This window comes from Vanellus vanellus (genome assembly GCF_965231255.1).
Source record: "Vanellus vanellus genome assembly, chromosome: 22".
Lineage (NCBI taxonomy): Eukaryota > Metazoa > Chordata > Aves > Charadriiformes > Charadriidae > Vanellus > Vanellus vanellus.
Genome location: NC_138927.1, coordinates 3636257 through 3697204, shown reverse-complemented (window position 1 = coordinate 3697204; position 60948 = coordinate 3636257). Strand labels below are relative to the sequence as shown.

The following is a 60948-nucleotide window of genomic DNA, read 5'->3' as shown; positions in this document are numbered from 1 at the left end:
TTTTCTCCCCTATTTTAGCAATATTTGCGGGTAATTCGCTGCCCGGGGAGTCCTGCTGTGATTGCCCCGTACAGCCCTGCCCGGCTGCTCCCGGCATTTAGGGACCCACCGCACCTCCGCATCCCCCGACAGGCGGTACCCACGGGACCCAGCCCCAAATCCCCGCACCCCCCATCCTCCCATACCCCTTCCGCTCGGGAAAACCCGAGTTTGGGGGGTTTAATTAAAACAAAAAGCCCCCCAAAAAGCTCATCAGCAGAACAGCTGAGTGCTCGAAAGGCTCCGACAGAGCCACGGCTCGAAGGAGACGCGGCAGCCGTGGTCCCCCTAAAAAAATATAGGGTCTCTATAAGGTCTTGCTCACATCTAGCATCAAATTCCCGGCTGGAGCCGGGGGGGGGGGGGGGAGGTCGGCTTTGGGGGTACTGAGCAGCCCCTTTGGGGTTTGGGGAATAGCTGTTGGTGTCCCCGAGCTCAGCAATGCTCTGATGGCTCCTTGTAATGGGGGGGGGGGTACAGTGGGTGCCTTTCCCAGCTCACCGGGGCTGATTTGATGGGGAAACGGGGAGTTTTCTGGCCTCCCCCCACCCCGCTCAACATCATTTCTGCCTCCCCCCCCCAAAATAAAAACCAAAACAAAACCCAATGCTGCATTTTCCTGCTTTATAAAACAAATCGGCTCAATTCCTGAGCGGGGCTGGCCCCTTCCCCTGTTCCCCCCCCCCCCCCCCTCTAGCCGAGCATCACTTCGGGGACATCACCCCCTCGGAGCAGCGCCGGTGGGGACGGCGGGAGCGATGCGATACTGTTCTGCGCCGGCGGTTTTCCCCGGAGAGCCGAATCCTCTCTGCCGACAACGGCAAAGCGGGTCACGCCGGGAGCCCGCAGATAAATATTGCGGGGGGGTTTTGAGGTGTGGGGAGGCGGCGAGCGCCTGTGCCGGGTGGATCAATACACCTATTGATTGCTCAGCTTGCAAAGTAAACCCCTCTGCACGGGGACGGATGGGGGGAAAAACAGCCCAGCCCCGCCAAAAAGATGGGACGTTAGCACCGAGCGAGGAGCTGGAGGAGTGGAAATAAAGTCTGTGAGTCCTTCAGGCTCCGAAAAGTGGGGATACGGGGGCTCGGGCAGCCAGGATGAGGGATTTGGGGGTCTGTTCTTCACCTCGTGCATCGCTCAGCTTTTATCGCAGCCGCTGTCTCGGGTCTTCCCTCTGCCCTCGCAGAGCACTTTGGCGCTTTGCTCTGATTTTTGAGGGCAAATCCTTTCTTTGGGCGCCTCTTCAGCTTGTCCCTCCTGAGGCTGGAGCAAACGGAAGGGTCAGTTTAATCTATTTAATGCACATTTTCTTCCCTTACTGCAAATTCAAGCAGCCCTGAAGCGAAGGAGGAGGGAGCAGGATTATACCATAAGGCTAAAAGCAGAGCGCGTTGGTGGCTCCCGTGATGCCGGATAAGGAGTAAAGGTGTCACTTGGACAAGATGCTCTGCTCCGGTGCCGGTGACCGGAGGAGACAATCCCTATATGGGTCTGCGGTGGGAACATCGGGCAGAGCCTCCCCATCTTTAAGGAGAGGGAAAACAAAACAGCTGATGAAGCTACGGATGAATATCCTTTGGGTTTCCAGCCGCTGCAAGGCACGCGGGGTGGCGCGGGGGTCACCAGGACCTGACGGCTAATTATGGGGCAGCCCTAATGAAGGTCAGACTCCCATCGAACACAACCCTTCGGGTCCATCCGTGAGTTGGGGGGGGGGACACTCTGTCGCGTCCCCTCTCCGGGACTCATCTGCAAGCCCTGACGGTGCAGGGTGAGCCCAGCACCCCGCGCTCGGCACCGCAGCGGATGCCCCAACCCGGGGCTCGGTGAGAGGTGGGTGTGCGCCCCGCCATCTCCCATCCCCCCCAAATTTCTCACCCCGGACTCAAAACCTGGCAGCACGCGCGCGCGTGGGGCTTTGCTGGCGAGGTGACGTGCGCTCAGCCATCCCGACGCGCGCCAAATTGCGACGCCGCAGCCCACGGCACGCACAGGATTGGGCTTCATTGACAGCCCCGGAGATGCTCCCATGGGCCAGATGTAGCCCCCAAAACACTGCCGGTCTCCTGGGGGAGGGGGGGGGGGGCTGTGCAGCCATGGCATCACCCCAGAGAGGGTCTGGAGGGGCCTGACCCCTCCTCGGTGCTGAGAGGGGTCCTGTAGCCCAGGGTTGGGGTAGGGTGCGGGGACCTGCACGGAGGGGTAGAGTCCCGCTCCGGCACTGCATTAATTCAGTTCAATTCAGACACGATTCAGCACCGGCTGCTCCATCCCCTTTCCACCCAGCCCAGGCACTCAGCGAGCCCTGGCCGAGGGTCCCCCCAAGGACCAGCCATCCCGGGGGGACGTCAGGACCCACGACCTCCCGCTCCATCCCTATGGACATGGAATCGCCACCGTCCTTTGGCGACCGGGACCTTGGGGGGGGTTAGCGAGGTAGCGAGCGAGAGGATGGGGAAATGGGGTTGCCACGGAAACCGCTGAACAGCAAAGCGCTGATTTTTTTCTTTTTTTATTATTTTATTTTATTTTTTGTCAAGGCTGGAAAAAAATTGCGGGGGAGAAGGGCAGCGGCGAAGCCCCGCGACACGGGCGAGTCGGGGAGACGGGGCCGGGGGGGGGGGGGGGGCGTTCGGAGCCTGGGCAAGCCGGGGTCGCAAAGCAAAACGGGGATGCTCAGGCGTCTGCGTGACGGATTCTGCACCCGTGGGACAGACGTGTCCCCCGAGTGTGGCCACAGGGACGGGATGGGGGTCTGGTGGCACCGGTGGTGGCCATCCCCATCACCGCAGCGGCATGGGGGGGACATGGCTGGGGAGGGACACGCCGTGGGGCTGTTTAAAGCGTTGCAGGTTGGAGATTGAAAATAACACCTCCATCACACGGAGGATTTAGCGTCTGACGTGGGGACAGGCAGGAAGAAGCAGCAGCGTCTGCTGAAGCTTCAGAGCATCTAGAACATGGAGCGCCTGGGGGGGGCAAAGCATCCCCTGGGGGGGACCGAACGGTCCTCTCCATCATTGCAAGGTCACGAAGAGCCTCAGGTGGAGCCCGACCAACCTCTCCCAAGAGCTCGGCTCAGCCCAGGGCTGCGACAGAGCCCCGGGAGCTCTTGAGGGCTCTCGTCTGAGCCTCCGCGGCCGCAGAGGCCGCGCGGGCAGAAGAAGGGCAGGGGAGGGCACCGCGGCTACACCTCTCGAGCGCTGCTGAAAAAAATCAAAATTGAAGTGCCCACTTCCCCCAAAGTTCAAGAGAGAGCTCCGGGGCCGAGCGTTGGCAAGAATGCGCTTATTCCTGGCCAGGCGGGGGGATGCGGAGGGGAGGAGGGGACCGTCACCTGCGGAGGAGAGAGGGGAAAGCCCCCGGGGATATGGCACCTATGGGGCTGATGGGGGAATCTCTCTGAGGGGGGGCTCAGCCAGACCCTGAATGCCATCAGCCACCCCCAGTTTGGGGGACTGGAAATCTGGGAATGGAGTTTTTGTACCGCATACGCCTGTTTGTGCCCTCCCCGTGGAGTGGGGCGGAGGCTCAGCCCTGGGGACTGTCCCCAAGAGTCACCTGGAGCCCCTTTCAACCCCTGGAAACAGCTGGATGCCAGAGAGCCCCTCGCTGTCCCCTGCCCCAGTGACACCCACCCACCCACTGTGCTGCAGGGGGCCGAATCCTGCATCCCCCCCCCAGAGACCAGAGCATCCTTCGGGACCAGGAGCTCCCCCGGCCCCAGGCGGGTGGGAAAGCCCTCCCCGGGGGGGGGGGGGACGGACGGGACACCCCCTCACATGGATGGCGCGGGAGCCTCCGGCAGCGCCCAGCTCTCCAGTTTCCTTCCCTGCTCCCTTTCCCCCTCTGGGATTTCCCAGATCTGGGGGGGCGGGGGGTGCACAGGGTGACATTTCCCTTGGGGACACGTCCCCTGAGGGACAGAAGGGCACGTGGGGGTGCCAGCAGCTCCGTGACAAAGTGGGGCCAGGCTGCCTCCGGTGTTGCTCAGACACCTTTACTGGCTGGACTGCAAAAAAATATAGGTCCAAATCTCCCAGTTTCAGCCTCGTCTCACCCCAGTGTGCCCCGTTGCACTCTGGGGACGGGACGTGAGCCCGGGTCCCGCGCGTGGTGCCGCCCGTCCTGCGCTCCCCGGCGCCGCGCAAGGTCACGCCGATGTTTTATTCCTCCCCCACAACCCACTCCGTCCCTTAATTGCAGCCACACGCACTTTGCAAGTGTAAATAATTGCCTTGGCGGCTTATTAATGACTTTGGCGCGCTAACGAGCACCGCGGCCCCAAAACACGCTCTCAGGGGTGTCCGACCCTTCCCCCGGGCTGCCGGGACCCCCAAAGACTGAGGGCGTTATCACCCAAATCTGGGTGCAAACTGCCCTCAGCTCTGCCCGGGCAAAAAAAAATACGCTCTTCAGCCCAAGATTAAAAAATGAACCATCGGTCGATTCGACAGCTCCACCGTCTTCCTCTGCTCGCGCAGGCGCGGGAGCAGCACACCCTCGTCCCCCCTCCACGGTCCGTCCCCGTCCCCCCCCGGTCACCGTGACCTTACCTGCGTCCCCGTCACATCTCGCTGCCGCCGAACAGAGCCGCCGGGTGAAGCCGGTGGCGGCGAGGGACGGGCTCGGTGCCACGAGGCTCCATCCCGCTCCTCCTACAGCCAAAGGTGCATCTCCCGGCCGGTCCCTGATGCCCTTTTGCTGGAAAACCCTCCCGGCTGTGGGTGGAGGTGCTGCCATGCCACGGGGACAGCCGTCAGCGTCCAGACCCAGCCAAGAAGCCGCTCTGGCCTTAATTAAAGGTCTTTAATCACCAGGTAGGTGATGGGTGGGCATCAAGCCGCTGTTACATCCCAAGATGGGGGCTAACGGATCCAAGACACGCGTTGGGGTTGGCCGGGGGCTCTGGAAGGACCACGAGGCACGAGCAAACCAAGGCACAGGTCCCAACCCCCCCCTTCAAAAAACAATCTGTGCCACAGAGGCAGTTCCCACCTTTATTGCTCCAGCTGGAGAGTTTTTCCCCCTGCTCCTCTCCCCATCCCCCACCCCATCCCTTCTTCTTTCCTGGGGACACAGTGCCCTCAAGACATGTCACTGTGTCACGGAGCAGAAGGACACAGTGGCATCCCTTCGGCACCCAGGCACCGCAGCGACCCCCCTGTCTCCCTCCGTGTCCCCTCCACTGCATGCGCTTAGGTGAAGAAGAACATATTTGGGGGCAAAACATGGCCCTTTCTTACCCCCCGGCCCCCAGGACAGTGGCACAGCCCCACATCCATGGGGCAACCTGCCCCCAAATCATCCAAGTCCAGCTTTCCTCCAGGGAAGGGCAAGGTCAGACCGGTCTCCCTTTCCAGGGACGTGTCCGTTCCCAGTGGGCTCCCAGCACAGCCCAAGCAAATGGAAGGTATTCACAGGGAGGAACTGCTTGAATTCACCGGGGTCTTCCCGAGCAAACCCGCCCGCCGCTGGAGCCCGGCTCCCCGGGATGTTCGAGGGAGCCCGGTGCAAGGAAACGGGGAGCCGGGACGTGGGGACCGCCGCCGCCCCATCACCCTCCCTCCCCACCCTGGCTGCCCGATGCGGCCGTCACAGCATCCCGTCTTGCACCGCATCCCGTCTTGCATCGCATCCCATCTTGCACCGCGTCCCCTCCAGCCCCATGGCTGAGCGCCATCAGCAGAACTGCAGGAGAAGCAGAACCAGGGGCGGGCGGTGAGCCCTCACTCAGTCCCCAGCACCGTTTCGGGGGGCTCTGCCACCCCACCCCACCCCCGGAGCTGGGGAAGGGTTGGGGCACCCGGATACCCCCCGCCAGGGTACAAACCTTCCAGCGGTTCCCACATTCGTTGCACAGCACGAATGTCGTCATGGGCTCATCGGCGCTGCGCGTCTGCACCTAGGACGGAGCGGGTGGCCGGGTCAGCGGAGACCCCTCTGGCGTCCCCCGGAATCGGGGTCCCCTGGGGACAGGGGGGGAACCCCGGGGGCTTTGCGGGACTGACCTGGTTGTAGGTGCAGTTCTTCTTCTTGCACTTGCCGCACTGGAAGAGGTCGGTGACGGTGCCACCCGTCTTGGCCATCTGGTGCTCCCGGATGGCCTCCTGGGTCATGGTGTTCCTCAGCTCCTTCAGCTCATCGCTGGCCATCTCCTGCCACCGCCACCGGCCCGGCAGGGTCAGCCAAGCCAGCACAGGGTGCAAGCCCCCATGGTCCAGCGCCCTCCCCATCCTCTCCAGGACCAGGATTGATCCTGCTCTCTGTGCTCGGTGGTACAGGGCTCAGGGGGGTTACAGGGCTCTGGGGTGGGTAACAGGGCTCTGGGGGGTTACAGGGCTCGGGGGGGGGTTACAGGGCTTGGGGGGGGGTTACAGGGCTCTGGGGGGGGTTACAGGGCTCTGGGGGGGTTACAGGGCTTGGGGGGGGGTTACAGAGCTCTGGGGGAGGGTTACAGGGCTCGGGGGGGGTTACAGGGCTCGGGGGGGGGGTTACAGAGCTCGGGGGGGGGGTTACAGGGCTCAGGGGGGGATTATAGGGCTCTGGGGAGGTTTACAGGGCTCTGGGGAGATCCCAGGCAGTACCCAGATCTTTTTTAGCTGCCACCCCCCCCCTGCTGATGCACCCGGCTCTGACGCTCCTCGTGCCCCAGCCAGCACCAAGGTGGGAAGGAGAGATGCTGGGACAAGTGCGGTGTGGACACCACCAAGCCAAGACCCAGCCAGCCCTTGGGCACCGGGAGCGGAGGCGGGGGGATGCGCATCTCACCCCCCTTCGGAGGTAGCACGGATGTGGTCCACAAAAGCCAGCCCCGTGTCCCCGTCCCCCCCCACCCGCCGCCCACCTCGGCAGTCATGCGGGCGATGAGGCTGGGCAGGATGGCCCCGCACAGCACGTTCCTCCGCAGGCTGGGGTTCTTGGGGTCCTTCAGGTTGCTGATCCTGCTCCGCACCCGGTTGCGATACTTCATGTCCGTGCTCTTCAGCTCCTGGAAGATATGTTGGGGGGGTCCGTCAAGGAATCAAGGGGACGAGGTGGGGGGATGCCAGCGCCATGGGCACCCACTGCTGCTCCGGACTCGGCGGTGCTGATTGTCACCAGGGCCAGTTGCCCACATGCATGTGGTGGCCGATCCCAACAGGGCTTTGCTCCCGGGGGGACCATGTGTGGGGGGGTCTCACCCTCCTTGGGCTCAGTAGGATGAAGCACAACTTGGGATGTGGGGAGGAAACCAACTTTGTGTTTCCCTGCTGTGACACCCAAAGGCAGTTGGGGCACAGGGATGGTGACCAAGTCCTGTGCTGGGACGTGAGTTTGTGGTGCAGAAGGCTCAGCTCGCTCTCCTCCTCCCAGGCTGGCCAAAAAGTCACCGGCTGCCTGCGCGGATGCGGGCAGATGGACTGAGGTCCCAGCTTCGGAGGTCCCACCAGGCTGCAGGTAAACATGGCCAGAGCGTGGGAGGCACCAAAAATCACAGCGTACCCAGGAGGGGGAACCACCGCGGGGCTGGTCCCGGTCTCGGGGGGCTGCCAGGAGACCCCCAAGCCTTGAGCTGGAGGTGAATGGAGGTGGCTCCATCCCTGCCAGCGTGGCACAGCCTGGGGACTGCGATGGACCGGGGCTGGCAAGAGACACGGGCTCCCACAGCAGACTCAGCAAAGAGACCTTGGCTGGATTTGGGTTTTATTTCCCCAAGGATGAAGGCAGGTCCCTGAGCAGAGGGATTTGGGGCTGACACACAGACCCCCGGAACCAGTTGCCCTGGGGATGCTCTGCTCAGCATCAGCATCAGCATCAGCATCAGCATCAGCATCAGCATCAGCATCAGCATCAGCATCAGCATCAGCTTCTAACTGGGGTCTGGGCTCCCTCTGCAGGCAACGGGGACAGCAGAGCCTGTCACCCTCTGTCCTTGTCCCCACCACCCTCTGTCCTTGTCCCACTGCTCTTGAGCCTGCATGTGTGTCCCCCAAGAGATGGAGCCTGGGGACTCCCAGTCGTCGTCACCCCCCTTCCCCCCAAAGGATATGGTCTTCGATCTCCGATGCCATCTTCTCGCAGTTGACACCAAACTCCTTGTAGTCATCTAAAGGGCAGAGAGGCCAAGGGGTGACTTTCAGAGATGAAACCAGCCAGGTCTCACCGTGCACCAAGAAACCCCCCCAAAAAACCCTCACCTCTCCCCCTCAACTTGCTCCAGGCACCCCAGCTCTAAAAAACCTATTTTTACCCATCTTAAACCTTACAAAGAACCCATCTCCACATCCAGCCCCTTACTGGAGACCCTACCAACTTCCTCCTCTTTCATTTTGGGGTTGAACAGTGAGGAATGAGCTACAGCTGCCGTTTGTTTGCAAGTTTGCTGCTGCAGGGCTGCGGGCATCCCAGGACGCAGAGCCTCGCTTGTTATTGTAGGGTTGCTTCTCTTAAGGCTATCCCGTAGGAGAAACAGCCCTGTTTGGGCCAGTAGCTTAGGGAGGAGATGATGGGTTACCTGCTGCCCCTTTGAATAACCCACTGGGGGGACCTTGGCTGGGGCAATGCTGAGATCCCGCAGCTCTGCGCAAGCTTGGAGGCTTCTTTCCTCCCTGTTTTGCCATGTGCGATGAAACCAGGGTTTAAAGCTGCCTGCTTGCCCAGGGCAGCCAGTTCCTGCACCACCACCCCCAGCTCCAGCATCCCCCAGCTCCAGCATCCCCCCAGGCTCCAGCATCCCCCCAGGCTCCAGCATCCCCCAGCTCCAGCATCCCCCAGGCTCCAGCATCCCCAGGTCCAGTACCCCTAGTTCCAGCATCCCCCAGCCCCAGCATCCCCCAGCTCCAGTACTCCTCAGGCTCCAGCATCCCCCAGGCTCCAGCACCCCCCAACCCCACTCACCGTCCATGCGGAGGGCGGCCGTCAGCATCTCGATGCATTTGTCCCGCACCGAGTCCCCCGTGAGATAGCAGGGGGCCAGGAGGCAGGGGCTGGGGGAGAAGATGGGGCTGGTGGGGGTCCGCGGCGTCTCCGGTTTGGCCTTGCCGCTGTTGGCTCTGCAGGGACACACAGGAGGATGGGCAGGCGCCCGGGTCCCGGCGCAGCCCCAGGGGACCTGCCGGGGGTCCCACAGTGGTGGGATGGGTCTCTCCTACCTTTCCTCCTTGCTGTCGCTGGAGTTTCTCCGGGAGCCGGCGGGAGCTGGCGAGGGGCTGGTGCCCACAGAGGCTCTCCTGGGGGCGGCACGGGAGGGGGACAGTGGGGGTGACACTGTCAGGACAGGGAACGGTGGCAGGACCTCAGGCACCAGCACATCAACACGAGCGCTTGGAAGCCAACAGGATTCTTCCCAGGGGAGGATTTGCTCCTCATGGGGAATGTCCCAGTGCCCGTGGCAGGATGAGGGGCTCCCAGCCACGTCTACCCACCCCGGACATGGGTCCCATGGTCAGAGCATCCCCAAAGGGGATCGATCCCCAAAGCATCCCCAAAGGGGATCGATCCCCAAAGCATCCCCAGGGACACCCCCTCCTTACCGCTCCCCTGACGGTCTCTTCTGCGGGGAGGAAGAGGAGATGGCCGAGGTGGTGGAGGACCTCGAGTCGGCAGAGTCCCTCCTGGCAGGACGAGCCCCATATCAGAGGGTGGCGATAAGGACCGGGCGGTGGGTCCAGACCCCCATCCACAGCCCAGCAAGGGGCTGGGGTCTGACCTCTCCCACCCCCCACCCACCCACCTCTCTTTTTTGCCATCCAGAGATGACTTCTTCGAGGACGCAGCGGGGCTCCGGCCGTTGCTGGACTCTCTTCACCGCAGAAGCCCAAAGGAAGGGAGAGATGCTCTCAGGGAGCTTGGCCCCAGCGTCCCCCGCTGGGATCCGGGCAGCCGGATCCTGCCTCACCCATCTGCACCCCCCATCCCCGGCCAAGTCATCCCCGAGCCCCAGCAGCCCCCAGACTGGCGGCAAAGCCTCCCCCAGGCTGGCAGTGCCCGGCGCCAAGGTCGGGGTGCCCTTCGGCGTGTACCTCTCCGGGTTGGAGTCGGCAGGGTGAGCCCGGGGGGTGGTGGCACGAGAACCGGACTTGCTGGGCTTCCTAGGGCCAAAGAGAGCGGGGCAAGGTCAGATAAGCACCGTCAAAATACCCCTTGCCTAAGGAATAAATAGCGTTAAAGAAATTAAATGAAAAAAAAATGCCGTTTCTCCCTCCCCCCTCCAAAAGCTGCCCCGGCTGCCGGCAGCTGCCCTTTGGTTCTCCAGCGGTGCCACCGGCACCCGTGGACAGGCAGAGGTGGATAAAACTCGTAAGGAGCGAGCGGAGGGTGGTCTCGCATCAGCCCCACCGATGCCTTGGCCACCGCGGCTGGTGGCCCCCAGGAGCGGGCAAGGAGCCCCCACCTCTCCTTGTGCTTCTCCTTGTGCTTCTCAGCCGGGCTCTTGGGGTGCTTCGCCCCTTCGTTGGGGCAGCTGGAAAAATCCAGCCCCTTCTCCTTCTTCTCCTTCTCCCCATCCGCCTCCTTCTCCTTCTTCGGGGTGGTGGAGGGCTCTGGGGGAAGGATTCGGCTGTCAAAGGCACGGTCCCAACCAGAACCTGGGGAGCCACATCCCAGGGTGGGGGGATGGCTGGGGGGATGCTCAGCGCTTGGCGGGGGCTCACACTGATTTACACCGCTCCATCCTGGAGCAAAAACGAGCCCTTGGAAAATCCATCAAGCCCACGCATCGCCTGGCGGGACTGGGTTACAGCACGGGACTGATCCCACCCCGACCCCCATCAGGGCTTTGGGGTGCTGGGATGGCCTGGGAGGATTGGGGCTTGGGGAGTGGGGGGGTTCCTGCCTCTCCCCGGCATCGCTCACCCAACAGCCGCTTCCAGTTCTTGATGAGGATTTTGGCCGAGGCCACCACCTCTTCATCCGAGCAGTGTTTCCGCACCGAGTTGACGGCCACCCCGATCCGCGTGGTCTGGGGACGGAGAGCAGGGACGCATCCTTAGAGATGTGCCAGCTAGTGCAGGGGCGGGGGGGGGGGGGACAGGACAAGCCACCCCACGGGGTGTCCCCCCACCAGCAACTGCTGCCCCCCTACCCAGACCCCCTCACCTGGAGCAGCTGGATGGTCATGGTGTAGCCGGTGAGGGACTTGAGCAGATCCAGTGCCCCTTCCTAGAGGGGGGAGAGGCCACGGGGACCCTTGAGATGCTGGAGAGAAATGGGGGGGGGCCACACCGAGGCAGCCCACATCCCCCCTTCCCTCTCTCCAGCACCAGGCAGCGGGATCCCAAGGGGATTGTGTCGGTCCCCGGGGAACGCCTGACCCTCCACAGCGATGCACTTGTGGAAACCCCCCCCGCCCCCCCAAATCCAAATCCTGACGGATCTTCCCAGCGCAGGGTGATGTCTCCCAGTTAGGAAGCAGGAGCTTCCATTAAAGCTCGGGAAAATCCCTCTGTAAGGAAACCTGGGGCTGCCGGGAGCCGGGGAGGGCTGGGGGACACCCGAGTGTCCCCACGCAGGGGTGCGAGGGTCCGTGGGACACGTGCCCACGGGGCTTCAGCCCGACCCTGGGCATGCAGCGGCTCCGAGGCTAAACATAGCCCCGGCACCGAGCCCTCCTCCTCCTCCTCCTCCTCCTCCTCCTGTGTGGTATTTTTAGAGCCCCAGTCGCAGACACCAGTGCGCAGGTAACCCCCTGGCAGGGGACACAGCCCCACGCCAGCCTGGACCCCCGTCCCGCCATGAGGGGCTGGATCAGACCCTCCCGGTACATGTCCTCTGCAAGTGATGGGTGCTGGGCACGTCCCCGTACTGCGGCTGGACCCTCGCTCCGTCCCCCTCCCCGCCGCCGGCACAGGGGTGCGGAGCAGGAGGGGGGGGCAGGATCGGTCCCTTCCTCCTGGGGTAATTCCCGGGGGGGAGCAGAGCTCCTATGGGGTCCGATTCGGTTCCAAGCGTTGGCATCCCAAAAAGCCGCCGAATTTGGGGGGGGGGGATGGCAGGGCTGCCCACCACCCCACCCCCCCCTCCCTTACCCGTGAGCCTGCACCTTGGCGGGGCAAAGGCCGGCGAAAATGGTCAAATATTAACTTTAAGGGCCGGGCTCAACGCCGCTCGCCGGGACGCCCGCGTGGATCCTCACCTGGCACAGAGGGTGGCAGGGCCAGATCCTGCCCCCCCCACCCCCCCCTGCCACCGGCTCACCATCGCCAAAGCCACCCGGGAGCCACCGCTCGGCCCCCTCCCCTCCCTTTGCACGCTTGCACGTGCTCGTGCAACAGGCAGGGCTGTGTCTGGGGTTTGGGGAGGGGGTCATGCCCCCCCCTGGCCCCCCCCCGGGGGTGTTTTCCCTTGCATGGGGCTGAGCCCACAGCACTGGCCCCGATCGGGTGTTGGTGGCCGGGCCGGTGGCCAAGCACCTGTCACCCACGTTTGTCCGCAGTCCTGGAGCTGTCACACACACCCCCCAGCCAGACCCCCCCCCCTCCCGATGTCCCTTTGCCCCCCAAATCCCAACAGCCGGGAGCCATGGGGTGTTGGAAACCCCCAAATTGAAGGCAAAATAAAATCCCCCGGGGTGCTACGTCTGACATCGCGAGGTTGGGGGGGGGAGGGCAGGGGGGGTGCAGGCAGCACCCCGGGGTGTTGGTGGCACCTTTGGGTGCTCAGCACCCTCCAGACCCACTGAGCCCCTCCGTGACCGACAAGTGGAAAAAAGGGGGTGAAGAGCAAAACCCCCCCCCTTTTCCCTCCCCCGCCCCTCCCGAGCCACGCTGCAACGTCCAAACACGCGTGTGTAAATATGCACACGCGTGTAAATACACACACACGTGTAAATACACACAGGTGCGCTCACGCCGAGGGGCTCGGCCGCCTTACCGTGCTCTTCCTGGCCACCATCTTATCCAGTTTCTTGGCAATCCGGACCAGTTCCTCGGCGGGCCCCATGCCGGCGGCTGGCCGCTCGCTGGCCGGGCTTCGGTGGCCGGTGGAGCCAAAGCAAGGCGGCAGCGGGCAGAGCCGGGCGCTGCCAGCATGGGGCTGCGGGCAAAGGTGGGAGGGCGACGGGGTGCGAAGCGGCGGAAAAAGAGCGGAGGGAGAGGGGGGAAAAAAAAAAAAAAAAAAAAAAAAAGGGGGAAAAGAAAGGGAAGGGAAAGGAGAGAAAGCAAAAAGGAGGTGGGGCTGTCCTGGCCAGTTATAAACTCCTGCCAGGCAGGCGAAATAGCACTGGGAAGGGCTAAATATAGCTGAGAGCGCCAGGCAGGGCCACGATTGCAGGAGGTGGGGGGAGGCGCGCAGCGGGGTGCACCGGGACGCACGTCTGTCCCCACCGGAGGGGACCCCCGGAGGTGTCGGGGTGCCGGCTGCCATGGGGCTGGAGCCTGGTGTTGGCAGGGAGAGTGCCCGGGACGTGGCATTGTCCAGGATGTGGCATTGTCCGGGACGTGGCATTGTCCGGGACGTGGCGTTGCCACCGCGGTGGCTGAGCCGGGGATCCCCGAGGGGTGCCGGGGGGTGCGGTGCGGTACCAGCTCTGCCTGCCATGGGGTTGCTCTATCCAAAGCCGGTGTCAGGGAGTTCCCTGGGGGGGGGGGGAGGTGGGTGGGTTGAACAAGCTGCGATGACAAATGACACCCCAACACCTCCCAAGGCTTTTTAAGGGTGCTGCACCAGCGTTTGCTCTGCCGAGCCCCCCGGCAGCACCCGGTGTGCCAGCCCGCGGTGGGTGCTGGGAGCCCCCCCCAGCACCAGGGGGATGGGGGGGGGGGTTGGTGGGGTGCTGTCCCCAAGCTCGAGTGGCACAGGGGGTTGGGATGGGTGGGTGACAGCAAGCGAGCCACCCTCGCTTGTCCCTGCTCCGCCACCCAACAGGGGTGACCAACAGGGGTCCCGCTCTGGATCCATGCCGGCACGCAGGGAGGATGCCCCAGCCCGGTCCCGCACGGCACGTGATGGGTGAACCAAAACTGACCGCCCAAAACGCAACCTGCTGCGCCCACCCACCCACCACAGCAGCGTCCCCCCCACCACCACCACATGTGACACCCCCAAAACCTCAGGTCACATCCCCGACGGGCACCGGCAGGTCATGGGGACCCCCGGTGCCTGGGAGCATCTGGGGCACGTCACCAGCATCATCTGGGCTGGGGGCTGCCAGCTATGGGGCAGGGGCTGCACCCCCCCCCCCCAACGCACTCAGGCACTTACAAAACTGATGGTTTTATTAGAAACCAGAGAGAGAAAACATTAAAAAAAAAAAAAAAAAAGGCTGTTTCTTTTGAGATGAAATATTTGACGCACAAACAAGAAAGGGGAGAGGGTAAATTGGGGGGACCTGGGGGCAGGCGGCTCTCGAGGGACGCCGACACGGGGGAGCCATTGGTCCCAGAAAAAGCTGCAAAATCCACCCCCCCGCTCCCCCACCCCCCTGGGGAGACCCCCGGGTCTGGGGCGGTGAGCCAGCACCCACCCCAGGTGAGGGACACGGGGCAGCGGCTCTGTGGGGCCACCTGAAGCCCCGGATCAGGGGACGGCATTTCCCTACCAGTTTTGGGGAGGCTTTGAAGTATCCCCCAAGCCCCACCAGCCCAGGCAGCTCCCAGAGCCTGGGGGGGGACGGACACACAGACACGGGGCCAGAGACCCTCCAGCCCCCCCCAGGTGAGGTCAATAAAAGCCCTTTTGGATTCCCTGCCCGTCCCAAAGGCTTCACAGTCGGGGTAGAGAAGGGCGTACACGGCTGCTCCCCAGCCCCGCTCCCCCCCCAGACCAGGAGGGGGGGGGTCCATGGTCCCCCGGCACAGGAGGGTGGGGGGCACTGAGTACAGCTCCATCCCCCAAATCCTTGCAGAGAGGGGAGAAGCAAGCCCCAGGGACGGGCAGAGCCCACAGGAGGGACGGGAGAGCAGCCGGGGCCACTCGGGGCCAGCACGGAAGCTTCAGCCCACCAGTGCAGCGAAGTGTGTCCGTTCTCTGCCCTTCTGCTGTCCATGGACAGTCTTCTCAATGAGAGGGGTCTCCAAGCCCCCTTGGAGGGCAGTGTCTCGCCAGGCTGGATGGTCCCACGCTATGGTCCCAGGCATATGTCCCTCCTGGCCTGGCTCTGCGCCCCACCAGGCGGTGGGGGAGCTGCCTCGGGTCCCAGCCGAGGGGACAGGGACAAAAGGGGCCACCTCCACCCAGTCAGTCTTGCAAGAGGTGGACGAAGCTGGCTGGGAAGACTCCGGTGCGGGAGCCGTCACCCTCGATGAAGCCGACCTGGAGGTGCAGAGAGGGGGGGGTGGGGGAGAGGGCGGGAGTCCCATCTCAGGCATGGGAGAAGAAGCTTTGGGGCCGATATCCCAATTCCCAGAGGGATTTAGAGAAGCAAAGCCGCGGGTGACACATCAGTGGGAGCCCTCCTCCATGCACAGAGGGGGCAGGGGGCACCCGTCCATGCCCCCCCCACCCGAGAAGAGAGCGGGGGTGGGGGGAAGGAACCAGGGTTAGGACCGCAGCTGACACTCACCCAGCTCTGCTCGTCCTCCTCCCGCGTCACCACGATGACCTCCCCCTTAGAGAAGGTCAGCTCCCGCGCTTTGTCCCCCTTGCAGTCAGCCACCGCCTTCACCCTCTTCTGCCGCCCCTTGGCCTGCAAAGGGGTGGGCGAGGGGGTGAAGACACCCCCCCCCCCCCAAGGGGTGTGACCCCCCCCAATCCCTCCATCCGCCACCCCGGGATAAGGGGAGCTGGGATGCTTGGCAGTGCAGAGGGTGACACCCACCACCACCACCACATCGCAACCCCTCTGAGACCCCCCGCCCCCAAGTGGTGGCACCTACCGGAGCAAATCTCCTGGGCATGGGCACGGGGGGCACCTTGTTCAGCGCAGGGTCCTCGGGGCCACTGGGGCTCTGGGGGGGCACGGCTGACCCTGCTTTGCCCACCACGCCGCTGATGCGCCGGTAGGAGCGGGTGCTCTCCGAGCTGCCGGAGACAGCGGTGACAGTGTCACCCCCTCTTCTGCTGGTGCCTTTCCCCCCCCCCCCCTTCACACCTCACAAGGTCTCAGTGGGGTCAGGGCTCCCCCCATTGGGACCCAAGAGAGAGGGTCCCACCCAGAGCCTGCTGATGGAGAAGGGCCCCAGCACCCGTCCTCCCTCAAACGATCCCATCCCACCACAATTTCCAAAAAGAGTGGAAAAAGTGTATTTGATAACTTGCGGGAGGGTCCCGGTCTTGGTGTCACCACCAACTAATGAGTCACCTTCTCCAGGGACAACCCAGCACTCCTGCGATTGCCCGTGTCCCCTCCTGCGTCCCACTGCCAGCATCAACTCCCTTGGGGACCCCAGGTCAGGGTGGGGACCCTTTCGCTCCATGCCCCCCAGGGACAATTTGGGGTTCCCCACGCCCAGGGTGGAGGGGAACCCAGGAGAGGTTGAAGCCAACCCGCCAGCACCATGCAGTGACCCCCCCTCCCCAACACCCAGTGCACCCCCAGACCGGAGGAGGGGGTGTCCCCACCTGAACTTGACGGGGGGGATATCGGGGACCACGCTGCTCGGTGGGGGCTGTCCGGGTGGGGGGCTCAGCTCCGGCCCCCGCCGTGTGCCGCTGCTCTCCGTCTCCGAGCGGGTCTCCCAGTACGCTGCCCGCCGGCTCTCGGTGGGGCTACGGGTGCTGGGGGCTGGGGGGCCGGGGGGGCCGTCCAGGGTGCCGGTGCTGCTGGGGGAGGGGAGGCTACGCGGTGCCGGAGCCTCCGCCGGCCCGGAGAAGTGCGGCTCCGATGCTTGCCGGGGGAGCTCGGGGCGTTCTGGTGGGGGACACACATATGATGGGGACAATAAAGTTGGTGTCTGGGTGAAGGGACAGCCCCACCATGGGTGATGCCCCCACCACCACCACCCCAACTCACCGGTGGGACTGTGGCCGGGTTTGGAGCGGGAACCGCCCCGCGTGGGGTTTTTGAGGGGCAGCGGTGGGGGGATCTCCTCGCTGTGGGCCCGGCGGGGTGCGGGGCGCGATGGCACCAGGATGCTCTCGTAGGTCTTGTTGGTGATGTCCATCCCCATGCAGCTCCAGCGGGTTTGGGGACAGGCGGGCGGGGGGCTGGCGGCCAGCGGGGACGTGCCCTTGAAGGAGCGCTGGAGGGGGCTCACCTGGGGGCAGACACACGGCTCCAGGGCTGCCCACCCCCCCCCCCTTATAGGGTCTGCATCCCCCCAGCCCCCTCGCTGGGGATGTGGGGTGTCCCCTCTGCCGCTGTCCCACGGGTACCTTCTCTTCCAGCTCGTCCTCGCTGTCATAAGGGAATTCCTGGGGGGGCTCCCAGTCGTATTCGACGTGGATCTGCAGGGAGAGCTTCCCCGCCTGTGCCTGCTCCAGCTGCGGGATGGGGCAGGTCAGGGGGGGGTGTCTCAGCATGGGGGGGTGTCTCAGCATAGGAGGGGGGAGGAACAGGTCCCGGGAGCTCCTTTCCTCCATGCCAGCTCTCCCCGGGTGCTTTAGTCCCCTCTCCCCACCCTCAGCATCTCCCCCATCCCTCCATCCCACCTACCAGCTCTTCACACTCCGCGTGCTTCAGCCTCCTCGCCACGTCCAACGCCGTCTCGCCCGCCGCGTTCACTGCCCGAGGGACAAAAAAGGGGACGGATCCCGGTTACAGCCTCACTGCTCCACTCCCACCAGAGAGCCCAAAAACCCTCTCCCCCCTCCCTAGTCCCAGCCCCATACCCGTGGAGAAGGTGGCTTTGCCCTTCAGGAGCAGCTTGAGGCAGTTGGGTTGGTTGTAGAGCGCGCCGTAGTGCAAAGCCGTGTTCCCATCCTGCGTCACCCGGTCCAGCGTCCCCCTGCGCAGGGCCAGCAGCAAGAAATTCAAGGCTCGAGAGCACACGAGCATCAGTCCCTCGCACTCCTGCACGCTCGTCCCGCAGGAAGGCGGGCAGGGGACACGGCGGGCAGCTGGGGACGCACCCGTTCTGGATGATGAAGTCCACCAGAGGAAGGGACGATCTGTCGGCATGGCGTACGGCCACATGCAGCGCCAGCTCGCCGGAGTCCTGCCAGGAGATGGAGGGGAGAGAAGAGCTGAACCCAAAGATGCTCATCTCCCACAGGATGAAGGGGAGAGAAGAGCTGGACCTGAGGATGCTGCATCTCCTCCAAGATGGAGAGGAGAAGAGAGCTGGACCCAACGATGCTCATCTCCCCGGAGACAAAGGGAAAGGAAAGCTGGACCCAAGGATCACAGAATCCTAGACTGGTGAGGGCTGGAAGGGTTGGATGAAGATCACCCAGTGCCACCCCCTGCCAGAGCGGGGGCACCTCCAGCGGTGGCACAGGACACCTCCAGGCGGGTTTGGAATGGCTCCAGAGGGGGAGACTCCCCCCCTCTCTGGGCAGCTGTGCCAGTGCTCTGCCGCCCGCACAGGAGAGAAGTCCCTCCTCGGGTTGAGATGGAACTGCCCATGGTCACGTTTGTGCCCGTTCCCTCCTGTCCTGTCACTGGGCACCGCTGAACAGAGACCGTCCCCATCCCCCCGGCACCCTGCCTTGAAGGGTTGATAAGATTCCCCCTCAGTCTTCTCTTCTCCAGACTGAACAGCCCCACGGCCCTCAGCCTCTCCTCGTAAGAGAGATGCTCCACTCCCCTCATCATCTCCGCAGCCCTTTGCTGGACCCTCTCCAGCAGTTCCCTCTCCTTCTTGACCCGGGGAGCCCAGAATTTGGGATGCTTCATCTCCCCAAAGACGGAGGAGAGGAGAGAGCTGGACCCGAGGATGCTCGTCGTTCCAAGGGCACATCTCCACCCAAAGGTCAGGAAAATCCTGAGCGTGGGCACCCAGAGCTGGGGGGAGGAGGGGGGAAAATCCGTTTACGCTGGCAGGCAGAGGGAGCGGGGCGGCGGCGTGGGGCTCACCGGGCCCTCGGGGCTGGCCAAGGGCTTGGCCAGATCGTGCCCTTCGGCGAAGGCCTGGAGCAGGGCCAGGAGGTCGCGGGCGCGAATGGCTTCCCAGAGGCGGTGGGGATCGTCGCGGCCGCTTTTCTGCACGTAGCGTCGCTCCATGTACTTGGCCACGATGTACTCCTTGCGGGCGGCCCTGCGGGAAGGGGCGGCGTGCCTTTGGCTTGGCTGGGCACGGAGACCGTACACACACACACACACACACACACACACACACACCCCTCCAGCCCCACCACAGCCGGGGGCTCCTGCCTCCTCCTCCTCCCAAAAGTTTGGGAACGGGGAGAAACCTCCAAAAAAGCTGCAGGTCCCCACCAAAATCTAGGTGATGACACCAGCATCCCCCCCTTCTCCCATCCCCAAGAGCTGACGGGCAGTGGCACGGGGACAAGGACTGACCACGCGCCATGCACTCCTCCTCCCCCCAGCCCACCCCGAGCCCCCCCACCCCGGCCAGTGGCCCACTCACATATCGCTGCCGGCCGAGGGCTTGGGGCAGTCCTGCGCGGGCAGCGTGGCCTCCATGATCTCGTTAAAGCGGGTGTTCCCGACGCTGACGGCCAGCTGCAGTGAGAGAGGGACGATGGGGCTGGGGGGGAGGGATGGGGGAGAGACGAGCCCTGGTGGCCGTGCTCGCCCTCCCCCAGCCAGATCCCCGTCCCCATCCCGGAGGCACAGGGAAGGAATCCACCGGATCCCACCCAGCACCTTCCCACAGCAGCATCTCCCTGGGGATGATGCTTTTTCACGACAGGGAGTCTGTTTTAACAAGGAGTAGGTCCTGGGGGGCTGCCAACATCCCCACTGCCTTAGCAGAGCCCCCCCCCCCCCCCATTCCCCCAGACCGCCACGCTGGGGGCCACAAACCGCCACTGGGGAAACTGAGGCAAGTTTGCGAGCACCGGAGCAAACTGGGCACAGGTGGGATGGAGGAGGAGGGATGGACTCTGTCCCAGGAGATTTGGGAGCCGCAGAGGGCGATTCCCGGTGGGTGCAAGTTCTCCGGGATCGAGGAGCAGCTCACCAACAGCTCGGAGGTGCTGAGGACGTCCAGGGTGAGGGACTGGATGCGGGAATAATGCACACCCAGTTCCCGATGGATGCCGGAGCACTCGATACACGTCAGGATACCCAGGTTGGTAGAAAGCCACGTGGGATCTGCAGCGGGAAGCGATGCCCAGAGCTCAGCATCACCACCCAGCGCCGCGGGATGCTGCAACCCCCTCCCCGGGTACCCAACCCGCACCCCAGGGAGAGGAGGAGGGGACACCCCGAGCCCCAACCTACCCGGGGCCCCGCAGTCACAACACTGCTTGTTTCCCGGCATGTTCTTCACCTCGTTGATGACCAGCTTGGTGAGCTCCTGCACGCCGCCGTCCGCCCCGCCGCCCGCCGCCGCCCCGCTGCCGTTGGGGTCCCCCTTGAAGGCATTGCTCAGGGCTTCATCCTTGCTGTTCTGCAGCACCGAGACCCACCTGGGTGGGAGGGAGCCCCGTCAGGAGGAGGAGGAGGAGGAGGAGGAGGAGGGGGAGGAGGAGGAGGAGGAGGAGGAGGGGGAGGAGGGGGAGGAGGAGAAGGAGAAGGAGGAGGAGGAGAAGGAGGAGGAGGAGAAGGAGAAGGAGGAGGAGGAGAAGGAGAAGGAGGAGGAGGAGAAGGAGGAGGAGGAGGAGAAGGAGAAGGAGAAGGAGGAGGAGGAGGAGAAGGAGGAGGAGGAGGAGGAGGAGAAGGAGGAGGAGGAGGAGGAGGAGAAGGAGGAGAAGGAGGAGGAGGAGGAGAAGGAGGAGGAGGAGGAGAAGGAGGAGGAGGAGGAGAAGGAGGAGGAGGAGGAGGAGGAGGAGAAGGAGGAGGAGGAGGAGAAGGAGGAGGAGGAGGAGAAGGAGGAGGAGGAGGAGGAGGAGAAGGAGGAGGAGGAGGAGAAGGAGGAGGAGGAGGAGGAGAAGGAGGAGGAGAAGGAGGAGGAGGAGGAGGAGAAGGAGGAGGAGAAGGAGGAGGAGGAGAAGAAGGAGGAGGAGGAGAAGGAGGAAGAGGAGGAGGAGGAGAAGGAGGAAGAGGAGGAAGAGGAGAAGGAGGAGGAGGAGAAGGAGGAGGAGAAGAAGGAGGAGGAGAAGGAGAAGGAGGAGGAGGAGAAGGAGGAAGGCAAGGCAGGACCTGGCACCACAAGGAGTGGCGACGGGCTGCGGCACTTACACAACGCACTCCTGCTCGTCCTCCGCTTGGAAGTGATACGTCCTGTTGTCTGCAGGGATGGGGAGAGGGGGGAGAAGGTGAGTGGGGAGATTATGGGATGGCCCAAGACAGCAGGAAGGAGCTGCAACTACTCCAAAGGGGCTACTTCAAAGTGAAATTAAATCACTGCATGTCACTCTTCCATCACCCAAGCCCTGTCGTGACCTCTTTTTGTCTTGAGCTTGCTAGATCTCCTTGGAAGAGGTTGGTCCTTCCCCCAGTAAAGGCAGCCGGGGAGATGCCCGGAGGCAGATTAAAAGGGCAAAGGGTGCCCGGGTGCCGTGGCAGGGCTGGCAGAGGGCCCGCCGGGAAAACCCGCTCGGGATGCTCTCCTCCAAAAAGGAAGTTCCCCATCCGCAGCTCGGCCGCCTCCGGGTCAAACACAGCCACCCCAGCCACGGTATCGCGCTGCGGGCACTCACGCGTCACCAGGTCGAAGCATTTCTTCTCCTCGGCGTGGGGCCGCACTTGGCAGGTGAGGAGGTTCAGCTTGACGGGGGGGCGGTTGATCTGCAGGGCGCGAGGACGGGAGAAGGGTAAAGGACTGGGAAGGGGTGGGACGCGCATCACCAAGCGCGTATCTCCGATGACAACTCCGGTGGGACAGCAGCCATCCCCAGATGGTCCCTCTTGGGACAAGCAGGTGAGTGGGACCCTTTGCAGGAGAATGTCCCCCAGCCTGTCTTCTGTCCCCGCTGCAGTTCGCAGCCTCCACCGCCGGGGGGCAGCACCCCCCTCCCCAAACCGCCCCGGGGCCCCTTTGGCCTTGTCTGGAACCTCAACGCCCATCTCGCTGCCCCAGTCGAACCCACCGTCCCCTCCCATTGACACCTAAATGAACACAGGCGACCCCATTTAGCACGTCCAGTCCCAGCTGGTAGTAGGTTTTAAGCCGGGCAGATTTGCGACCGGTTTGGGCAAAACTAAACCTGCAATCCAACGGACGCCAACTCTCAAACGGTGACTTCAAAGGGTCAGGGCTGCTCCTCACCGTGCTGTGGGAGATGGTCAGACAGCCGTACTTCACGCCGCACTTCCTCTTCTGCCAGACTTTGCGGATCCTGAAGAGGAGGAAGAGGAGGAGTGAGGATGTGTTGCCCAGCCCTGGTCACCCACACACATCCGCCTCCCAAAACCACCCACAGTAGCCCTCGGGCAGAGGGATGGCTTTCTGGACGTGGGGTTGTGCCTCCTGTAACTCACAGAGCACAAAATATCCTGCTGAGCCAGCTAGCCATGGGCCATGCTGGCTACAGCATCACAGATCTGGTAGTCCCAGTTCAGCAAAGCACACGCTCAAAGCCTCATGTCCATCACCCAGGTGGTCCACTGAGAAGGTGAGGACCTTCTCTTTGGGGCGTCAAGGGTTTTATTTTTCACCCTAGATGATCCCACCAGGACCCTTTCTCCCTCCGTGCCCAAGAAACAAGGGGTTTTCTTCCCTTCCCATCAGCCACACAGCTCTTCAGGGTGAACTTGGCACTGAGCCGCTGTTCCTGGAGACCCACATCCGAGGACACTACGCCCACAAAGCCCCGGCCACTGTGCCCAGCCAGGAGAGCATCACAGGAGAAGCATCCCAAGCAGCAGAGCCTGCTGGGGGCCTTCACATAAGAAATGGGCCGATGACACCAAACCATGGCAGGAGAAGGTCCCCTGCACCACCTCCAAGCCTTCTCCTTCCCCACCTGCAGCTGGAGATCCACCAACCCCTTGACCACCAACTCTCAGGTCTCCTCCAGCCTGGGGAAAAATCCTGTTCTCCAAGCGCTGATGGATGCATAAGACCAGATGGGACCAATTTGCACCCAAAGACCAGTCTAACAGCTACCAAAAACCTCACCCAAACAGTTCCGTCTTGGAATGTCCCAGCTCTGAGGCCTCCCATGAGCATGGTGCCCTCCCAGCACGCAGCGACACTGGGACGGAGCCGGGAGCTCTCTGGGCAAATAACACTCAGCCTCACCCATCGCTCTTCTTGTACAGGAATCCCGACTTCTCCGTCCCGTACTGCTTATTCCCTTGGTGCTGGTGGATGCTGTAGCCGCTACCGGAGTTCTTCCTGCTCAGGTTTTCCTGAGCTCACCAGGGAAAAAGAAAAAAAACAAACAAAACAAAACAAAAACACATTTAAAAAGCCAAATGAGAGGCATACAGGCGGTTGCTGTCCCCAAGTGACCTCATCCTTACGCGGGTGCAGTGCCCAGCAGAATGGCAGGGACCCCCGTCCCTTCCCAGCCTCCCAAGGTCTCCTCCGAGCATCTCCCAGGTCTCCTCCTCTGCTCCCACAGATGTCCTCTGTGGTCCCCAGCTCCCCTTTCTCCACCTGCTCCCTGTCCCCAAGCTAAACCCGGGCCGCTCACCGCTCCTTAGCGCTCAGCACCCTCCCGACCCTCCTTCCCGGCTCTCCCTCGCCCATCCCGGAGTCTCACCTCCTTGTTCTCCAGCTGCAGGATGCTGCGGAGGGAATCGCGGGTCTGCGTGAGCTGCTTCACCTCCTCCTCTTGGGCTTGGTGGAGCTGGAAAGGCAGGCAGCTGCCCTCACTGCTGCGCTGAGCGCGGGCGTTCTCAGCGGCTGGCGGGGGGCAGGCGGCAGCACAGGGGGGGGGCCACGTCTGAGCGCCGCTGGGGGGAGCCAGGGGGGGGACGGGACTTACCGCATGGAGGGACACAGCGAGCTTCTCAATGAAGGGGTAGAGGTTCTGGGCAGCCTTCCAGCCATCTTGGAAGAAACTGGGCATTTATTTAACGCAATTAAGATGCAGACGGGGAAGATGGAGAAAAGAAAAGAAAAAAAAAAAGAGCTTTTTTTTTTTTTTTTTTTAGACAAAACGTGGTAGGAGACCATAGAGAACATAGCACCCCCCCTGGGAACCTGCTCTTGCTTTGTGGTTCCTCTGCTGCTGGGACCTGGAGAGACCCCACCAAAGGCCAAGCCCAGGCAATTTGGGGTCTAGATCCCCCAAATATTTGGGGTGTTTGGGATGCAGGATTGACCTCTTGTCCGAGGCAAGCTCATTTCAAGGGGACCAGCCCTGCTGGAAGCCAGATCCTGGGGGGGTCTCTGGGTCACAGCCCCAGTTGAAGTCATGTTCTTGGCCAAGGCGACTGCCCCCTCCCTGCCTCAGTTTCCCCACTCGAGAGCTGGAGGAGATGACATGACACCCACACGCTGCTACTCCAGCCTCCCGGAGCAACGGGAAAGGCGAGGGGGTGTTAATCCTTGCTCCAAACACCCTCGTTACGAGCCCCACGGCCAACAGCGGAGCCGCTCGGCTGAACTCATCCCTGGAAATCTATCCAGAAACCAAATCATCGGATATATCCCGAGCCAACCCCCTTCCCCCAGCCCCCACGGACACGTTTACAGCTCCTCAAGCCAACAAAGCACGTTTCAACTCCTCGGATACAACTGGAGAGCAACGGGCTCTGCCCAGCATCTTCACCGACAGCTTTATGGAGCTGAGATGGGAGAAGGTGCCCCCAGAGCCTCATGGGATCTCCCACGGGTGACGACTGACCCCAGGGATGACACACCCCCCCATCCCCCAAATCCAGGTGGGACCTACTTGTGCTGAGCGTGGAAAAACTTGATGAGGCTCTGCAGGAAATCTGGGCCCTGTTTCATCTGAGACTCGCTGGCTTTCAGCAGGTACTGGAGGAGGAGGAGAAGACACCCAGTTAGGTGATGGAGACGAGGACCGGCTGCAAATATCCCGGAGGAAAGAGCAAGAGCCTGCCTGGCCCTCGCCTCCCTTCCCCGTGCAGGGAGGAGGGTTAAAACGTTGGCTGGGGTTTCAAGAAGTCGAGTCACGACGTTGGATTTGAAGGCAGCTCGCTGGGGACCACCCTCAGAAAACCTGGCTCTGGAAGTCCTCCAAGCCCCGAGAAGTTCAAGGACCGAGGTGTGCCCCTGGGGTTTCCAGCCGAGCATGCTTCTCCCGCTGCTCATTACTTCTGGAGTTAATAAATAACCAAAAAGCCAAGGCAGCTCGCGAAGGAAAAAAAAAAAAAATAAAAATAATAAACCAGCTCAAGTGTTTTTTAGGATACGACCGCTGTGCTCCCCCCCAACCCCCCCAAAAAAAAAATTAGATTTCGAGCAGCGAATGCCTGCAGCACATCAGCCCCGGAGGTCTGCAGTCCTCGGGCGCAGAGGTGTCCCGCGGGACGGGAAATTTCAGCTTGATACATCAAACCCATCCATCAGCTGCAGGCAGAAAATACACTCCAAACAAAATAAGGGGGGGGGAGGGAGAGATTTTTTCCCCCCCTGCGAGCTCCTCTCCAGGCCGGCGCAGCTGCTGGAGGATGGTTTCGAGCGGGAAGTGAGAGGAGGGGATGGCAGCCCCGAGGTCCTGGGGCTTTCCGTGGTGGGGATGCACCATGGTGGGACGGAGCCTCCCGGTGCCATCTGGGCACCCCCACCCCCGCGAGGGGTCACCTGGGCTGGGGGAGGTTCTTAAATTGCTCCATGCTGAAGCTGCAAAGCCAACGTAGCATCCAACCCGGAGCCCCGGGGGAGGGGGTCCGGCACCGACTGCGCCCCCTGAACAAAGTCCCGGTTGGAAAAGGCCACGTGTGCTCAGCTCCCACGGGACTTCCCTGCCCTGCCACCCATGTCCCAGGGTGACGGTGGCAGGGGACAGTCCCGGCCAGTGCTGGGCTGAGACCCACGGGCAATGGGATGCTCCCAGCACCACCTTGGTTTGGGCACAGCTGCATCCATCCCCCCCGGGAGGTGTGAGATGGCCCATGATGGGGAGATGCAACTGCCCCACACATCACTGGCGCAGGTCTCCCCGAGAAGCTGTGGCTGCCCCATCCCTGGAGGTGGTCAAGGCCGGGTTGGACGGGGCTTGGGGCAACCTGGGCTGGGGGGAGGTGTCCCTGCCCAGGGCAGGGGGGTGTCACTGGGTGGTCTTCAAGGTCCCTTCCAACCCAAACTCTTCCATCTGTGATCACCCCTGGGGTGAAATCAGACCGTGGAAGCAGCAAACACCATCCACCTACAAACCTCCACGCAACACCCCGGCCAGCCCCCTAGAAGAGCTGCCCCCCCCACACACACCCCTACCCCTCACCCCATTTCCAGGCAGGCTCCCCGGGAAAGCAGCAGCTCTCGCGCACGCCGGCACACACGCAGCCGCTCTCCGCAGGGTTGCCGGCAGCGGCCCCCTCCCCGCCTGCAGCTCCCGCGTTTCCATGCGCTGTTATTTATTTCACAGTGGTGCTATTCAAGGGAGTGACTCATCTGGCCGGGTCCCAGCTCCCCCGGCGGGAGCAGTCTCCTCCCGGCACCCCCCTGCCCCTTGCCTGGGGTGGGGGGGGGATGGAACATGGGGCTGCACCGGGCTCCGATGCTGCCACCTGGTCATCAGGAATGTAGAAGACCCCCAGGGACAACCCACCGGGGACTTGTCGCCTGCTCTGTGTCACTCTTGAGAGGTTTATGGGGCTGCTGGGATGCGTGGAGCCAGGATGCCCAGGTCTTATCTTCACTGGGGGGTCTGGTCTTTAAGGTCCCTTCCAACCTAAACCGTTCGATGACTCTATGACATCGGGGCTCCATCCTTCACCTATTCCCATCTCACCTCCTGAGCACGGACCCCCGGCATCGTTCGGGGATCTGGGGCCGCTCGTGAGCCCCCCTAACCAAAACCAAGAACAGTTTTGAGAACACGGCAAAACCACAAAGCCAACCTCAGGGATGCTATCCAAAAAAAAGCTCGCTTTTTGCCCCAAACGCCAGCCTCTAGCGTTGCAGCGGGGGGGGGGGGGGTAGGAGCAGGGTTGGAAGGATGCGGGTGCAAACCCCCGGGTGCCATTCACAGCCGCATCCCGCAGGGACCCCAGCTCGGGAACGGGGCGTCCCTGAGCCAGGACCGCGGCAGGGACACCACGGGATGGGGACAGCGAGGGTCCAACACTGCACCTCCGTGGGGCCGCTTTGGTGGTGGGGACGGGGAGAGGCTCCGACACCCCCCCCCCCCCAGCTCTGAGCACAGCGGTCCCCTGCGTCGCCCCGGGGCTGAACGGTCCCCATCCTTCCCCGCCGCCCCAGCACAGCCCCTACCTCGCACATGTGGAGCTGGAAGAGCCGCCGCTCCTTCTGCATGTCCTCGGCCACCTCCGCTGCGGACGGCTCGGCCTGGATGACCCCCGCCAAGCGGGCTCGCTCCTTCTCCTTCTCTACCTTCCCCCTGCGGGACGGGATGGTGACAGCTTGAGGGACAGCCCTCCTCCGAGGGGTGTCCCACAGTGGGGATGGCATCAGGAGAAACATCTCCAGACCCTCAAGCTGGGAAAGGCTGGACCGCAGCCCACCCGACGGCAAACTGGAACCCATCGGTGCCCGGCTGCGGCCCCGGGACAAAAAAAAAAAACCTTTGTGCAAAGCGGGATTAGGCGGATTTTGCCGGAGGCAGCAGGTTCCTTACACTTTGGTCTCGTAATCCTTCCAAGCCTTTTCGATCTGCTTCTTGGAGTCCTGCGGGCAAAAGGAGAGAGAAGGGATGGCAGCCGAAGGACCCGGTGGCACCGCAGCAGCGTCCCCCAGCCGAAGGCTTTCCTTGGCACGGCTGCACCCTTCCCTGCTCCTCCACATGAAGAGCGGTTGAAGGAGCCGGGACTGTTTAGGTTGAGGAGGAGGAGGCTGAGAAGAGACCTCATCGCTCTCTACAACTATTTGAAAGGACACTGTAGAGAGGTTGGTGCTGGTCTCTTCTCACAGGTAATTAATGACAGAACAAGAGGGAATGGCTTCAAGCTCCAACAGGGCAGGTTTAGACTGAACATTAGGAAAGAATTTTTCACAGAAAGAGTGGTGGGGCACTGGAATAGACTGCCCAGGGAGGTGGTTGAGTCCCCATCCCCGGATGTGTTTAAGAGACGTTTAGATGTGGTGTTGGGGGATACGGTGTAGGGGAGAACTTCGTAGAGTAGGGTACATGGTTGGGCTCGATGATCCCAAAGGTCTCTTCCAACCCAGAGAATTCTATGATTCTATGATTCAGGGACAAGGGACGTCCCCACCGGCTCTTCACCCCTTCTCCCAGTCCCTTCCAGCCCTCACTGTTGCCTCCCGGCCTCGGCCATTTGCGGCGTTCCTTCTCCCGGCCGTGGGCACAGGCTGAGCCCTTAACAGGGGTTTTGCTGCAACGTGTCCCCAAATGGGTGACCTGCGGCCTCGGAGCCCCCAGGGGCAGCGCTGGAGGGGACTCACCAAGCGGCCGTCCTTCAGCTGCCCCTTCAGCAGGCTGTCCAGGGGGAAGGAGACGATGTTATTCAGGTTCTGTACCTGCAAAAAGGCAGAGAGGGGGTTACCCCACGGGGGTCCCCAACCCTCAGGGCGGGTCGGGGAACCCCAGCCCCAGGTCCTTTCCCAGCACCGGGGTCCCCCTCCTGGTTCCATCGCCGTCCCGTCAAGGGTTAACGAGGCTGGAAGCAGGGCCGGATCCAGGCACAGGGCAGGCCGGGGCTTGTCGGAGCTGGCTGCAAGATGTCTGACGCGGGGCCCTTCCCACAAACCACATCAGCGCCGCGGCTGCCAAAACCAAAGCTGTTTCCCCCCCACCCCACTCCCACCCCCCCACCCCCCCCGCCCCATCGCCACCCCCTCCCTGGCCCCGTCCCCCCACAGCACCCGGGGACGCTGCCACCAGCCCCTCGACGCAAAGGGGACGGCCCAGCAACGTCAAAGGGGTTTCCAAAAATGTCCCCCTTTCCTGAGGTTTGGGGACGGCAACGCGGCCACCGCCGTCCCTACCACCGCCGCGCAGGGCTCCGTGCTGGGGAGGCAGAGCCCGCTCCGGTCCCGGTGTCCCTCCGTGCACCCCGTGGGGCAGCACCCCATTTTTGTGCTGTTAGAGCCGCTCCAGCACCCATATGGGACACGGACCCCCCCGCCGCTGCACCCGGATTTCTATTAAAGTCTCCCAAGGGTTTTGGTGCCCGCCAGCACCCGGGGACAAACCCAGATGTGGGGCAGGGGACCAGCCCCAAAGGAGGGGGGACGGGGAAACGGGGAACCCCCCCTTCCAACAGCTCTCGGGGCGGGGGGACTCCGGGAGGGGAACCCGGGCTTTTCGCATCTGGTTGAGGGTCCCGGCACATAACCCCACTGCGGGGGGGACGCAGCGGTGGCTGTTCCCACGCTGGCAGCACGTGGGGCGGGAGGTGGGGGACCAGCACTGCCCTCCCCCCGGGAACCGGTCCGACTCCTCCACCGGGACGGTTCCCGCAGACCCCCCCCCTCCCCCCCCCCGACCAGAGCGCGGGGGTCCGGCCGAACTGGGACAGCGGGGAAGGGGAGGAGCGGGGAGGCCCAGACTGGGGTAACTGGGAGAGGAAGATGCCAAAATCTGAAATTCTTGCTGGGGGAAGGGCAGCAGACGTAAATCTCCTCCTTAAGCAGAGCCAGCGGCCAAAAAACACCCCTCGGAGGGGGGATTCGAAAGAGATCCAGCAGGATGGGACCCCCCCCCCAGCCCAGGGCTTTGCTGCTGGGAGTGCACAGACCCAACTCCCTCCGGGAACCCAATTCTCCACCGGAGATATTCCCGTGGTGGGGAAGGCGCTGCCGGCCGGGCTCATAGCCGCCCCTGCCTGCCTGCTTGCCGCGCGGCCACGGCTCCCCCCGGCCCCGCTGCGCAGCTCGGCGTGGCTTTGATTTATTTCTTGGCAAGCGAGATGAGAGATGCAATTGATGTAAAAAAAAAAAAAAAAAAAAAAAAAACATAGAAAGAAAGGGAAAAAAGAAAATAGCAGCTCCAACCGCCCGTCGAATCCCAGCGTCGGCATCGCCGGCAGAGCTGGGAATGAGCTGTAAATCCAGCAGCGGGGGTAGGGGATGGCCTGGGAGCACTGGGAGTGTGTCCTTGAGTCTGGAGTGGGAGCCGTGGATTGCCCGCAGTGGTGGAGGGCAGCTAAATCGGGAGAAAGGGGGGCTACACTGGGTGGGTTTTCCAAATCCAGATGGATCCTGGAGATTTTCCCCTGGCTTGGCAATAGCCGGGGGCAGAGAACAGCCTGAGGTTGCACCGGAGATGCCGTGAACCCCACATTTCCCCCCGCCCCGGGGGGGGTTAAAGAGTCCCCCCGATTTCAGCAGCACGCCGGGGGAACGCGGGGGGTGGCTCACCAGGTTCTTGAAGAGCGCGGTGACCTCGCGGGTGAAGACGGCCAGGTTGAGGAAGCCGGTGGAGAGCTCGTGGTTGTTCTGGGAGAGGTGGTTGTTGCCGAAGTTCTCCAGAGCTTCGCTGTACTGCTCCTCGTTCTCCACGTGGGCTGCGTTGGGGAGACACCGGTGAGACACACGGGGTGACCCTGCAGCACCCCGTCCCCGGGAGATGGCCACATCACGAGGTCCCACCAGCACCCACCTCCCCGTCCCCCCGTAGCAGAGCTGGGCTGATCCTGCTGCAGGACAGCGGCGCCGTGCCCTAAACAACCTCCCTAAGGTTCTCAATTTCCTTTTTAACCCCTTTTTTTAGCCAGTTTTGGGCACCCTATCGTGTTGCCAGGCTGGCTGGCCGGCCCGCACCCGTGGCCATCCAACTGTCCGGCTGCGTCACCCCAGGGACAGCCGGTGACCAGCGCTGGCGGAGGTTGGGACGGGTGGCCCCGGGGATGCCCATCAGCTCCTCCAAGCACAACTCACTCAGCCCGGAGACGTGAATGGCTTTCACGTATTTCCTGATCCTCTGGAGTACGGCTTGGTCCCCATCCAGGCTCTGCGAAAGCAAAGCAAGAAAACAAACCCGGAGCTCGTTAGCCCCCGCCAAGCGCGGCCGCCGCTCCCCCCGCGGCTCAGCCGGCCCTTGGAAAGGCGACTGCTCTGCCGTGCAGATGTGTGGGGCAGCGGCCAAGCTCCCGGGGCTGGGAGAGGAGCCGGAGGCATCCCAGGGACGCCGGAGCCGCGGTGTCCACCCCGTCCCCCCACCAAGTTTGCGGTCCCCGTGGTTTTCGCTGCCAGGCAGGGCTTTTTTGGCCACCCCTGGAGAGGCGGGTTGGAGCGAGAGGATAGCAGGGGGTGAGAGGCTCGGCCAGCACGCCCAGCGCCTCTTCGGATCCGAGCAGCGTCCAGCAACCAGGTGAAACGCCTCCCTACAGCTCTCGCGGGGGCTCTTTCAACCAAGCATCACGCCGCACGGATACGGCAGCCCATCGCCATCACCCCAGCACGCGCGCAGGCACGGCGGCACAGACCCGCGAGGGTGCCCAGCTCCTCGCAGGGGTCCCCAGCGGAGCGAAAAATGGGACCCACCTCCCACCGATACCCAAAAGGGGCCTAAAATCATGTAAATCCCACACAAATGTGCATAACCCCACATAAATGTGGCTTTCCCCATCCCAGCTCATGCAGGGTCTTGGCTGTGGTTCCCAGCACCGTGGACCTCCCCACAGCCCCCACCAGCCGCATCCTGCCGCTTGCTTAGAGCATCCCCCTCGACCCCAGCCTGGTCCCCATCCCCATCCTCGCTCCGTCCATCCATCCATCCCTCCCTCCCTACCCCGGCAGCCCCTATTTGCCCCCACCGAGCACCAGGGAAAACTCAACCCAACGCCAACCCCAACGCCAACCCCAACGCCACCCTACCCGCTGAGCATCGTTAGCCGAACGCGCGCCGGCGGCCCCGAGCCATCAGGAAAGGGTTAAGGGCGGTTTGGCTGCAGGTACCAGAGGCATGATAACAGGCTGGAAATATTCAGAGGGCGTGAACGGCAAGAAGGGCGAGGGATGAAACCGCCGAGGAATTACAATAAAGAGGCTCTCTCTCTCTCTCCCTTGCGCTCTCGCCGAAGGTTTTGGGGCTGATGTCAAGGCCGATTTCCTGACAGCAGGGTCAGCCTGGCTCCGGCGCCGCTCTCCCAGGCCCTCCGCGTTGGACGGGATGCTGCGGACGGACGAGCTTTGGCTGGGATGAGCCGGCTGGGAGGGGGCTGGGACCGAGGCAGGAGCCAAACTGCCCCTGGAGGGGGTCTGGCAAAGCATCTACAGTGGGGGAGAATGTTGGGGTGCTCCACAGCCCCCCCCATAGCCCCTCTCCGCACCACATCTGGGCGCCCCAAGCCCTTCAGAGCCGTGGGTTGGGACAGAGCATCCCTTGTCTCGGGGAGGGGGGAATCAGCAGGGCTGGACGCCCGGATGTCTCAGGCGTCGCAAACCTGGCGTGGCCTCAGGAAGGGGAAACTGAGGCAGCACGAGATGCTCCGGATGCAGCAAAGCACCGTGCAAACAGGGGGAAGAAGCTGCTCCGAGTGCTCAGGACAGGGCAGCACATCCCGGTGCCAGCTCACGGCTGCAGGAGGCTCAGCAAAGGGACCGGGGACGATCTGGGGAGTCACAGGGGTTTTTGGGAAGGGGTCGGCGAGCTGGGAACTGGGGAGGTAAATGCAGAGGAAATCACTGCACGGTGCTGCCTCGGCTGTGGGCACCGCTGGCATCCCCCACGTACCGGGCTGGCTGCTGGGGACACGGGCCTTGGCTGCACGGGGACAGCCCTCTGGAGTTGGGGGGGGGGGGGGGGCAGCGACATCTGGAGCCCCCACAGCACCCATCACCCCCTGGCCCAGCTCAGAGACAAGGGCTCCCAGTCTGGGGAAGCTGAGGATGTCGGCACAACGCGGACGGGAGCACAAGGGAATCCCCGTGGGGATGGAGGAAGGGATGGATCCGCACCTGCACCGCAGCCGGCCGGGCTCGCAGCCTGGGGACCACGAGCGGCCACCGTCACCCCCCGCAGGATGCTCAATGGGAGCCATTCTTCTGCCTCCCCACCCCCCCGCCGCCGGCTCGTGCCGCCCGGGGAAGGAGCCGCCGCGGGTGCCAGGGACCGGGCTGGCGGTGCTGCCGTGCCGGGAGCAGGATGCGGCTCTGTCCTGGGTGCAAAGGGCAGCGCACAGCGGGGACGCGGTATTATTTACACGGTGACAGGGTGAGCTGGAAGCCTGGGTGCCAGGTCTGCCACCGAACATGTCGGCGGCCTCTGCCATGTCACCCTGCCCCAGCCCAGAGGTGCTCGGTCCCGCGTGACATGCGTGCAGCACCCAGCCCCAACCACCAAGGGCCGCATCCGACATTCCAGCCCGCTCCAGAGAACCTGGGGTCTGCCTCCACAGCAGCCCCAAGGACCCCAAAGTCACATGAGACCACCTGGGAAGGGGGTCTTTAATCCCCAGGAGGGAAACTGAGGCACGGAGCAGCTCCAGCCTCATAACCGAGCCGAACGCTCGATGTTTCCTCGATGGCGGGTACCAGCCTCCGGCCCTCACACCGCTCACCCCCATCTCTCCTGTCCCCCCCCGATTTGGGGCTGGCTCCCAGGTGGATACATGCATCCGTGCCTCGAAGGCGGAAGCCCCTTGTTTTGGGGACCTGGTGGGACATGGTCACCCCCTCCCACCCAGAAGCCGCTGGAGCAAGACTGGGAACCTTCGCTCCCTCCTCCTCAAGCCACCAGCTGGGATCTGGGGTGGTGATGGGGAAGACCAAGGCTGGGTTTGGTCGCAGAAGGTCTCTCCCGCTCCCCAGCCCTCCCCAAAGCCACCGCTGCTTATTTCCCCTTCCTGACGCTGTCGCCCCATCAGGGCTCCGAGGGTGGCACGGGGCCGGCGCTTGTTTGGTTGGATTTCCCTCTTCCCCGCGCGCTGGAGCGTAGGGAGGCCGAAGGCCTGGCAGCGGTTCAGCCCCCACGAGGGTTTCCCGCAGCCCCCGGTGGGACGGGAGGAGCGGGGGGGGCTCAGCCCCGTGCCCTCCGTGGCACGCACGACGGCAGTCACAAGTCTCATCTCTCAGCTGAGAGCTTTCCCAAGCAAACCCCCGCAGAGACCCCCGCCATTGCCGGGGGGGACGCCTCTCTCCCCCATCCCCGTCCCCCTTAACCGCAGCCTCTCCGAGCAGCCAAACGAAATTCCTGCCGTTTCCTCCTGGCTGGAGCTGCCTCCCCCTTCCCAACCGAGAGGAAGGGCCACGGCAGTGGCCAGCACGTGCTGGAGATGACCGGGATGCTCCACGATGCGTCCCCCAGATTTCTAACCCAGGGACGCCCATCCCGCTGCCCCGGGGGATCCCGGCAGCCCCGGCACCTGGGGCCCCACACTCCCCCCCCCCGCCCCCCCCAGCCCTGGCTCTCCTTCAAAGCCATTCCTTCGCTAAGAGAAGTTGGCAAAAGCTGCGGGACCAGCTGGAAACCGCCTTTATTCCAGGCGGGAGAAGGGGGACGAAGGCACCCCGCCACCTCCCGCAAACGTTGCTGGCGATTTTGGGGGGGGGAGGCTAAAAATATTTTAATGGCTTTAATCGCACGGGGACACCCTCCCCAGGGACCCCACACCACATCAGGGCTGGCTCCGGTGTGGCAGCTTGGTAGCGATGGGAGCTGGGGATGCTCTGCTCAGCCCCGGGGGGATGCCCTGTGTCCCCGTGTCCCCCCTTCTGCCCCCGGGGCAGCCCCAGGAGCTGGAGAAAACTGCCTTTAAAGTAAAGTTTTGCCCATTTCTGCAGGCCTTGGCCCCGAAAAAGCACACGCTGGGGCGGCTCAGAGGATGCAAACGGCCACCCTGACCCGAGGGTCCCAAAGCACCCGCTGAGGGTGACCACCGGGTCTCGGGGCAAAGGGGGGACCCCAATAAATAGAAGCCCAAAGAGAGGAGGTGCTCCCACCGGGGGTGGGCAGTGGGTGCTGGACCAGCACCTATGGGTGCGGGGGGTGTTCCCAGGCGGGGAGGACAGCCCGACACCCCCCTCCCCCCCCGACCCCCTTCCCCAGCCCCTCTCACCTCCTCCAGAGCCCCCACCGCCCCCCGGCACTTCTGCATCTTGGAGGCGAAGGCGGCGGCTGCCGGAGAGCTGATGTCCTCCCCGGTAACGGCCAGGAACTCGGCCACGCTGAGCTGCTCGGGCATGGTGCGGGCGGCACCGGGGGGCGCACCGGGAGCGAACCGGGAGGGAACCGGGAGGGTACCGGGAGAGTACCGGGAGCGCACTGGGAGCGCACCCGGGAGCTCCCCCTGCGGAGCTCCCCGGTGGGTACCGGCTCGGGCCCGGTTCAGCGCCCCATCGCCCGGTACCGGGGAGCGCCGCACCGCGCCGCACCGGGGAGTTTCTCCCTCCGCCCGCCCGCTCGCTCGTTCCCTCCCCGCCGCCGTCACGTGGGCGGCCCCGCCCGCCCGCCCGTTAAAGGCGAACAGCCCCGGTGCCCCCCCCTCCCCCCCGCCCCGGTCCCCCCAAGACCCCCCCACTCCATCCCCACGGTGACCATCACCCCCAGTACCGGGAGCTGGGGGGGTTGTCCCGGGGTGCGGGGGCGAGAGGAAGGGGAAAATCCCGGGGTGTCGCTGGATCCGCACCCCCCCAGCATCACCCCAGCACCCACCTAGCCCAGGGACGGGCTGGCGAGCACCCAGGGGTGGGTGGCAACCCACCGGGCGAGCGGGCGATGGGCGAGTCCCATCCCGGCGCGATGGGAGACGGAGAGCAGCGGGGGATGCCGGGAGCGATGTCTCGCCCGAAGACCGCCTTGGGGACACAAGTAGAGCTTGCGATGAAACCCAGTCCCCTCCAGAGCACTGGTTTAACTGGAAGCTGCCCCCACCTTGCCCTTCCTCGGCCCTGCAGCGGTCAATGCCTCTCCGGGCAGGGATCGATTCCCGGAGGCCTCGGCTCACCCGTGGCCGGGGAGCTCGGGGGTGACGTTGTCCCACCAGAGGAGACCTCTGTGGCTGCCCAACCCCTCTCCTCGCCCGACCAAGGAGCTGGATTCTGCTGTCCTATTCCCTGGTTATTTGCCATTCCCGGAGGATGGGGGAGCCGGGACACCCCGCGGGCAGTCGCTGAGGCCGGGCACCCACCGAGCGCTTCCCACCGTGGGGATGGGGCTGGTGGTAAAGTGGAAAGAAGGGGACAAAAAGCCTCAGCCGTGCTCTGCGGGGCTGGTTTGCCACGAGGATGACGTGGCGGTGAGGTTGCTTTGCAGACCCCCCTAAACCCCTCGCTCCTACCCCCAGCACCAAGCACCCCTCACCCAGGGTCGATCGGGGGGTGACAGACCCCCGTCCCCTTTACTGAGCCTCAGTAAAACTCAGGATTGTGCCCAACCAGACAGAGCCGGGGCCAAGTCCTGCTCTGATCCAGTGTTACTGGGGCGCTGGGGGGGACCGGGAAGAGCCGTTGCAGTCTGTCGGGTGAACGGTGGCACGTTAAAGATTTAATCCTTCAGGCACCGGCACGCAGAAGTGCCCGTGGTTTAGCCTTGGGGTGCAGTCTGCCTACCCCAATTTGGGGGGGAAGGGGGGGGGGACCTGGCAGGTTCTGGCAGACACAGGGTTAAGAGGCTGCAGCCCAGGCAGGATGGGAACAGGGGAAATTTGGGGGTTCCGCATGAGTAGGAGCCCCCCAGCACCCAGGCACCCCCAGAGCCTCTTTGGGGGGGACATGGAGGGACACACACACACACTGACCTCAGCAGAGCAACCACAGGGGCAGCCCACGGCAGAGGCGCACAGCAGCGTGGGCCGGACTGGACCCCCCCCCCAAACCCTGAAGCCCCCCCGGGAAGGGCCGAGAACCCCCCCCAGACACCCCACTTCTCCCGGGGGTACCGCGGGGTCCCTCCGGGGGCGGGGTTGGGGACAGCCCCTTTGCTGGGGTGGCCCTGCCACCTCCTGGCCGGCCTGGGGACTGCGGGGGGTGGGCGGGTGACACGGCCGGGGGACATCCCCCAGCGGCTCAGGGACAGGCAGCCCCACGGGGGATGGGGACAAGACCGTGGCTACAGCTCTCTGTGACCCTCACCCGCTTTACCTGACCCGGAGTTCTCCTCCTCCTCCTCCTTCTCCTTCTCCTCTTCTTCCTCCTCCTTTTCTTCTGCTCCACCAGACGAGCATTGCAACATGCACCATGACCCATCTGGGTACCACTGGCCATCACTGGGTCTCACCAGACATCACTGGGTACCACTGACCATCACCAGATCCCACCGGGCACCACTGGGTACCACTAACCATCACCAGGTCCCACCGGGCACCACTGGGCACCACTGACCGTTACCGGGTACCACCAGACATCACTGGACACCACTGACTATTACCAGGTACCACTGGGCACCACTGGGTACCACTGACCATCACCAGGCACCACTGGGCATCACCAGGTGCCCCAGACATCACCAGGTACCACCAGTCGTCACTGTGCCACCAGCACTGTTGGCATCACGAGGTCACAGCATGACTTGGCAGGGACGGGTGACCTGGGGCAGCCCCCCCAGTGAAGGACCCTCCACGGGCACAGCCCCACCAGGGTCTCGCTCTGCAGCCTCCAAAACTGCCCTCAAATCCGGGGGCACAAACCCGTCCCAGCCCCGGTACCCGCAGGGACCCGGCCCCGGGGCTTTTCCCACACTCCCGGTTCAAGGGGGTCAGTATCAGGCAAAGGCTCATCCCGGCCGGATTTGGGCTGGAAATCACCGATCCGCAGCAGGTCAGACCCGTTTCGCTCACTCCAGCCACAAATTCATCTCAACCCCTTTCTCCACCAGCTTCTCCAGAGCTGCTGGCCAGTTAAAAGGCCCCAAAACAGGCTTTTTTACGCAGAAAACAGGAGCAAAACCAGCCAAACACCTCCCTCCTCCCAAACCGCCCCAGCGTTTTGCTGCTTAAAGGAAAACAGCCCCTTATAACTCCAAAGTTTTACTTTATTTCGTCCCCTCCCAGGCAGAAAACATCAAGTGCCGCAAGTTTTTCCACGCCAAAACACACTCTCACCCACGCCGCCTCTGAGCCAAACCGCAGGAGAACCAACCCGAGGAAGGACAACTTAAATACACTCGCTTAAAAATCAAAATACCAACCTGACCCTCGCCAGCGCCGCGCCGAAAGGGGGATCCCGTATAAATACAGTGCAAAAATTACTTATATTTTGCAATGGCACAATTAAAAGCCCTATCCAGCCCCTTATCCGGGGGCTCATCCCGTTACTGCTTCCCAAGCCCCTCTCCACAGGTGATGCTCCAGCCACCAGTTGATAGCATCCCTCCTCCCAGTACACTCCAATTTCAATACTCCCAGTACCGATAGCTCTGGAGCTGGTACAGACTGGGGGAGAGGGTCTGCACCCCCCCAGGAAATATGGCTCTGTGTACTGGACAGGGATTTGCTGGAGCTGCTGATTTTGGATTCCAGCTGCAGCACAGGGAAACACTGCTCCAATTGACCTATCGTGAGGCCAAAGAACCAGTCTTAACTGGGGAGCAACTGGAGTGGTCCCAAAACATGACACACACACACACACCCCCAATGCTGGGCAGGGGTTTCTCTGCCCCCCAGTCCACCCAGCAGCCCCGGGGCGATGGGGGGGTTATGGCACAGAGCCGGGATGGGACCTGGCTGGATCCTTCCCAGGGGCTTACACCTCCCCAGGGCGCTCCCGGAGCCCAGCGAGGTGACAAACACAGCCCCCGGGTGACAACCAACCCAGGAGGGCGAGGAGACACCACCCAGGGTGGTCAAAACGAGTGACCCCACCACCCTTAGAAAACCCAGCACCCCCCTGACCCCCACCCCAAGCTCTCCAGCCACCCCGCAGAGACCCCACGCGCTCGGGACACAAGTGACCGGAGGGGACAATGGCAATGGGGGGGTGGGGAGGGAGGGCTCAGTGCTTCAGCAGGTCCCCCAGGTCGTACGCTTCGAAGAGGTCACTGACACCCTCGCCCTCCAGCCCCCAGAGATAGTCGTCCTGTTCCAGGGGGGGCGAGAAGGTGACGAAGGGTCCCGAGTCCAGGTGGGAGGGGGTGCAGGGCAACTGGTCCTCCGTCTGCTGCAGGAGGTGCGGGGGCGAGCCCAGGAGCCCGGCCTCCACCTCCAGCAACGAGCTGGACCCCCCCGAGATGCTGAGAGGCAGAGATGGGGGTGAGGAGGGGGTTCCCGTGCCCCCCCAGCTCTGGGGGACGGCGTGGGGCGGTTGTGGGGCCAGCCCGGGGCTGTGCGGCACGGAAGGGGGTACGGCGTGGTCCCGTGGGGAGGTGGTGGCGGAGGGGACGTTGTGGTCCTTGGTGGGGCTCTCCTCCGCGATCTCCTCCGGGCAGAGGTACACCTCGATGGGGCCGTTGGCGCTCTTCAGGTGGAGCTGGAGGTTGTCCTGGGGGGGGGGGGGGGGGGCAGAGCAAAGCTTAGGGGGGGACCCAGAAGGATACCCATATCCCACCCTGCTGCCCCCCGACCAATTCTGGGTCCTGGCAGGGCACAGCAACCCCTAAAGGACCAGCTCAGGGTCAAACAGCCCCACGGAGACACCCCAAAACCACCCAGGGCCATACTGGGCTGCACCCTTGGGACACTGCCGATGTACCCATCAAGGACGGCGCGGCAGCACCCGCGGCAGCACCCGCACCCCAGCACCGACCCCGGTCCCGCACGCACCTCGCTCAAGTCCGGCACCTCCAGCTGCGTCTCCGGGGGAGCCTTCACGGCGATCACCGTCTGCTCCTGGAAGTTGCTGATGGCGCGGAGGTCCTGGTAGGTGACGTACGCCAGCGTGGACGGGGACGAGGTATAGGAAAATGAGGGACTACGAGCGGGATGGCTCAACCCCCCCATCCTGGCAGCAGCCTCCAAACATCCCCCCCAGCCCGGGGGAAGCCAACTGGAGGAGAAGGGGCTCAGAGGGGTCCCCAAGACCCTGTCCTCCCTCCCCGTCTCCCCCAGCAAGGATATCTCTGGTTGGCTTCATCGTCGGCCAGCTGCCGGAGCTGCAGGGCACAATCCTGCAGGAACTGGTCCAGTGTCCTCTCCGTCCTGGCCAGCTCCGCCAGCTCCCCCCGCAGCGCCTGCTGCTTCGCCGTCACCGCCGTGTCCTCAAAGATCCCCGTCCCCCTGCCAGCAGAGATGGCACCTGAGTGACGGCACACCTGACATGTCCCCGAGCCACCTGTCTCCCACCCTGCCCCGTCCCCGTGTCCCACGTCTGTCCCCCCAGCATCACTTACATCCACTGGATGTGGTTCTTGGACTTCTTGCGGATGAGCTGGATGCCCTCCAGCACGTTGGTGATGTCGTAGATGCGCCGTTTCTGGACCTCCAGCACCTCGGCCGCCCGGTTGAGATCCACAACGCCATCGGACGACTCGTTCAGCAGTCGGATGAATTTTTTGGTGAGCAATCCCAGCGAGGTGTCGTAGCGAGTCTTCTCCCCCGGAGACTTGGGGGCTGTGGGGAAGAGAGACACCCCCCCATCCTCTCCTTAGTGTGGGACGTGTGATGGAGGTGATATGGTGCTGGACACGAGAGATCCCCCCCATCCTCTCCTTAGTGTGGGACGTGTGATGGAGGTGACACAGTGCTGGACACGACAGACCTCCCAATCCTCTCCTTAGTGTGGGACGTGTGATGGAGGTGACACAGTGCTGGACATGAGAGACCTCCTCATCCTCTCCTTAGTGTGGGACGTGTGATGGAGGTGACATGGTGCTGGACACGAGAGATCCCCCCCATCCTCTCCTTAGTGTGGGATGTGTGATGGAGGTGACACGGTGCTGGACACACTGGTGACATTAAACTCTGTACAATCCCTATCTTGGTGGAAAAATAACCAAAAATTATCCCCCCCTCCCGGGAGTTTTCTGCCCGTGCAGTGAGTTGAACGAGCTCAAGGAGGTGCTGAGCAGCAGCGAGGAGGTGCTGCGGGGTGGGCACTGCTCCCACGGGGCCACCTCGGGTCACTTCGGGTGACGCTAGAGGGGACATCGCAGCAGCACTAGGAGGGGAGAGAAACGGGGTCTGGCCGCCCCCCCCCTCCCCTCCCCTCTCCCAGTTTCACCCCATCTCGCCCAGCACCACTTACTCCTGGGGCTGGGGACCTGCACCAGCGTCCTGCCCTTCCCCTTGGGCGTGCGGAAGTTGGGGTCCTCCAGGTCCAGTTTCCTCTTGGCCTGGAGCAGGACAGAAAAATCCCACATCGGAACCGAGCCAGAACCCCCCCCCCCCGAGCCCCCCAGACCCCACCCCCCCCCGCGGGCATCAGCCCAAGGTGGGGTGGGGGGGATCTCCCGAGAGGCTCATGAGGTTGCCAAACCCCTTTTGGGATGGGCTCCTGCAGCCCCCGACAGGGTGAGGGACATAGGGGGGGGAGGAGGAGATGGGGTGGGGGGGTCCCGGCACCCCCTGTGGCTTCCGCCGCAGTACCCCAACCCACCCCACCGCTCCCCCCCCGCAGCCGCGGGGAACCCACTGGGATTTCCCCTCTCCCCCAGCTCCTGGCACAGCCACGGGAACGGGAATGTGGCAGCTCCGAGGTGGGATCCTCACCCTCCCAGCTGGCTCGTTGGGGTGCAGGATGTTATCCCCCCACCCCCACCCCCAAACACACTCCCCCCCCAACCCGCCACGGTTGGAGGCAGCTGAGGGCACCCATCTGCCACCGACACACCTGGGACCAGCGCTCAGCCCTCCCTGGGGACCCGCGGGTGCCCCGGACACGTGCACCCAGCTGGAGGGAAACTGGGGCGAAGGGGGGGGCGGGGAGGGTGGTGAGGAGGGGGGGGTGCTGGGTCCTGGGAGTGGGGACATGCCCCTGCATGCACTGTCCCCTCGCCGGGGCAAGCAGCCCCTTGAAATTGCCCCCCGAGAGACAACACCCCCCCCACCCCCCCACCCCCAGCATCACTTGGGGAGAAAAGACCTGGGGGGGGGGCGAAGGGGTGCAGCAGAGCAGATGCAGAGAGGAACTGGGGGGGGGGGGTGTCACTAAACCACCCCCCCCCAATGGGTGCCCCCCCCTTAGGACACCACCACCCCACCCCCCGACATCCCCACATATGAGCAGGGGGACTTTGGGGGGGTGGGGGGGGCACTTTGGCTTAGCAGCAGCAATCAGCCCCATTCCGTTCCCCTCCCACCCCCCACCCCAGTACCTGTTCCCAGTCCGGGCTGTCCCACAGGGTCCCCCCCAAGACGTCCCGCATGGCACCCCGGACCCCGTACCGGCTCGGCACGGCTCTGACGGCGGCTCCCTGGGGGAGCGCACCCCAATTTGCTGGGAAGGGTTGGGCACCTCGGCGGCGTTCCCACCGGCGGGGGCCCAGAGCGGGAGAGATGCCGGGGGCTGTTTTCCGCCCCCCTAGGGAGCCAGGTTGGTCCTGAGCTCCTGTGGGAATCTGTTCCTTCCCTGCCTTCCCCGAGCAGGTTTTCCCCAGCGAACGCGCCTCCATCCCCGGCCCCCCCACCCCCGCACCCCCGGATCTGCCCCCGAGCTGCCGGCACCCCAACGGTTAACGCCGAGCGCATGGGAAACACCTGCCCCGCATCAGACCCCAACGCATCTGCCAGCAAGATTTGGGATGAGGAACTTGGGGGGGGGGGGGGGAGCATCATCTGCCCCCCCCGCCCCCCCCTCCCCAACTCCTGCTGGCACCCAAACCCTTGCTTCTCCACACACCAGTGGCCGTGGCCACCCATATGTCCCCATTGCTGATGGGGGGGTGGGGGGTGGGGGGGGTGGTCAGCTGCACCCCATCTGCCCGAGCAATGGGGAAACTGAGGCACGGGAGCAACCCATGGCCACGGCCACCAAGGGGGTCTCCCCATGTAGAGGAGGGGACAAAAGGGACTCCCTGCTGCCCCCCACGGGGTGGGGGGAGCTTGGGGGGTTCGGGCACCCCGTGGCGCTGGGACACACCGGCGAGGGACAATAGACAAGGGGGTCCCTCCTGGGTCCCAGCTGCTGCCCCCCCGCCCCCCCCCCCCCCCCGGGCCGGGCAGGATTAGGCACACGACAGCTGAGCGGGGGCACAGCGAGGGGTTCCCAGCGCCCTGCCAGCGCTGGGGAGGGGGGGACAGGATGAACAGAGCAGATGGGGGGGGGGGGGGCAAAGACCACCCCCCAGCGCACTGCGGGACCCCCCCCCGGTGCTCGCCAGCCCCTAACCACTGCTTCCCAGGATTGGGGGACACACACACACACCCCCCCCAGCTACACCCTGTTATGATGCTGAGGGTGGGAAAGGAGGCTCGACCCCCCCTGGGGGTGAGGGCAGGAGTGTGCTGGGGGGGTGGGGGTAAGATAAAAGGGGGGGGTTGGGGGGGGGGGGGCAGGCCGGGACCCCTGCCAGCTCTGCCTGCCAAGCACCCTCAGCCCAGCCCCGGCGCCAGGGGCTACACCCTGCGCCCAGCCCAAGCAGCAGAGCAGCCCCGGGGGGGCCGTGGCGGGGCTCCTCCTGCCAACGCTCCCTTTCAACAGCACCCGCTGCCTTCTCCGGGCTTGCCCGGGCCCTTCCCGGCCCTTTTGCACCCCTCTTCCAATCCCCCCCACCCCCCCTCCCCGTGCCAGCCCCGCCGCCCTCCCCGGGGTGTGGGAACGCAGCACCCAGGGAAAGGGAACCCGCAGCTGGCGGGGGACCACGGGGCACCCCAGCATCGTGCCACCATGCCGGGATCACTGCTTATGCCGTGGGACTGCTGGATCAGCCCCCTTCCCTACCTCCCCCCCCCCCAGATGCACCCCTCCATGTCTTTGGGGTGGCTGAGGGCCAGCAGGGCACAGAGGAGGGGGACAGGGGGATGCAGAACCCCCAGATTTGGGGGGGGTGGGGGTGGTCAAGGGGGCTTTCAGCCCCACTGTGGGCAGGGAAAGCAGGTTGACCCCAGCCCTGGCCCCAGGATGGGGAGACCACCCGGGGGGGGGGAAGGCTGTACCCCCACTCTGGGTACCGCTCCGGGATGCAGCCGGCATCTCCATCCTCTCCCACAGCCCCATCCCAGCACAGACAGAGAAGTTCTCCAGCGGAGAGGAGCTGGAGGCTGTAAAACCCTTCCGAGGGTGACAGGATGGCCACCACCTTCCCCCCCATTCCCCCTACCCCCCTCATCAACTCCCTGCACCCCAAAAAAATCCCTCTCCTGCCTGTGCACAAAAAGCCTTGATGGGATCAAAGTGGGACGGGATCCCCCTGGGTCACCCCAGCAGAAACTGGGGTGGTGCCGAGAGGTTGTCCCACCAGAGAAGGGCTCCTGCCCAGCACCCACCGGGGGTGCCACCCTCCTGCCACCCCGGGTGCTCTTTGCACGGGCAGCTCGGCCTGCCAGCGCCGAAACCGCGGCGGACTCTGAACACCAATGTCCCGGCACAGAGGAGGCACGGAGAGCCAGGACCCCGCCGGAGAGACGTTGCTCGCTCCGGGGCTCCTTCACAGCCCCGAACCCCTATAGAGATCCCACGGCCCCTATAGGGATCCCATATAGCCAGGAGCAGGGTAAATACTCAGGATGGGAATGGCACTGGTTAAAAACGCTCCGAAATACGCATGTTCACAGGGGGGAAATGCATTTAACTGCTCCAGGACCCTCAAATCGGAGACTAAGGGAAATCTGAGACTTTTTTGGACCGTGAGAGACTACTCATCCCGTTTTCCCGCGGCTGGACGCGGGGTGATGGGCTCCCTCTGGCTGGACCAGGTGACCCCGGATCATTTATAGGGCACAAATCCAGCAAGCAGGTGGGAGCGGCCGCAATTGCACTGGTCGGGAATTGGGAGGAAACGCTCATTATCTGATTGCCCCGGATCTGCACACAAAGGTTGTGCCCATAAACGGGGTGAGGGGGATGGGGGGAGCCCCAGCTGCCGGGGCTGCGAGTGTCACACCGGGGGTGGAAATGGGATCTCCAGCACCGGGAAAATGATCACGGCATCAGGGAATGGGATGGGGACAGAGGGGAAAGCCGCTTGCAAGCCACCAAGGGGGATGCAGGAGCACTTCATGTCCCCAAGTGTCCCACGAGCTCCTCACACCCAATCAGGGGACAGTCATGGGCAGAAGCACCCTGAGAATCTCCTGGCACGGGTGATGATGATGATGGTCATGCCAAAGAGGCCACTAGCCCAAAACCTCTTGTCCCCAAGTGTCACTCATAGACAAGCACTTCATGACCCCAAGTGTCACACGAGCCCCCCCAAGACCCCATTCAGGAGACAACTGTGGGCAGGAGCACCCTGAGCATCTCCTGGCTGGGCCCTGGTGTGGGTGATGATGATGATGATGGTGGCAGTGATGCCAAAGAGGCCATTAGCCCCACACCAGCTCCGCAGCAATGCGTGGAAACGGGACTGTGAGTTTGTGGGGTGTTTTTAGGGGAGGGGGCAGCGGCACCGGTCTCTCCCTACACAACAGCCCCCAGCAGTGCAGGATTCGGCATCTCACGCGTTTCGGAGACAAAGAGACCAGGGAGAAGACAGGTGGCCCAGAAGCCCCCTGGGATGGGGTTTGCAACGGCCCCAACCAGCCTGGCGGTCACGGCACGGACGGGGGAGCAATGACACCCCCTCTCCCCCAGCCACGGCGATGTCCCCAGGGCTGGCACCGAGCATCAGGGACAGGGGGGAAAGGGGGGGGAATAAATAAATCAATCAATCAATCAATAAATGAATCAAACCCTGAAAAAAAATAAATCAAAGTTAGCGGGGTCTGGGATCCCTCCCAGGACCTGGGGAGAACAGAGGCTCCCAGTGAAAGCTGGACTGGTGCCCGGGCTGGGGCGGGCAGGAATTAAATGCCAGCTGCCAGCGGGGCCGAGCGGCCGGGGGCTCGGCGGGGGCCCTCCAGGAGGAAGAACCGGGGGGTGGGCAGAGCCGCCCGCGTACCCCCGATGCCGGGCACGGGGCCAGCGCCCGGCCTGGGCCTCAGTTTCCCTCTTTAGGGCCAGCGGGTGGCATGGCTTTGCAAGCTCGGTGACAGGGACACAGCTCCCCCTCCCCGTGCCAACCCGCATCGAGGTCCCCACTTTGGGGTGTCCCACAGAGGATGGGGATTGCTTCAAATCCCTCTACCCCCCCAAAAAAAAATGGCATTGTATGCCCCGCTGTAACCGCAGGTAGGAACCGAGCTCGGGCAGCGGCGCTGAACCAACCCCTGTCCCGTGTCCCCCCGTCTCCCCGGGTGACGGGTCACCCCGGGGGTCACAGCTCCAAAAAAAGGGCCGGTGCCCCCCACCCACAGCGCTGCCGGCACCCAGCCCCTGGCGCCTTTCCCGTGGAAAGAGATTTTGCGAAGAGCCTCAGCGCCACGGTCGGGCTCGGAGGCACAACCCCAACTGTCTGCAAGCCGGAGAGTGACCAAAAAAAAAAAAAAAACACCACCCCCCCCCCCCCAATAAAAAAAAAGGCCGAAAAAGGCTGAAAAGGCCCAAAAGCGGAAGCCGGGAGCGAAGTTTGCAGGCACGCAGGGGCGAAGGGAAGTTGAGAAACGTATGAGCCATTTCACTGCGACTTCTGATTTCAAACCTTACCCTCCCCCACCCCGAAGAGACACCTGAGGGTGCAGACCCCAAATATAAGCTGCCAAATCTGGAAGGGGAGGGTGCCGCGCATCTTAGGGTCACCCACCCCACACACTCCCCCCTGCTCTCCACCCTGCCCGGAGCCCCCATCGGTCGTGTCCCCCCCTCCCCGCCTCCGTCCCACCGAAGCGATGCCCACGGCGGGGATGGGGTGCAGACACCTTACCGGCAGCCGTCCCGCCGAGGCCGAGCGGAGGATCCTGAGTTGGGGGCCCTGGGGGGTGGCATAGAGCCCCCCCCCCCGGGGAGCGGGGAAGCTGACAGCCGCCGGCGTGTAGAGCTGGGTGAAAGAACCGGTGGGTAACGGGGGGCTGCCAAGGCCGGAACCCCCCCGTTCCACGGAGCCCATCATCGACATGACCTTCTTCGGGTGGGGGGGGGGAGGGGGGGGCGGGAGGGCGGTGCCCCCCCTCCCCGGGGCGGGGGACACTCCCTTGGGGAGCCGCAGCATTGCAAAGTCCTTTCCGAGAAGCCGGGGAGGGGGGGGTGGGGGGGTGGGGGCAGAAGCACCCCGGCGATTTTACAAGGTCACAATCTCAGCGGCGGCATTTTTGGGGAGCCGGGGGGGGGGGGGGGGGGCGGGGTGGCTGGCTCCGCCGGGCGCTGACACCGGTCGGGCTCCAAAAAAAAAAAACCAAACCACCCCCCCCCGCCCCCCCCCCCAAAAAAAAAAAAAAAAAAAAATTGCAGAGAAGCAAGGCGGCGGCTCCACCAAAACCAGGCGGAAAAACAAAAGCGCTTTTGGCCCCAAAATATAGCCCGCGCTGGGGCCGGATGGGGCCCCCCCCCCTCCTCGGCCGGTGCCCCCCCGCCTCGGCCGGTGCCCCCCCACCCTCGCCCGGCTCCGCTCCTGCCGGATCGCGCCCGGCCCTGAGCGCTCCTGTACTTTTTTTTTTTTCCCTCTTCTCTTTCTCTCTTTTTTTTTTTTTTTTTTTTTTTTTTTTTTTTAAGCGCCAAACGCCGTCCCGCGAAATTCGGATTTCCCGCGGAAAATGCCACGCGCTGATTGGTCGGAGCCGCGCCGTGCCGCCCCGCCCCGCCCCGCCCCGCCCCTCCCGCCGCCGCCAGCGGCACCTCCCCCCAACGGGAGGGGCCTTAAAGGGGCCGCGCGGCGGCGGGGCGGGGCCCTGTATGCAAATCAGGGGGCGTGGCCTATTTGGTACCAGCTGCTCCGGCGCGGGGGGGAGGACGACGCCTGGGATGGGGGTGTGTGTGTGTGTGTGTGTGTGTTATTGGGATTGGGACTGGGATTGAATTTTTAATTATTTTATTATTTATTAAAGGAGCACCCCCCCCAATCTGGTGCGTTCCAGCCTGGGGGTGTCACCCCCCCCCCATTCCCATCGCCCCGCCCCCTCCCCCCCCCATCCCCAGCTGCAGGGACCTGGTGGGGTTGGGGGGGGGGGGGGTGTTGCATTTATTTTGGGAGAGAAAACATTTTGGGGTCCTCCAGCCCGAGGCTGTTTGGCAGCAACACCCCCCCATACACACACACGACTCGAGGGGTCAGTGCTGTTTTGGGGGGGGGGGGGGGGGACAGGGTCCTCAGATGGGGTCAACATGAGCAGATTTCAGTTCACCCACCCGCTGTCCCCAGTCCCAGCCATCGGCCACCCACCACATGTCCTTGGGGTGCTCCAGGTCTGACCAGGAAAGGAGGAGAGGGGAGAAAGGGGGGGTGTAGGGCTCCCCGCTGGCCCCCCGGGGTATTTCTGGGTGCAGCAGAAAGCACAGAGGCAATGGTGAATCCCTGGGTGAGGGCAACTGTGAGACATACTGGGACCAGTAAAAGGCCACCACAACCGCTGAGCTGAGCCACAGTTTAATCCTGCTGAGGCCACTGAGCCACAGCGGTTGGTTCGTCTCCATCACCTGGTTCCTCTCTGTTGTCTGGTTCCCCTCCATTGTTTTTTTCCCCCTCCATCATTCTCCCCATTGTTCTCTTCCCCATCGTTCTCCTCCCCATCATTCCCCTTTCCATCATTCTCCTCCCTATCGTTCTCCTTTCCATCATTCTCTCTATCATTCTTCTTTCCATTGTTCTCCTCCCCATCATTCTCCTCTCTATTGTTCTCCTCTCCATCATTCTCCTCTCCATTGGTCTCTTCTCCCATCATTCTCCTCTCCATCGATCTCCTCTCCAGCATAAGGCACCTTCATGTCCATGTCTGGGATGGGGACGTTCAGCTGCAGAGATAGACTTTCTTGCAAAGTGCCTCCTGGAAGGCAGGTGGATGGATGAACACACACACCAGCTCCGCCACCTCTGCTGTGGATGAGGATGGACACCAGACCTCCAAACTCCGACTCACCTTGGGGGAGGACACCCAAAAATTTGCCAGGAGCCTCCAATGCGGGACAGACACGTGCCTCCTGCCGTGCAAGGGCTTTGAGGCAGAACGAAAAGCCTGGCAGCAGGAAAGCCACCGCGCGGCTGGGCACCGCGTCCCTCTGCCAGGAGCATGGCTGAACTTGGCAGCTCAACCCAACCAGATCTTCACCTTCTCCCCTACTGGGGAGAAGGCAACTGCTGTCTCCGTTTCAGTGCACAAAAACAACACCGTGCCCGGCAGGGGGGGATAAATCGGTGTTGCTTGGCTGCCTTGGGCTGGTTTCAGCTGGGTGACCCTTGGGACAGGGACATCAGGGGAGTGGGGAAGGCCTGGGCTTCAGGGGCTGGTGCTGGCAGGTTGCGTCCCAACCTCCTCCAGTGTGGACAGACTGGAAATGATGTTCCCACACATCATCAATGTGACCTTGCTGGGGCAAGGGCTGTCCAAGAAGGTGGGGTTGAAGAACTTCTGCTGAATCAGCTCGTGGTCCTGCGCCACGCTGAGCTCAGTGGCCGTCACCTCTGGCCAGGTGGCAAGCACAGCCAAGGGAGGAGTCAGGAGCATCCTTCCTCCCCCGGTACCTAATACCTCCTCAATAAGCCTTCTCCAGCCTTTGCAGCCATGGCTTTCCACCAGCAAAGTCCTCTCCCATGCCAGAAGCCACAGGTTGATATCTACCTGCGACACCAATGCCTCCAGATGGGTGACAGCCACCAGCTTCCACCACCACCACCACCCAACCCAAAAGGACATCTCTCTCCGGAGATTTTGCCTTGGATGTGTGTAAACGGGCTGATTCCACCCCACCCACCCTACGACCCAACCAGCAAAGAGGAAGGTTTGCAGCAGGTGGAGCTCCTCATGGATCGGTTTGTACTCTCTGGTGTTCTCCTCGCTGCTTTCCAGGAGGCGTTGGTCTTCGCACAAGATCTCCTCGCTCCGCTTGGCCGACTCGCTGTAGGTGAACAGGTCCTGGGAGATGTACGTGAAGGCTCCATCCCCCGTCACCTTCAGGCTGAGCTGAAGCTTCGTGTTGGCCACCCCACCGTTCGGCTGAAAGGGTTAACGCAGGCATGTGGCTACATCCTCTCCTCCACTGGTTGCACCAAAGGACCAACCCTTGTCATCAAACAAGCCAAGCCCAGAGTCCTTCGGAGATGGAAATCCCGGACTTTAAATGCTGATGGTGGGTGCAAAGTGCAGCTCTCTGCCACAACCAGCTCCAAACTGCCGGAAAATATCCACTTCCAGCCTCTTCCCCTCCTCCCATTGATGGTTTTGGGAAGAAACGTCCATTTTATCAAAATTCTCCTGGCTTTTGGCTGTGGAGGAAGAACCACACAGCTCTTCTCCACCAAGGTCATCCCTACAGGGGACCACCAAAGCGTGGCCCTTTCACGGTGGGTTTGACAGGCGCTTTTCTGCCCATCCTTGCCCCATTTTGGAGGCCCACAGGACCAGTCTGCCCTGGGTGCCCGGTCCTGGCTCTCCTCCAGGCTGGGCTCCTGTCCCTCTGCTCCTCCTTGGTGTGGATGAACGGGGATTCCCACCGGCTGGATGTCACCATGGTCACCAGCAGGTTGGCACGGATGAAGGCCTCGATCACGATGAAGATGATGAAGTAAATGGCCACCATCATCTTCAGGGTCTGCCCTTCTTCCTTGTTGGGGACGGGGACCATCTGTTTGATGGTTGGTGTGGCCACCACCCCAGCACCAAGTCCCAGGGGAGCTTCTCAGCATCCACAGGGAAGGAGCCCCCCGTGTACCCCACATCCCTCCTGGGGGAGGCTCAGCCTCAGCTGTCCCCGAGCCCCCACCCCGTGGTGGGCTCACACCTTGGTGTGTCCTCACTGGAAGGCCTCGTAGATGTCCAGCCAGCCGTCCAGCATGAGGCAGGTGAAGAGCGAGTACAGGACGTTCTCCAGCTCACCAAAATGGGCAGGGACAGACTTGCCAAACAGGATGATGCCCAGCGCCGAGAAGATCTGCATGGAGACAGCAATGGGGGTCCCAGCACCTTCGCCATGCTGGGAAAGGTGCTCAGCATCCTCCAACCTCCAGCACTGGGGCTCCCTGGCATGAGCAGGATCTGGCCAAGCTCCTCAGCCTCGGTACTGGGAGCTCAACCATCCCCCCCACACACACACTCTCCAGCATCCCTGAGCCTGCCAGGGAGGTGGGATGGGCCAAGGTGGTGGGAATGGACCATCTGCTGCTGGCTCCGTGCCTGCTGTCCCCACAGTCCCCGAGGTGCTGTGACCAGCACTGGACCCCGTTGGCCAAGATGCTTCCCTAAGCGGATGCTCCCAGCCTGGGTGGGCGTTTCCCAGCCACTGACCGGCATGGAGATAAAAAGGATGAACATGATGTGTCAGAGGTCAGGGATGACCTCAAGGATGGCCCGAAGCATCCTGACCAACCCCTTGACCAGCCTGCAGACCTGCATCAAGGTGAAAGATCCCATCGCTGCACTGACCGCGGTGGGGGAAGGACCTGAGTCCCCTTCCAGCCTCTCCCCTGAAGGTCTGGGGAGGGTCTGCACTGCACCCCCAAACCAGGGTAAAAAAGTTGAGGGTGAAGAGCAAGCGATGATGTTGCCTTTCCCAGCACGTGTGGGATGGGGGCACCACACCTGCGCCACAGCATCTCTGCTGAGACCAACAATGGGGACACTGGAGGCTTTGGGGTACAACACCCCCTGTCCTCTCTCACCTCAGGTTCCGGAAAGTCTTCTGGATGTTCAGCTTGGGGATGAGGGCCCCCACCATGAGGCAGCCCATGAGGAAGAAGCTGAAGATGTTCCAGCCATCCTGTGGGCACAGGAGCAGGGGGCTGAGGCTGTGGCATTTGTGGACCCCAAATGAGGGCCCTTTCCCTAATGTTCCTCCTCCGGGAACATCCACAGGGGAAAGGGGACTGCAAGGGGTCCATGTGCCCCATGGCTCTCCCCGGGGCGGGGACACGGCTGGCCTGGTAGCAGGTGATGGGCCACCAGCTGAGTACAGGTGGCCAGAAGCCACAGCAGCCTCAGCGCCAAACATCCCTGCACCTGGGGTGGGGACGCTGGAGGAGGTCCTGGTCCTTACCAGGGGGGCGCCCAGTGGAGGTCCTGGTCCTTGCTGGGGGGACAATGGAGGAGGTCCTGGTCCTTGCTGGGGGCCACCGGAGGAGGTCCTGGTCCTTCCTGGGGGACCACCAGAGGAGGTCCTGGTCCTTCCTGGAGGGGCACCAGAGGATGTCATGGTCTTTACTGGGGAGCAACTGGTGGAGATCCCCGTCCTTGCTAGGGGGAGGGACACCGGAGAAGGTCCAGGTCCTTCCTCGGGGGGACACTGCAGGAGGTCCCGGTCCTTACCGGGGGACGCACTGGTGGCGGTCCCAGTCCTTCCTTGGGGTGGGACACTGGAGAAAGTCCTGGTCCTTCCTGGGGGGGCACCAGAGGGGGTCCCGGTCCTTGCTAGGGGGGGACACTGGAGGAGGTCCTGGTCCTTCCTGGGGGGGGGCACCGGAGAAGGTCCTGGTCCTTATCGGGGGGCGACCGGTGGAGGTCCCGGTCCTTGCTAGGGGGGGACACAGGAGGAGGTCCCGGTCCTTACCGGGGGGGCACCGGAGGAGGTGCCGTTCCTCGCCGGGGGCAGCCCCGCCGCCCGGCTGCCGGCAGCGCGGGGGAGGGGGCGGTGAGCGGGGCTCTTCCTCCTCCCCCCGGGAGGCGGCAGCAGCGAACCGCGGCTGCGGGGCCCGCACCGGTCCGGGCCCCCCCCCCGGCCCCGGCATCCCCGGGTGGGTGTCGGTGCGGCCCCGCAGCCCGAGTGGAGGAGGGACCGCGGGATGGAGAGACGGGGATGGGGAAGGAGGGATGGAGGGACACGATGCGGGGATGAAGGGACACTGGGGGACAAGGACAGAGGGATGGCGGAGGGACTCCGGGACATCACTGCTTCCCCCCAGCAAGGGGGGGTGGGGGGCATGGAAGGGGGGAAAGGACCAGAGGAGCGTTGTGGAGGCAGAGAGGGTAATGGGGTGTCCATTCCCCAAACTGGTCTGGCTCTGGTTTAAAACCCGAGGGACACCGGTGGCTTCAGTGCCCTCGTGCAGCCACGGAAAAGCAAGGGGACAGGGGACACGTGCCAGTGCTCCCAGAGCCAAGGTGGGCCAGCATCACCATGGGCCTTTCCCGGTCAACCCAGCAGCACCGCTCCTCTGTCCCAGTTTGCTTCCTGGAGCTGCAGCCACTTCCCTATCTATGGGTGGGGAAACTGAGGCACAGAGGGCTTTCAGGGACCCAAAGGCCTTTGTGGCCCCAATGTTTCGTGGCTGAAGAACCAGGTTTTTCTGCTGATTCAGCCCTACAACTGGGACGACCTTCCCTACATCACGCCCAGCCCCCAAACCCTCCCCCATCACCTTCCTCATCCTCACCCGCACCCAGGGCCACCCCCCAGGAGAGCCCGTGGCTCCACCACCGTGTGTGTCCCCATGGGTGTCAGCGGGTCGGGTCTCTCGGGGTGATCAAGCCTATCGCAAAGCTCCATGCCCCAAATCCCCCCCTGTTAATTAAGACCCAGCAGTAATGAGCCTTCCTTCCTCCGCTCCAGCCTTCGCCTCCCCGCAGCCCCAGCCCCGGCGAATTTTGGGGTTGCGTTCAGACGCGTGGGGAGCCTCAGTCCCTCCGTGGGACAGAGCCCCGATGTCACCCGTGGGACAGGGAAGGTGAGGGGCTGGCAGGAGCAGGCGGAGGGGGCTGCCAGGACGCTGGGTGGTCTCCAGGGAGGTGGGGAGGGGGCTTTGCTTTCCCCACCTGGAGAAGGAGAGGGGACAACCCTGTTTGTTCCCCGTTAAAGGGAGGGGGAAGGAATAGCCCCCCCCTCCCCCCCCCCCCGCAATCCCATAGCACCCCCCGGAGCTCCAGCCAAGGGGGTGCTGAGCTCCACCACGGCTCCGGTTTGCAGGATGAGCCCCCCCTGGCCTGCCAATTGGGAGCCTCTGGGGTGGAGGGTGCCAGAGGAAATTTGGGGGCGTCTGGGAGGGTGGTGGGGGAGGCTGGGGTTTTGTTCACCCCTTTCCCACGCTGGAAATGCTGAGCGTGCCTCAGTTTCCCCACTCCGTTGCCAGCGTGGGAACTGGAGCAGGGCGGGGTGTCGAGGGCGCAGGGAACGCCCTGTGCCGGGCAGGATGGGGCCAAGGGTTCGGGTGCTATCCCCAGCACAGCCCAAAATACACCGGAGGCCCTGACTCATCCTCACCCACGGAGCCAGGCCGGGCTCCAGCCCCTCGGCATCACGGCTGGGGCCGGGGGGAGCTGGAAGGGCCACGGGGTCCCCCCTGGGAAAGGCGGCTTCCAGGGCTGGGAGCGAACCCACGGCGCCCGGTGGGGGGGGGGAGGGGCAGGGGGCAGCTGTGTGTTTGGATTTGGGGTGCTGTGCGTGTGCGCACACGTGTGGAAGCACGTCCATGTTGTCTGGATCGGGGTATGCGTGTGTGTGTGCATGTGTGTGCGTGCATGTGTGTGCATGTGTGTGTGCGCTCACGTGTGCCCCTGTTGGGGACGTGCCCACGTGTGTTGCACCCTCGCTGCAGCCCGTCTGCATTGGCGCGTGTCTATGTGTGCACACGCGTGTTTTGGAGGAGCGTGTGTGCAGCTGGTGCCTTGTTGTGGGCGTGTGCGCACACGTGTGTCTGCCAGAGCACACGTGTACACATGCGCGTACCCTCATTGGGGTGTGTATGTCTGCGTGTGTGCGTAAGCGTGTAAGTGCATGCATGCACATGCAAATGCATGTGTGTGCATAAGTGCATGCGTGTGTATGTAAGTGTGCATAGGCACATGTGTGTCTATAAGTGCACATAGGCATGTGTGCATACGTGCATGCATGTGCATATGAGCATGTCCGCACACACTAAGTGCACGCACATACCCTCATTGGGGTATGTATGTCTGCATGTGTGTAAGCGTGTGTGTGTGTCTAAGTGCACGCACATGCAAAGGCACATGTGTGCATAGGCACGTGTGTGTCTGTATGCACATGTGTAAACGTCTGTAGGCATGTGTGTAAGTGCACGTAGGTGTGTGTGCATATGTGCATGCCTGTGCACATGAGCACATGTCTGCACACACGCTAAGTGCACGCACATACCCTCATTGGCGTATGTACGGCTGCATGTCCGCACGTGTGTGTAAGTGTGTGGGGGTCTAAGTGCATGGCTATGCAAAGGCATGTGCGTGTATAGGCGCATGTGTAAGGGCATACAGACGTGTGTAAGGGCATATAGGCATGTGTGTAATGGCATATAGACATATGTAAGGACATATAGGCATGTGTATAAGGGCATACAAACGTGTGTAAGGGCATACAGACGTGTGTAAGAGCATATAGATGTGTGTAAGGGCATATAAACGTTTGTAAGGGCATATAGACATGTGTGTAAGGGGATACAGATGTGTGTGTAAGGGCACACAGATGTGTGTAAGGGCATATAGACATGTGTGTAAGGGGATACAGATGTGTGTGTAAGGGGATACAGATGTGCGTAAGGGCATATAGACATGTGTGTAAGGGCATATAGGCGTGTGTGCAGACGTGCACGCCTGTGCACACGAGCGCACCCGCACCCGCTAAGCGCACTCCCCTCCCGCAGGCCGCGAGCACACACGCGTGTGCGCCCGTCCCCACGCGTGAACGCGCCCAGCCGCCCGCGCCCGCCCAAGGCCACGCGTGTGAGCGCCGCATCCGTGACGGCGAGGCGGTGGCCGGCTGGCGGGGTGCCGGGGAGCGCGGGACGGGATGGGACGGGACGGGACGGGACGGGATGGGGGGAGCCGAGGGGGGGGCCCAGGCCTTGGCCGGGGCAGGCAGCGGGAGGAGGAGGAGGGAAATGCGGCTCAGACAGTGCGGCGCCAGCAAACACCTGCAAACAGCTCCGGGCACACAATGGCAAATACAGGTGGGGAACCGCGGCCTCCGTCAGCGCCGCCGATTGCATCAGACTCTCGCTCTTGCCAAGAGGCGAGCGAGCGAGCCGGCCCGGCCGGCCACCGGCACAGCGCTTTTGGAGGGGGGACACACACACACACTTAGCCTTCAACCCCCCCCCTCCTGGGGTTATTATATTTTAAAAAAAAAAAAAAAAAAAAAAATTTTTTAATTTTTAAAATTTTTTTAATTTTTTTTTTTTTAAATTTTGGGGGTTTTTTTTTGGCTCTCCTCCTCTTTTTGCACCCATGCGATCCCGTTGGGAAGATAAAAGCAAAGCCCGGGTTGCTCAGCCCGGGGGGGGCGGGGGGTGGGGGTGGGGTGGGTGGAGGGGGGGGGCAGAGGCATTTATTGCACTAAATCTGCCCCACAAGATAAATCCCGGCCCCCGGTGGGGCAACGGCAGCTATTTTTAGTTGTGTTTTTTCCCTTTTTCTTTCTTTCTTTCATATATATATTTTTTTTTTAAATGGGGTTTTCAAGGAATGCATTGGCATCACGTCACAGCTCAGGCTGGGGGTCCCGGCAAGGCTTGTGTCCCCGTGTCCCCGTGTCCCCGTCCCGTGTCCGTCCGTCCCCCCGTCCCCCCCCCCCCGGCCATCCCTGGGGCCTGGGAACTTTAGGGCAGTTGTTCCAGGAAAGGCGCCGGGATCCATCCGTCCGTCCGCCACCGGGGAGGAGGCGAGAGCCCCAGGAGGCTTCCCGGGAACCAGCGCCAAATCCTCTCACTGCCAAATCCCGGCCCCCCCCCGCCCCCCCGCGGGAGCCACAGCCCCCGGCCTTGGCTGAGGGAATCCCCTGTCCTGACCCTCCGGCACGGGACGGGGACGGGGGGGTCACCTCCGCTCTCCCAGGACTGGGTGTCCCCCTCCGCCTCCCCGGTCCTGTTTCCATCCCAAAAGTTCCAGTAGGACTGGTTTCTCCCCCCCCACCAGTGCCTGTCCCCACTGCTCCCAGTAACCCCAGCCCCAAACTGGGCTGTTTAACTGCTCCCATGGGCTCAGGATCTCCACCGCCATCACCCCGGCTGGGGGACCCATCGCAAGCTGGGGTGCTCATACTGTGGGGAGCCCCATTTTGCAGCAACCAAGACCCATCCCTGTCCCCCGGCTCATTCCCGCGGCGCTTTTCCCACCCATCCCGATTAAATCCCTTTGGCGCATCAGCACTGGTGCAGCTGGAGGACCACGACACCGGGGTGAGCACGGGGACGCTCACCCCTAACCCACCCTTTGGCTTTTCCTCCCAAGTTAAAAGCCAGCGGAGATGGCAAAAGCCTATTTTTAGCCTTTAGCATAACAGCAGCTCCTTTCCCAGAAGCAGCGGGTTTCCAGCCGGACACCCTCACCTGCATCCCGCCGCACCGGGACAGCCCCGTGTCACCCCATCCCACCCCACCCGTGGGTGCCAGAGGGTAACCCGCCCTCGGGGAGCATGAGGACATGGAGCTGGGAGGAGGGAGGGATGTTCCCAGGGGTTCGTGATCCCGTTGGGCTGGCCGTAGCTTTTCGGATGCCCCACGCGTTGCTTTTCCCCGCGGAAATGCCCACGGACACGGGGTGCTTGGTGGGTGCCGCTTGCGCCCCAAACTCACCTCGGCCGTTGGGGAGACGGGAGGCTGAAAGCTGGTGCAGGTGGGGGGTGGTTTGCATCACCCCGTGCCCCGAAAACCCCTCTTGCCCTTCTTCCTCCCCACTTCGCAGCCCCTGACCCAGCTCACCCGGATGCGGCAGCACCCCGGGGACACCCCGATGCCACCGGGCGAGCACCCGCGCCGTGCCTGGCCCAGCCGAAGCCCAGCACAGGCGATGGAGGAGATGATGCTACAGGTTGGGGGGATTTTAACCCCGGGGAGAGGAGCCAGCCCTGACCCTAATTGCAGGCAGGTCAGCACCATCCCCAGGGAACAGGATCCGGCCCAGCTGTGCTTCAGCCATGGGGCTCCGCAGCTGAGCCGGCCGACGGGTCGCATCTGCTCCGGGGGCCAAAGGGAAACCGCAGCGTTAATCCGAGGGGAGGGAAAGGCATTTCTGCTCCTAACACCCCTTCCCCAGGGTGCTGCTCCCCCCACAAACACACACTCTAGCCCCGGAGGGATGGGGGGGGGGAGTCCAGGCCAGGCAGGGGGGTGCGGTGTGGATGCCACCTGGGGAATTGCAATGTTTAGAGCAGCCCTAATTAAGAGCCAGGGCAGCTGCAGCCCAGAAACTCCCCTTCCCTTGGGGGGTATCCGGGGGGGGGGGGGATGGAAACACCATCCCAAAGCAGCATCACCCCTTCCAGCCCAAGAGAAACTCAAATCCAGCCCCAAGGTACCAGGCAGCCCCCCATTTGTTTTTTGTTTTTTTTCTCTCCTTTTTGCAAGGCAGAGCGTGGAACCCCCTGGAAAAAGCATCTTTTTCCCCCCCTCCCAGGGCTCCAAGTACACCCCCAGATGGTCCCCGGGGCTCGGCAGCGTCTTCACTCCTTCCATATCAGATAAGCAGAGCAGCACCCAAAATAGCTGGCAGACACCTCCGCCGGGAGACGGCAGCCTAGGGTTAATTCCTCCCATACCTGAGCTGACATTTCAAAGCTATTAAACAATTAATGAGATTCCTACCGTAACCCTAGAAGTTACAATAAGGGAGAGGGTTTCGGGGGGCTCCCACCCCCAGGGTGCTGTTTTTCCCACCCACGGGTGCACACACACACCCCCCCATCTCCCTCCAACCCAGGGATGGGCAAACACAGTCAAAACGACCTGGTGAGTTTTTTTTCCTTTTGATTTTTTTTTTTTTTTATTATGTAAAAACGGTAACTTTTATAAAAAGTTTATAAAGCAAGTACAAGGCATGTTCGCAGAAATTCACCTTCCTGCACAAAAGGTACAAAACGTTATACTCTAGTATAGAGCTCCACAATACACGAGGCCGTGGCCCCAGAGAGTTTGGTTCATATTCGAGGATGCCCCCCCCCCCCCCAAATCCCCTAATATCGCCCTTCCCCACCCCACCCCCCCCATCCCCTTAAAACACCTTTTAAAAAAGGACTCGCTGCTATAATCCAAAAATATACAGACAACCGCCTCTTCATCAGTCTTAGCATTAAAAAAAAAAAAAAAAAAAAAAAAAGTGTCTCATTTAGGTTCGGGTCCAAAGTCCTGCGAAAGCCGGGATGTTGGGGGGCGGGGGGGGCGATGCTGGCGGTGGAGGGATGGGGAGAAGGGGGGGTCGGTGGGGCCCAGCCGCTCCCCGCCTGCGGTGCCCGGGCCCGGGGGAGGCGATGCCGGGGCCGGTAGGTCGCAGACAGCCCGGCGCCACGGAGGAAGCTGCTATTTACCTCCGGCTGATAACGAACCAGGAACCGACACTCGCTGCCTGTTTGCTAATTGGCACCGGGAGGAGAGAGGAGAAAAGGAGGGGGGGGGGGGAAAGGGGGAAGAGAAAAAAAAAAAAAAATTATAATTAGTGTTGTGGTTCTTGTGGGTTTGGGGATTTGGGGGTCGCCCGAAGGGGGGGGGGGGGGGGGGGGGGGGGAGTGGAGGGACCGCGTTGCATAGGGGCCGGTGTCGGTCCCCTGGGGATGCTGGGGGGGGGTGGGGTGGGGTGAGGGGGGGTGTTGGGTTGGGGGGGACACGACACTCACCTGATGGAGCAGCCGTTAGTGACACAAACTTCTCTCGTCTTTGGAGCAGAGTTCAGAGGCGAGCTCGGCCGCCTGCGGAGAGCGGGGACAGGGCTCAGTCCCCACGCCTCCCCCTTCCCCATCGCGCCAGGACACACACCCCCCCCCAACCTACCCGGGACCGCGCATCACCCCCCCCCCCCATATGTGTCTTGTCCCCCCCCCCCCCAACCCAACATAGCCACATCCCCACAGCCCGACACCCCATGCCCCCCTCCTCCAAACCAACATACCCACACACACCACAGCCGCCCCCCCCTTCCCCTCCCCAGCCCAAAACAGCCCTTACCTTGAGGGACAGCAGGGTGGCCTCGGAAGAGGGGTCGCGGCTCTTGGCCCCCTCCTCCAGCACGATCTGGAGGTCGAAGATGTAGTCGATGACATGCTGGAGGATCTCCACCTGGCTCACCTTGGTGCCTTGCGGGATGCCCGGCACCAGCTCCCGTAATTTGGAATAACAATCGTTCATATCGTAGAGTAAGTTCATGGGCTCCTCCAAGGCCGGGCTTTTGTTGTTGCCCCCCCGGGCGATGGCCAAACTCTGCTCCGAGAGGCAACAAACGGCCTCGTAACAGCTCCGGACGGATCGCACCGGACTGATGGCTTTCATGGTTGGGGGGGGGGTGGGGGGCGGGGGGGGAGGGGGAGCTGAGCTCGACTGGGGATGCTGGAGGGGGACGGGGAGGGGGGGTGTAGAAAAAAAAAAAAAAGCCTGGTTGCCTTGTCGGGTGCCGCGATGACTGGGGCTCTGCTGGGACCTCCGAGCACCGGGACCACCAAAGCTTGGACCACTGAGAGCCGTGAGATCGTCGCCCCCCAGCACCCCAAATCCCCGCAGCTCTCTGGCGCACTGGGGAGAGTGCAGCCCCGCGCCGCCCTTTATATAGGCAGCCCCGCGGGGCCCCGCCCCGTATGCAAATAAGGTAGAGTCACACCCCCTTTTATGTAAATTAAGCACTAAACCCCACCCTTGCATCTAAATTAAGCGAGAGACACCCCCCCGCTACCCCCTCTCCCCCCCAAAAAGATGACCTTTGGTGGCCCCACGGCGTGACAGGTCCCCCACACCCCACCCTGACCCCAACCCCCCCCCCCGTGAGCGGGGGGCGATTTTTCCCCCCCCTCCGCAAAACCCCACGGCCACCCCTAACCCCATCTCCCCCCCCCCCCAAAAAAAAAAAAAATCCCAGCGAGTCCCCCCTATTTTTAGGCAGGACGAAAGGAGGGGGGGGGGGGTCGTGTGTGTGTGTGTGTGTGTGTCCCGTGGGTTTTAGGGGGCGATCTCGTAAGGAAATTAGTGCCGCCCTGTTCCTCAATCCGCTTCTCATCTGACCTCCAGACTTTCTGGCGTCGGGAATTATCTTGTGACCAGCAGAAAAAAATTAATTGCGGTAAAACTGAGGTTACGATGGAGAAACCAGATTTAGGTCAGCGACTGCGAGAGGGGCCTGGAGTTGGTTGG

The 60948-nt window shown here is 63.0% G+C and overlaps 4 protein-coding genes across 6 annotated transcripts; all 4 read right to left on the bottom strand.

The window, feature by feature from the left end:
• Positions 1–3840: 3840 nt before the first annotated feature.
• On the bottom strand, positions 3841–13129 carry TCEA3 (transcription elongation factor A3). Of its 3 annotated transcripts, XM_082494289.1 has the most exons (15): positions 12895–13129; positions 11122–11184; positions 10879–10984; positions 10418–10565; positions 10047–10115; positions 9758–9826; positions 9558–9638; positions 9177–9254; positions 8923–9077; positions 8076–8131; positions 6890–7045; positions 6054–6200; positions 5876–5947; positions 5696–5733; positions 3841–5661 (listed from the first exon to the last, which is right to left on the bottom strand). In XM_082494289.1, the coding sequence occupies exons 1-14, from the start codon at positions 12961–12963 to the stop codon at positions 5725–5727; spliced, it is 1278 nt and encodes a 425-aa protein (XP_082350415.1). In that variant the 5' UTR covers positions 12964–13129; the 3' UTR covers positions 3841–5661; positions 5696–5724. The 3 variants fall into 3 exon arrangements, with proteins under 3 accessions (XP_082350415.1, XP_082350414.1, XP_082350416.1); XM_082494288.1 differs by having other exon boundaries at positions 3841–5733; XM_082494290.1 differs by lacking the exon at positions 9758–9826 and having other exon boundaries at positions 3841–5733.
• Positions 13130–14258: 1129 nt separating this feature from the next.
• ASAP3 (ArfGAP with SH3 domain, ankyrin repeat and PH domain 3) lies at positions 14259–35095 on the bottom strand (the record flags this gene model as incomplete). The annotated part of the gene is made up of 26 exons (XM_082494147.1): positions 14259–15273; positions 15524–15646; positions 15837–15981; positions 16522–16810; positions 16913–17156; positions 17275–17382; positions 17555–17622; positions 17731–17846; positions 17971–18056; positions 18917–19097; positions 19431–19525; positions 19986–20119; positions 20249–20436; positions 21149–21197; positions 21610–21697; positions 22179–22248; positions 23154–23263; positions 23620–23706; positions 23845–23920; positions 24757–24842; positions 27264–27390; positions 27628–27677; positions 28413–28487; positions 30330–30475; positions 30732–30921; positions 34970–35095. 26 exons carry the CDS (start codon positions 35093–35095, stop codon positions 15199–15201), a joined length of 3132 nt encoding a protein of 1043 aa, XP_082350273.1. The 3' UTR covers positions 14259–15198.
• Positions 35096–38840: 3745 nt separating this feature from the next.
• On the bottom strand, positions 38841–46965 carry E2F2 (E2F transcription factor 2; the record flags this gene model as incomplete). Its single annotated transcript, XM_082494307.1, has 6 exons — positions 38841–39326; positions 39608–39722; positions 39902–40060; positions 40174–40393; positions 41028–41115; positions 46681–46965. 6 exons carry the CDS (start codon positions 46963–46965, stop codon positions 38841–38843), a joined length of 1353 nt encoding a protein of 450 aa, XP_082350433.1.
• An 11582-nt stretch (positions 46966–58547) lies between these two features.
• ID3 (inhibitor of DNA binding 3) lies at positions 58548–60326 on the bottom strand. The gene is made up of 3 exons (XM_082494279.1): positions 59776–60326; positions 59448–59519; positions 58548–59186 (listed from the first exon to the last, which is right to left on the bottom strand). The coding sequence occupies exons 1-2, from the start codon at positions 60094–60096 to the stop codon at positions 59463–59465; spliced, it is 378 nt and encodes a 125-aa protein (XP_082350405.1). The 5' UTR covers positions 60097–60326; the 3' UTR covers positions 58548–59186; positions 59448–59462.
• Positions 60327–60948: the final 622 nt, after the last annotated feature.

Bases quoted from the DNA above. Each gene is read 5' to 3' on its own strand.
- TCEA3 (XM_082494288.1), bottom strand. From the start codon at position 12,963: ATGGGGCCCGCCGAGGAACTGGTCCGGATTGCCAAGAAACTGGATAAG. The intron at 10,566-10,878 runs GTGAGCGATGCC...TCCTTCCCCCAG, and splicing joins GAACTGGAAGCGGCTGTTGG to AGCCCTCCACCACCCCGAAG. The intron at 10,116-10,417 runs GTGGGGGCTCCT...CTTTGGCCCTAG, and splicing joins AAGGAGAAGCACAAGGAGAG to GAAGCCCAGCAAGTCCGGTT.
- ID3 (XM_082494279.1), bottom strand. From the start codon at position 60,096: ATGAAAGCCATCAGTCCGGTGCGATCCGTCCGGAGCTGTTACGAGGCC. The intron at 59,520-59,775 runs GTAAGGGCTGTT...CGCTCTCCGCAG, and splicing joins CCACCCTGCTGTCCCTCAAG to GCGGCCGAGCTCGCCTCTGA.